The sequence below is a fragment of the Drosophila sechellia genome, unplaced genomic scaffold, assembly GCF_004382195.2.
Source record: "Drosophila sechellia strain sech25 unplaced genomic scaffold, ASM438219v1 U_12, whole genome shotgun sequence".
NCBI lineage: Eukaryota > Metazoa > Arthropoda > Insecta > Diptera > Drosophilidae > Drosophila > Drosophila sechellia.
Genome location: NW_022611056.1, coordinates 9,469 through 81,557, shown reverse-complemented (window position 1 = coordinate 81,557; position 72,089 = coordinate 9,469). Strand labels below are relative to the sequence as shown.

Below are 72,089 nucleotides of genomic sequence, written 5' to 3'. Positions count from 1 at the left end.
ACTCCGGTCCCGAACAAGCACCTTCCGACTCAACGTCGTCCTGAAGGTCGAACCCAGCCTAAGGATCCGAACACCCATCCGAGCTCTAAGCGACGCCGCCAGGGCCAAGTTTGACGGTGTTCTTCTCGCGGACGAGCGCTTCCACCGGCCGGCCTCCATCTCCCTCGTGTTGGGTTCAGATGTCTATGCCAACTTGATCCAACCGGGGTTCCTAAAAATTGAGGATGGGTTGACCGTCGCGCAGAACACGGTGTTCGGATGGACCGTTTCTGGAGCGTGCACGGAATGAAGAGGCCGATCCTGCAGTCTAGCCGGCCAGGGATACCTTTGCCTACGCAAGGGGGTGGAGAATGTTCACGCCAGAAGGGCGCAAACAGTTGAGCGGCAGTGTAAGCGGCCAATGCTTGTACTCGAAGCTCCTCCACGGCTCGCAAGCACCGCTGCTCGCGCTCTCCTTCTCTCCTCTCGCTCTCCTCCCTTCCCGCAAGGTATTCACCACTCCGCGGTCCCGCGGTATTTCCACTGTTAATGTTAAGGTAGTCTTAATTTACAAGTGCGCGAATAAAGTGCGAAATTTTTTTGTGAAGTCGATCCCGGGCGTTTACTTTCTGGGAGATTCAGCAGCAGCCGCAGCAACCACAACCACAGCAATCTTTCCGCCCACTACAATTCAAATTGTATCAAGTTGCCAAACACCTCGTCATCAATTTAGTGACGCATATGATATTGTCCCTATCATATAATTAATATAAAAAATTTAAAGAATTGTGTCAAGTTGCCAAACACCTCGTCATCAATTTAGTGACGCATATGATATTGTCCCTATCATATAATTAATATAAAAACTTTAAAGAATTGTATCAAGTTGCCAAACACCTCGTCATCAATTTAGTGACGCATATGATATTGTCCCTAACATATAATTTTTGATATAAAGACTTTAAAGAATTGTATCAAGTTGCCAAACACCTCGTCATCAATTTAGTGACGCATATGATATTGTCCCTATCATATAATTGATATAAAGACTTTAAAGAATTGTGTCAAGATGCCAAACACCTCGCCATCAATTTAGTGACGCATATAATATTGTCCCTATCATATAATTTTTGATATAAAGACATTAAAGAATTGTGTCAAGATGCCAAACACCCCGTCATCAATTTAGTGACGCATATGATATTGTCCCTATCATATAATTTTTGATATAAAGACATTAAAGAATTGTATCAAGTTGCCAAACACCTCGTCATCAATTTAGTGACGCATATGATATTGTCCCTATCATATAATTAATATAAAAACTTTAAAGAATTGTGTCAAGTTGCCAAACACCTCGTCATCAATTTAGTGACGCATATGATATTGTCCCTATCATATAATTTTTGATATAAAGACATTAAAGAATTTTATCAAGTTGCCAAACACCTCGTCATCAATTTAGTGACGCATATGATATTGTCCCTATCATATAATTTTTGATATAAAGACTTTAAAGAATTGTATCAAGTTGCCAAACACCTCGTCATCATTTTGTGACGCATAAGATATTGTCCCTATCATATAATTTTTGATATAAAGACTTTAAAGTATTCTGTCAAGTTGCCAAACACCTCGTCATCAATTTAGTGACGCATATGATATTGTCCCTATCATATAATTTTTGACATAAAGTCTTTAAAGAATAGTGTCAAGTTGCCAAACACCTCGTCATCAATTTAGTGACGCATATGATATTGTCCCTATCATATAATTAATATAACGGGTTTTTAGAGAATTGTATCAAGTTGCCAAACACCTCGTCATCAATTTAGTGACGCATATGATATTGTCCCTATCATATAATTAATATAACGACTTTAAAGAATTGTATCAAGTTGCCAAACACCTCGTCATCAATTTAGTGACGCATATGATATTGTCCCTATCATATAATTAATATAACGACTTTAAAGAATTGTATCAAGTTGCCAAACACCTCGTCATCAATTTAGTGACGCATATGATATTGTCCCTATCATATAATTTTTGATATAAAGACTTTAAAGAATTGTATCAAGTTGCCAAACACCTCGCCATCAATGTAGTGACGCATATGATATTGTCCCTATCATATAATTGATATAAAGACTTTAAAGAATTGTGTCAAGATGCCAAACACCTCGTCATCAATTTAGTGACGCATATGATATTGTCCCTATCATATAATTTTTGATATAAAGACATTAAAGAATTGTATCAAGTTGCCAAACACCTCGTCATCAATTTAGTGACGCATATGATATTGTCCCTATCATATAATTTTTGATATAAGACTTTAAAGAATAGTGTCAAGTTGCCAAACACCTCGTCATCAATTTAGTGACGCATATGATATTGTCCCTATCATATAATTAATATAACGGGTTTTTAGAGAATTGTATCAAGTTGCCAAGCACCTCGTCATCAATTTAGTGACGCATATGATATTGTCCCTATCATATAATTAATATAAGGACTTTAAAGAATTGTATCAAGTTGCCAAACACCTCGTCATCAATTTAGTGACGCATATGATATTGTCCCTATCATATAATTAATATAACGACTTTAAAGAATTGTATCAAGTTGCCAAACACCTCGTCATCAATTTAGTGATATTGTCCCTATCATATAATTTTTGATATAAAGACTTTAAAGAATTGTATCAAGTTGCCAAACACCTCGCCATCAATTTAGTGACGCATATGATATTGTCCCTATCATATAATTAATATAAAAAATTTAAAGAATTGTGTCGAGTTGCCAAACACCTCGTCATCAATTTAGTGACGCATATGATATTGTCCCTAACATATAATTTTTGATATAAAGACTTTAAAGAATTGTATCAAGTTGCCAAACACCTCGTCATCAATTTAGTGACGCATATGATATTGTCCCTATCATATAATTGATATAAAGACTAAAGAATTGTGTCAAGATGCCAAACACCTCGTCATCAATTTAGTGACGCATATGATATTGTCCCTATCATATAATTTTTGATATAAAGACATTAAAGAATTGTATCAAGTTGCCAAACACCTCGTCATCAATTTAGTGACGCATATGATATTGTCCCTATCATATAATTGATATAAAGACTTTAAAGAATTGTGTCAAGATGCCAAACACCTCGCCATCAATTTAGTGACGCATATGATATTGTCCCTATCATATAATTAATATAAAAACTTTAAAGAATTGTATCAAGTTGCCAAACACCTCGTCATCAATTTAGTGACGCATATGATATTGTCCCTAACATATAATTTTTGATATAAAGACTTTAAAGAATTGTATCAAGTTGCCAAAGACCTCGTCATCAATTTAGTGACGCATATGATATTGTCCCTATCATATAATTGATATAAAGACTTTACAGGAATTGTGTCAAGATGCCAAACACCTCGCCATCAATTTAGTGACGCATATGATATTGTCCCTATCATATAATTTTTGATATAAAGACATTAAAGAATTGTGTCAAGATGCCAAACACCTCGTCATCAATTTAGTGACGCATATGATATTGTCCCTATCATATAATTAATATAAAAACTTTAAAGAATTGTGTCAAGTTGCCAAACACCTCGTCATCAATTTAGTGACGCATATGATATTGTCTCTATCATATAATTAATATAACGGGTTTTTAGAGAATTGTATCAAGTTGCCAAACACCTCGTCATCAATTTAGTGACGCATATGATATTGTCCCTATCATATAATTAATATAACGACTTTAAAGAATTGTATCAAGTTGCCAAACACCTCGTCATCAATTTAGTGACGCATATGATATTGTCCCTATCATATAATTTTTGATATAAAGACTTTAAAGAATTGTATCAGGTTGCCAAACACCTCGTCATCAATTTAGTGACGCATATGATATTGTCCCTATCATATAATCAAGTATCAAGTTGCCAAACACCTCGTCATCAATTTAGTGACTCATATGATATTGTCCCTATCATATAATTAATATAACGACTGTAAAGAATTGTATCAAGTTGCCAAACACCTCGTCATCAATTTAGTGACGCATATGATATTGTCCCTATCATATAATTAATATAACGACTTTAAAGAATTGTATCAAGTTGCCAAACACCTCGTCATCAATTTAGTGACGCATATGATATTGTCCCTATCATATAATTTTTGATATAAAGACTTTAAAGAATTGTATCAGGTTGCCAAACACCTCGTCATCAATTTAGTGACGCATATGATATTGTCCCTATCATATAATTAATATAAAAAATTTAAAGAATTGTGTCAAGTTGCCAAACACCTCGTCATCAATTTAGTGACGCATATGATATTGTCCCTATCATATAATTAATATAAAAACTTTAAAGAATTGTATCAAGTTGACAAACACCTCGTCATCAATTTAGTGACGCATATGATATTGTCCCTAACATATAATTTTTGATACAAAGACTTTAAAGAATTGTATCAAGTTGCCAAACACCTCGTCATCAATTTAGTGACGCATATGATATTGTCCCTATCATATAATTGATATAAAGACTTTAAAGAATTGTGTGAAGATGCCAAACACCTCGTCATCAATTTAGTGACGCATATGATATTGTCCCTATCATATAATTTTTGATATAAAGACATTAAAGAATTGTATCAAGTTGCCAAACACCTCGTCATCAATTTAGTGACGCATATGATATTGTCCCTATCATATAATTTTTGATATAAAGACTTTAAAGAATTGTATGAAGTTGCCAAACACCTCGTCATAAATTTAGTGACGCATATGATATTGTCGCTATCATATAATTAATATAAAAACTTTAAAGAATTGTGTCAAGTTGCCAAACACCTCGTCATCAATTTAGTGACGCATATGATATTGTCCCTATCATATAATTAATATAAAGACTTTAAAGAATTGTATGAAGTTGCCAAACACCTCGTCATCAATTTAGTGACGCATATGATATTGTCCCTATCATATAATTAATATAAAAACTTTAAAGAATTGTGTCAAGATGCCAAACACCTCGTTATCAATTTAGTGACGCATATGATATTGTCCCTATCATATAATTTTTGATATAAAGACTTTAAAGAATTCTGTCAAGTTGCCAAACACCTCGTCATCAATTTAGTGACGCATATGATATTGTCCCTATCATATAATTTTTGATATAAAGACTTTAAAGAATTGTATCAGGTTGCCAAACACCTCGTCATCAATTTAGTGACGCATATGATATTGTCCCTATCATATAATTAATATAAAAAATTTAAAGAATTGTGTCAAGTTGCCAAACACCTCGTCATCAATTTAGTGACGCATATGATATTGTCCCTATCATATAACTAATATAAAAACTTTAAAGAATTGTATCAAGTTGACAAACACCTCGTCATCAATTTAGTGACGCATATGATATTGTCCCTAACATATAATTTTTGATACAAAGACTTTAAAGAATTGTATCAAGTTGCCAAACACCTCGTCATCAATTTAGTGACGCATATGATATTGTCCCTATCATATAATTTTTGATATAAGACTTTAAAGAATAGTGTCAAGTTGCCAAACACCTCGTCATCAATTTAGTGACGCATATGATATTGTCCCTATCATATAATTAATATAACGACTTTAAAGAATTGTATCAAGTTGCCAAACACCTCGTCATCAATTTAGTGACGCATATGATATTGTCCCTATCATATAATTTTTGATATAAAGACTTTAAAGAATTGTATCAGGTTGCCAAACACCTCGTCATCAATTTAGTGACGCATATGATATTGTCCCTATCATATAATTTTTGATATAAGACTTTAAAGAATAGTGTCAAGTTGCCAAACACCTCGTCATCAATTTAGTGACGCATATGATATTGTCCCTATCATATAATTAATATAACGACTTTAAAGAATTGTATCAAGTTGCCAAACACCTCGTCATCAATTTAGTGACGCATATGATATTGTCCCTATCATATAATTTTTGATATAAAGACTTTAAAGAATTGTATCAGGTTGCCAAACACCTCGTCATCAATTTAGTGACGCATATGATATTGTCCCTATCATATAATTAATATAAAAAATTTAAAGAATTGTGTCAAGTTGCCAAACACCTCGTCATCAATTTAGTGACGCATATGATATTGTCCCTATCATATAATTAATATAAAAACTTTAAAGAATTGTATCAAGTTGACAAACACCTCGTCATCAATTTAGTGACGCATATGATATTGTCCCTAACATATAATTTTTGATACAAAGACTTTAAAGAATTGTATCAAGTTGCCAAACACCTCGTCATCAATTTAGTGACGCATATGATATTGTCCCTATCATATAATTGATATAAAGACTTTAAAGAATTGTGTCAAGATGCCAAACACCTCGTCATCAATTTAGTGACGCATATGATATTGTCCCTATCATATAAATTTTTGATATAAAGACATTAAAGAATTGTATCAAGTTGCCAAACACCTCGTCATCAATTTAGTGACGCATTTGATATTGTCCCTATCATATAATTTTTGATATAAAGACATTAAAGAATTGTATCAAGTTGCCAAACACCTCGTCATCAATTTAGTGACGCATATGATATTGTCCCTATCATATAATTTTTGATATAAAGACTTTAAAGAATTGTATGAAGTTGCCAAACACCTCGTCATAAATTTAGTGACGCATATGATATTGTCGCTATCATATAATTAATATAAAAACTTTAAAGAATTGTGTCAAGTTGCCAAACACCTCGTCATCAATTTAGTGACGCATATGATATTGTCCCTATCATATAATTAATATAAAGACTTTAAAGAATTGTATGAAGTTGCCAAACACCTCGTCATCAATTTAGTGACGCATATGATATTGTCCCTATCATATAATTAATATAAAAACTTTAAAGAATTGTGTCAAGATGCCAAACACCTCGTTATCAATTTAGTGACGCATATGATATTGTCCCTATCATATAATTTTTGATATAAAGACTTTAAAGAATTCTGTCAAGTTGCCAAACACCTCGTCATCAATTTAGTGACGCATATGATATTGTCCCTATCATATAATTTTTGATATAAAGACTTTAAAGAATTGTATCAGGTTGCCAAACACCTCGTCATCAATTTAGTGACGCATATGATATTGTCCCTATCATATAATTAATATAAAAAATTTAAAGAATTGTGTCAAGTTGCCAAACACCTCGTCATCAATTTAGTGACGCATATGATATTGTCCCTATCATATAACTAATATAAAAACTTTAAAGAATTGTATCAAGTTGACAAACACCTCGTCATCAATTTAGTGACGCATATGATATTGTCCCTAACATATAATTTTTGATACAAAGACTTTAAAGAATTGTATCAAGTTGCCAAACACCTCGTCATCAATTTAGTGACGCATATGATATTGTCCCTATCATATAATTGATATAAAGACTTTAAAGAATTGTGTCAAGATGCCAAACACCTCGTCATCAATTTAGTGACGCATATGATATTGTCCCTATCATATAAATTTTTGATATAAAGACATTAAAGAATTGTATCAAGTTGCCAAACACCTCGTCATCAATTTAGTGACGCATTTGATATTGTCCCTATCATATAATTTTTGATATAAAGCATTTAAAGAATTGTATCAAGTTGCCAAACACCTCGTCATCAATTTAGTGACGCATATGATATTGTCTCTATCATATAATTAATATAACGGGTTTTTAGAGAATTGTATCAAGTTGCCAAACACCTCGTCATCAATTTAGTGACGCATATGATATTGTCCCTATCATATAATTAATATAAAACTTTAAAGAATTGTGTCAAGTTGCCAAACACCTCGTCATCAATTTAGTGACGCATATGATATTGTCCTATCATATAATTTTGATATAAAGACTTTAAAGAATTTGTCAAGTTGCCAAACACCTCGTCATCAATTTAGTGACGCATATGATATTGTCCCTATCATATAATTTTTGATATAAAGACTTAAAGAATTGTATCAAGTTGCCAAACACCTCGTCATCAATTTAGTGACGCATATGATATTGTCCCTATCATATAATTAATATAAAAAATTTAAAGAATTGTGTCAAGTTGCCAAACACCTCGTCATCAATTTAGTGACGCATATGATATTGTCCCTATCATATAATTAATATAAAAACTTTAAAGAATTGTATCAAGTTGCCAAACACCTCGTCATCAATTTAGTGACGCATATGATATTGTCCCTAACATATAATTTTGATATAAAGACTTTAAAGAATTGTATCAAGTTGCCAAACACCTCGTCATCAATTTAGTGACGCATATGATATTGTCCCTATCATATAATTGATATAAAGACTTTAAAGAATTGTGTCAAGTTGCCAAACACCTCGTCATCAATTTAGTGACGCATATGATATTGTCCCTATCATATAATTTTTGATATAAAGACTTTAAAGAATTGTATCAAGTTGCCAAACACCTCGTCATCAATTTAGTGACGCATTGATATTGTCCCTATCATATAATTGATATAAAGACTTAAAGAATTGTATCAAGTTGCCAAACACCTCGTCATCAATTTAGTGACGCATATGATATTGTCCCTATCATATAATTTTTGATATAAAGACATTAAAGAATTGTATCAAGTTGCCAAACACCTCGTCATCAATTTAGTGACGCATTTGATATTGTCCCTATCATATAATTTTTGATATAAAGAGATTAAAGAATTGTATCAAGTTGCCAAACACCTCGTCATCAATTTAGTGACGCATATGATATTGTCCCTATCATATAATTTTTGATATAAAGACTTTAAAGAATTGTATGAAGTTGCCAAACACCTCGTCATCAATTTAGTGACGCATATGATATTGTCCTATCATATAATTGATATAAAGACTTTAAAGAATTGTGTCAAGATGCCAAACACCTCGTTATCAATTTAGTGACGCATATGATATTGTCCCTATCATATAATTTTTGATATAAAGACTTTAAAGAATTGTATAAGTTGCCAAACACCTCGTCATCAATTTAGTGACGCATATGATATTGTCCCTATCATATAATTAATATAAAAACTTTAAAGAATTGTGTCAAGTTGCCAAACACCTCGTCATCAATTTAGTGACGCATATGATATTGTCCCTATCATATTATTAATATAACGACTTTAAAGAATGTATAAAGTTGCCAAGCACCTCGTCATCAATTTAGTGACGCATATGATATTGTCCCTATCATATAATTAATATAAAACTTTAAAGAATTGTATCAAGTTGCCAAACACCTCGTCATCAATTTAGTAAACGCATATGATATTGTCCCTATCACATAATTAATATAAAAACTTTAAAGAATTGTATCAAGTTGCCAAACACCTCGTCATCAATTTAGTGACGCATATGATATTGTCCCTAACATATAATTATTGATATAAAGACTTTAAAGAATTGTATCAAGTTGCCAAACACCTCGTCATCAATTTAGTGACGCATATGATATTGTCCCTATCATATAATTGATATAAAGACTTTAAAGAATTGTGTCAAGATGCCAAACACCTCGTCATCAATTTAGTGACGCATATGATATTGTCCCTAACATATAATTTTTGATATAAAGACTTTAAAGAATTGTATCAAGTTGCGAAACACGTCGTCATCAATTTAGTGACGCATAAGATATTGTCCCTATCATATAATTTTGATATAAAGACTAAAGAATTGTGTCAAGTTGCCAAACACCTCGTCATCAATTTAGTGACGCATATGATATTGTCCCTAACATACAATTTTTGATATAAAGACTTTAAAGAATTGTATTAAGTTGCCAAACACCTCGTCATCAATTTAGTGAAGCATATGATATTGTCCCTATCATATAATTGATATAAAGACTTTAAAGAATTGTGTCAAGATGCCAAACACCTCGTCATCAATTTAATGACGCATATGATATTGTCCCTATCATATAATTTTTGATATAAAGACTTTAAAGAATTGTATCAAGTTGCCAAACACCTCGTCATCAATTTAGTGACGCATATGATATTGTCCCTATCATATAATTGATATAAAGACTTTAAAGAATTGTGTCAAGATGCCAAACACCTCGTCATCAATTTAGTGACGCATATGATATTGTCCCTATCATATAATTAATATAAAAACTTTAAAGAATTGTGTCAAGTTGCCAAACACCTCGTCATCAATTTAGTGACGCATATGATATTGTCCCTATCATATAATTAATATAAAAACTTTAAAGAATTGTATCAAGTTGCCAAACACCTCGTCATCAATTTAGTGACGCATATGATATTGTCCCTAACATATAATTTTTGATATAAAGACTTTAAAGAATTGTATCAAGTTGCCAAACACCTCGTCATCTATTTAGTGACGCTTATGATATTGTCCCTTACATATAATTTTTGATATAAAGACTTTAAAGAATTGTATCAAGTTGCCAAACACCTCGTCATCAATTTAGTGACGCATATGATATTGTCCCTATCATATAATTTTTGATATAAAGACTTTAAAGAATTGTATCAAGTTGCCAAACAATTTAGTGACGCATAAGATATTGTCCCTATCATATAATTTTTGATATAAAGACTTTAAAGAATTGTATCAAGTTGCCAAACACCTCGTCATCAATTTAGTGACGCATAAGATATTGTCCCTATCATATAATTTTTGATATAAAGACTTTAAAGAATTGTTTCAAGTTGCCAAACACCTCGTCATCAATTTAGTGACGCATATAATATTGTCCCTATCATATAATTTTTGATATTAAGACTTCAATGAATTGTATCAAGTTGCCAAACACCTCGTCATCAATTTAGTGACGCATATGATACTGTCCCTATCATATAATTAATATAAAGACTTTAAAGAATTGTATCAAGTTGCCAAACACCTCGTCATCAATTTAGTGACGCATATGATATTGTCCCTATCATATAATTAATATAAAGACTTTAAAGAATTGTATCAAGTTGTCAAACACCTCGTCATCAATTTAGTGATGCATATGATATTGTCCCTATCATATAATTTTTATATAAAGACTTTAAAGAATTGTATCAAGTTGCCAAACACCTCGTCATCAACTACTATATTATGGTTGCGCCTACCTCTCATATTGTATTCTCTTATGTGTTCATAGGATTTTGCAATTATACGAGTAAATTAAATAATATACATATGAAAATGATTAATTATTATATGTATAAGGGAAAAAATGCAGTAATATTCCCATATTATCTTAGTATTATAGAGGAAAGACCGTTTAGTCAGAGGCTATATAGTAGTGTAAGCGACCGGAATTACGACAGAGGGTTCAAAAACTACTATAGGTAGGCAGTGGTTGCCGACCTCTCATATTGTTCAAAACTTATGTATTCATATGATTTTGGCAATTATATGAGTAAATTAAAAAATAAACATATGAAAATTAATATTTATTATATGTATAAGGAAAAAAATAATCATATAATATATGAATAATGGAAAAAAATGAAATGTTCCTATAATCTCTTAATATATAAGAGAATAGCCCGTATGTTGGGTGGCAAACGGAATTGAAAATACCCGCTTTGAGGACAGCGAGTTCAAAAACTAATAAAGGTAGGCAGTGGTTACCGACCTCCCGCATTATTTGAAATATTTATTTCGGATTATGTTTATATTGGTTATATATAATAAAGTATATTATTATCCGTACAAATTTGTTTCTCAGTTCTATAGAACACGGGACTTGGCTCAGCGGATAATAGGAATACACGCTTTTTAGATAATATCGTTGAAACAAAAGTCAAGTTTCTATTATATATAGAATAAAAAATCGTTTCCATATATTATCGTTAATTTTTGGAGGCAGGCAAATATTAATTTATTACCTGCCGGATTATTATATCGTTACGGTATAATATAAATATGGATTCTTATGAAAGAAATATAAAATAATATATTAAATGTGCGCTTGGTTTTATGTTATATATTACCAGAGAGATATATGAAAAGAGATAAATTTTAAATTTATCTTCAAAATGCAAATGATTTAACTTAATATTTATATTGGTTAAACAAAAATTGTACATGTGTGGATACAATAATTATGTATGTTGGAAATAAAATGATATTTTATAATGAAATATGTATATATAAAAATATAAAATTATAGAAACATATATATAGTGACGTATTTGGGTGGTCCAAACCAGCCACTTCTATTATTTCAAAGAAAACAGTAATGCACTCTAGTAATTTCCATAATGTATTTCAGCTGCGCAGCATTCGTTTATCTTTGGGAGCGCAGCCGTTCTTGTAAACATCCTAAAGCCTGACCTAAGCATATTTTTTTTTTTTTTTTTTTTTTTTTTTGTAGTAAATCTCACTGAGTCGGTAGATCTCATCTTCCACCCACGGAATTCCGAGCTCCTCGTGGATGGCAGCATTCTCGTGATAGGGATGGGCGTTCTCTCCATGATCTCGGGAAGTACCCTAGTGAGAAGCAGCTGTTGAAGATGTTAGCCAACATCTGGGAACAAGGAGGAGGCATAATTTTGAGGTAAGTGGCGTCGATACGATCCAGTCCGGGGATTTGCTGGCCTTTAGGGAGGCGATCTCCTGCGCAACCTCTTCCTGGTGGCAGCACGCTCTTCACCAGTGCATCTGTTGAATGGGGTGAGTGCGTTCTGGAGGTGATCTGCGAATGCTTCTGCTCTTTCGTCATCGGAACGGCACCAAGAGCCATCCGCTTTGCGCACTGGCGACGCCTTTCTTGCAGGTCTCCTGATGTGGCGCGTGACATGCCACAGATTGTGTTGCGGGTCACCAGGTTCCAGCTCTTCAAGGAATCGATTGAATGAGTCCTGCCGTAGTGTGCAAAGCTTGTCCTTAAGCTCCTTGCTGGTTCTGTTGAGTGCCGCTTTATCCCTTGGGTTGCGCGAGGAGAACCAAATACGTCTGAGGCGCCTCTTCTCCGCCACGAAGGCCGCAATCTCTGGAGACCAAAGGTGGAGATCTCGCTCAGGTGTTCTCGGGGTAGGTGGAGGAGGAGGGTTGGCGAACTTAGCCGCATTGTGCATCTCCTCAGTGAGTGTCTTGATCGCCGCATCAATGTCACTTGGGGAGGAAAGAGGAGGATCCGGGTCCAGGGAGGATAGCATCCAGAAGGTAAATTTGGAGGAGTCGGTATGCTTCCCGGTGAGTCTTCTGGGCAGGTCTTTTTTTAGGACGGGGATATTGAGGAGAATTCTTATTGCACTGTGGTCGGATAGCAGCTTGTTGTAAGTGGTGCATGTGAGTCTGGCTTGTCCTATGCCTTTGGAGATGGCAAGATCCAAGAGGTCGGGAAGCAAGGCAGGGTTATTAGGCCAGTGGGTTGACTCACCAGTGGAGTGGCAATCCAGTCTTCTGCTCTGCACGAACCTGTGGAGCGTTCTGCCTTTGGGGTTGATGGAGCGGGACCCCCACCAAGAATGTTTGGCGTTAAAGTCACCGGCTGCTATAAAGCGAGGACCAAAGGACTCGAAAAGCTGGAAAACTACCAGGACATGCTCCGAAAGGAAAGGAATGAAAAAAATTACTGGGAACCCCACGCGAGTCGGCAATGACAGCCTTCCGACCACCAGCAGAGCCGCCAGAGCTAGCTTTAAGCCAAGAATCATTGAACCATCGCCAGGCAATTCCAACGCATATTTACAAAAAGCTTCGCGGACGACCCCACCATACACCTAGCTAAGATAGTCGACAAGCTAAGAGAGTGACGGCAAAAATTGCTCTCTTTCCGCTCGCTTACGCTGAGAGCGTAAGAAATCTAAAAATTGAATTTGCTTGCTCGTGTGCGTAAAAACAATAGACGAGAACGCGTATATGTGTGCGTATTGTGCTAGACGATTTTCGGGCCGAAATCAATTCTGATCGAAGAAACAAATTTACATATTTGGAGTTTTGGCAATATGATAAACAAAATTAAAATTAATAATTCACGCCCTGACTATTATAATTTTAAAGTTTTTTAAATTCGTCTGTTAAGATCGCCGTTCGAATTAGCTACCCTTTACATATATAGTGACGTATTTGGTTGGTCCAAACCAGCCACTTCTATTATTTTAAAGAAAACAGTAATGCACTCTAGTAATTTTCCATAATGTATCCCAGCTGCGCAGCATTCGTTTATCTTTGGCAGCGCAGCTGCCTAATCCTAAGAACCCAAGAGCGAGGCTCTCCCGAAATACAAATATTGTTCAAATACTGAGGCTTCTCCTCAATCCAATTTGCAGTTGATTTTTAGTCTTAAGCTGAGATCCAAAGAATAAAGTCGAGAAACTTTTTCTCCTAAAAACTATTTTTTTATTTCTTAGCGTTGTCCTTAGTCAACTGACGGGACATTAGTTCGACTCAAAAATAAAACAACAATTTTACTGGCGCAGTCGGTAGGATACAAAAGTACCTTCGAGTGGAAAATAAGTTAAATTTTATAGTCCAGTGCTTGAAACATCTCCCAAAATAAATTCGTGAAAACTCTTCAACTTGGATTATAATTCCAATTCGGTTATCCAATAATAAGTGGAAGTGAAATACGAAACAAAAACATTAAGTCCAAAGGCAACTAAGTTTTAAAACCAACATATAAAAATAAAAAAAAAGAACAATATAGAATTTTAATAATACAACAGAAAAATTTACAAAAAATAAAAAAAAAAAGTGAAACTAGAAAGCTTAAAAATAATAATAACATTGAATCCGAAACAAAACAAAAAAAAAACAAAACACAAAATTTAAAAATTTTACAATAAAAATGTAACAACCAATTATTGCCGCACCCCAAATCGTTGCGCTGAGCGTCAACAACCTTGCCGAAGCCAGTCGGCAGCTGGATTACGTAATTTCGCTCTACCAAACAAATGATGTCCGACAACAGAGGATTCTACTGGGAGCCATCGAAAGGAACTTGGACGGACAGGTTACACGATCTTTGGGACTTCCGAATATCGAAGATTGGTCTAGCCTTAAAGCAAGACTCATCGCGGAATTTAAAACTCAAACACCAAACTACAAACTTCTGGAGAACTTCACCATACAGAGGAAACCTAAGAGCATTCTGCGAAGAAGCGGAAAGACGACGTCAATTACTAATTTCGAAAATACACCTGGAAGGTAACCAATCGGATTTTCTTATTTATATTCAGGCTATTAAAGAATCTATTAAGATACTGATAAGGAGACTACCAATACAATTATTCACTATTTTAGCCCATCACGATATGACAGATTAATTACCATTGCACAAAATGAGGGAATTTATGAAGAACACATTAATTTTGAATTTTATAAAAACCCAGAATATCGTAATAAAAATTCAGATTCTAATCAGAATTCGAAAGCACAAAAATTCAATACAAATGTTCAAACTCCATATCGACCAAGTTACTCACAATATTCCCAACCATTCCAACCTATTTTTAATCAATACATTCAACCATTTAGACCTAGCTATACACAACCCACCCATGTGGCACGCACCTAATGATTTCAGACCCAACCAATACATAAACACACAACCCATTATTCAAAAAAAATCCTTTCCAACAATATCCCAACAAAGCCCAAAATCCCCAAACAACTCATTTTAGAGGAAATACATACCCTCGACTACAACAACCCTCTACATATAAAAATACTAACTTCCCGATTAATAAACGACTAAGACCATCGGACAGTGAACAAACTAAAATGTCTATTGACGAAATTAGATTCCAAGACGGGCATGAATTCGAACAAGTCCAACCTAATTATTACGAGCAACAGTATTATAACCAAAATCAATACAATCCGTATCAAAATCATGGCTTCATTAATGAAGGGCAACAACAAGTCCAATCTGTACAAATTAATAAAAACAAACCCAAAATAATTCTGAACTAAACGAAAATGTTCGGTTAACAGCCCCGGACAACACAAATACATAAAATAGTATACAAAGGGTGCTCATACAAATGCCTTCTAGATACAGGATCAACAATTAATATGATCAATGAAAATATATTTTGTATTCCCATTCAAAATAGTAGATGTGAAGTTTTAACATCAAATGACCCTATTACCTTGAACGACTTGATTATGTTACCCAGAAATAGTATTTTCAAAAAAAACCGAACCATTTTATGTGAACAGATTTTCTAATAATTACGATATGCTAATTGGCAGAAAATTGTTGAAAAATGCTCAATCAGTTATTAATTACAAAAATGATACAGTTACCCTTTTTGATCAAACATACAAATTAATTACTTCACAATCCGAAAGAAACCAAAATTTGTATATCCAAAGGACACCAGAATCAATTGCAAGCTCAGCTCAGGAATCAATAAAAAAATTAGATTTTTCACAGTTTCGATTAGATCACCTAAATCAGGAGGAAACTTTCAAGTTAAAAGGCTTATTAAATAAATTAAGAAATCTTGAATATAAGAAGGGAGAAAAATTAACATTTACAAATACAATTAAACACGTACTAAATACGACACATAACTCCCCGATTTATTCGAAACAATACCCACTTGCGCAAACACACGAAATCGAAGTAGAAAACCAAGTACAGGAAATGCTGAATCAGGGATTAATTAGAGAAAGTAATTCGCCATACAATAGTCCTACTTGGGTCGTACCAAAAAAACCGGATGCTTTTGGCATAAATAAGTATAGGGTAGTAATTGATTATAGAAAGCTAAATGAAATAACCATACCTGACAGATATCCAATTCCAAATATGGACGAAATTCTTGGCAAACTGGGTAAATGCCAATATTTTACAACGATCGATCTGGCAAAAGGATTTCATCAAATAGAAATGGACGAAGAATCAATTTCTAAAACTGCATTCTCCACCAAATTAAAATCATTACGAATACCTTCGAATGCCATTTGGCCTTAGGAATGCACCCGCTACTTTTCAAAGGTGCATGAATAATATCCTTCGACCGTTGCTTAACAAACACTGTTTGGTGTATCTGGATGATAATATAATTTTTTCAACATCCCTTACAGAACATTTAAATTCAATACAATTAGTTTTTACAAAGCTTGCAGATGCAAATTTAAAATTGCAACTAGACAAATGTGAGTTCTTAAAAAAAGGAAGCTAACTTTCTTGGTCACATAGTTACCCCTGATGGTATTAAACCAAATCCTATTAAAGTTAAAGCCATAGTTTCATACCCAATTCCGACAAAAGTAAAAGAGATAAGAGCTTTCCTTGGATTAACAGGTTATTATCGCAAATTTATTCCAAATTACGCAGACATTGCAAAACCTATGACCAGCTGCTTAAAAAAAGGAGCAAAGATAGATACACAAATACTACTTGATACTTGAGTACATATATAGATGCATTCGAAAAACTTAAGGCTTTGATAATTCGTGACCCAATTTTACAATTACCTGATTTTGAAAAGAAATTTGTTTTAACCACAGATGCAAGTAACTTGGCCCTCGGGCTGTCCTTTCTCAAAACGGTCATCCTATATCTTTTATTAGTAGAACACTTAACGATCACGAATTAAATTACAGTGCTATCGAAAAAGAATTACTCGCCATAGTTTGGGCCACAAAAACAGACATTATTTACTAGGGCGACCATTTCTCATTGCCAGTGACCATCAACCTCTTAGATGGCTTCATAACTTAAAGGAACCGAATGCTAAGTTAGAAAGATGGAGAGTTAGATTAAGCGAATACCAATTTAAAATAGATTATATTAAAGGGAAAGAAAATTCAGTTGCCGATGCATTATCAAGAATTAAAATTGAAGAAAATCATCATAGTGAAGCTACTCAACATAGTGCAGAAGAAGACAATAGCAACCTTATCCATTTAACAGAAAAACCAATAAATTATTTAAAAAACAAATAATCTTTATTAAATCCGATAAAAATAAAGTAGAGCATTCAAAAATATTCGGTAACTCCATTACCACAATTCAATATGATGTAATGACACTTGAAAACGCCAAACAAATTTTACTCGATCACTTTATCCATAGAAACATTACCATTTATATTGAGAGCGATGTAGATTTTGAAATTATTCAAAGAGCAAAATTATTAATACCACCTACACAAAAGTAATTCGCAGTCTTTTCCTATTAAAGAACGTTGGTTCTTACGCCGAATTCAATCACATGAAAAACTTTTACACCCTGGTATACAGAAAATGACAAAATTATTTAAAGAAAATCACTTCTCTCCAAATAGCCAACTATTAATTCAGAATATAATAAACGAATGCAACATATGCAGTTTGGCCAAAACAGAACATAGAAACACCAAAATGCCTTTAAAAATCACACCCAACACGGAACATTGCCGAAAAAAATTTGTAGTAGATATTTATTCATCTGAGGAAAACATTACATCAGTTGCATTGATATTTGTTCTAAATTCGCTACACTTCAGCAAATTAAAACTAAGGACTGGATAGAATGCAGAAACGCATTAATGCGCATTTTTAATCAACTAGGTAAACCCAAATTACTAAAGGCAGACAGAGACGAAGCTTTCTCCAGTTTAGCTTTGAAGCGATGGCTTGAGGAAGAAGAAGTCGAATTACAGCTCAATACAGCAAAAAACGGGGTAGCAGACGTCGAAAGATTACACAAAACAATAAATGAAAAAATTCGTATAATCAATTCATCTGATGATGAAGAAGTAAAATTAAGCAAAGGTAGAAACAATCCTCTACACATACAACCATAAAATTAAACATGACACTACTGGACAGACACCTGCTCAAATTTTCTTATACGCTGGGCATCCAATATTAGACACTTAAAAAATTAAAGAAAAGAAAATAGACAAAATAAATGAAGACAGACAGGAATTTAATATTGACACTAATTACAGAAAAGGTCCACTACAGAAAGGCAAATTAGAAAACCCATTTAAACCAACCAAAAATGTAGAACAGACAGACCCTGACCATTACAAAATCACTAATAGAAATAGAGTTACGCACTACTACAAAACACAATTCAAAAATCAAAAGAAAATTAATAAACTCTCAATCACCTGGTACCCGATAACACTATTGTTTATACTGATCACAGCTGTTCATGGACAACAAATTCAAATTAATAATACTGACACCAACCACGGATATCTCCTTTTTTCTGATAAGCTAGTCCAGATACCATCCTCCTTTGAACATCATTCCTTAAAAATCAATTTAACTGAAATAGACATCGTGGTTGACTATTTTGAGCAAAGACTACGAACCGATTACCATGCACCCCAGATCAAATTTTTATACAATAAAATAAAAAGAGAACTAGCCGGAATTACCCTGAAACATAGAAACAAAAGGGGTCTTATTAACATTGTGGGTTCAGCTTTTAAATAACTATTTGGAGCACTAGATGAAAATAATCGAGTAGAAATACAGAAAAAATTGAAATAAATGCATATAGCTCAGTAAAATTACATGAACTCAGCGACGCCATACGATTGATAAATGAAGGAATGCGAAAGATACAGAATTATGAAATAACCACACCATCATTGACAGTCTTTTGTTCGAACTAATGCAGTTTACGGAATACGTAGAAGATTTGGAAATGGCTATGCACCTTTCTAGGCTTGGACTGTTTAACCCCAAGTTACTAAACTACGACAAACTTGAAAATGTGAACAGCCAAAACATTTTAAACATTAAAACATCCACTTGGATTAACTACAATGATAACCAAGTATTAATCATATCCCACATACCCATTTATCTTTCCACTCCAACTCTATCAGCTAGATTACACCGACACACAATCATATTTTGAAAAAAAAATAAATAAAGTTTATAATACAGAAAATAAAGAAGTAAAAAATGAATGTGTCACCAATATTATTAAACACTTAAATCCAATTTGTAATTTTAAGCCAGTACACACGAACGAAATAATAAAATACATAGAACCAAACACAATTGTAACCTGGAACTTAACCCAAACAATTCTTAACCAAAATTGACAAAATTCAATTAATAAAATAAAAATAGAAGGAACCAAAATGATAAATGATAAGAGTAACGCAATGCAAAATAGAAATCAATAGTATAATTTTAAGTGAAAATCTGTTAAAACCAGAAATAGATTTGACACCACTATACACACCACTTAATATAACAAAAATAAAAATTGTAAAACACAACGACATTGTTGAGATGAGATGATTTCAGAGAACAATATTACACTTTACATACGAATGATCATTGTAATAATTGCACTAATTTTGTTGTACTTATATTTAAGATATGTATCATTTAAACCATTTATGATGCTGCATGCAAAACTTAAAATAAGAAAAAATCAAAACACACCACAACAAACAGAAATAGAAGAAACTCCATTTCCCACACTATATCCATCAATCCCAGCCCAAGTATAGGCTTCTCTTTAAGGGAAGGGGAGTGACGTATTTGGGTGGTCCAAACCAGCCACTTCTATTATTTCAAAGAAAACAGTAATGCACTCTAGTAATTTTCCATAATGTATCCCAGCTGCGCAGCATTCGTTTATCTTTGGCAGCGCAGCCGTTCTTGTAAACATCCTAAAGCCTGACCAAAGCAGATTTGACTGCCCTCTTTCAACGCTACCTAATCTTAAGGACCCAAGAGCGAGGCTCTCCCGAAATACAAATATTGTTCAAATACTGAGGCTTCTCCTCAATCCAATTTGCATTTAATTTTTAGTCTTAAGCTGGGATCCAAAGAATAAAGTCGTGAAACTATTTCTCCTAAAAACTATTTTTTTTATTTCTTAGCGTTGTCCTTAGTCAACTGACGGGAAATTAGTTCGACTCAAAAATAAAACAACAATTTTACTGGCGCAGTCGGTAGGATACAAAAGTATCCGAAAAAAGAACCTTGGAGTGGAAAATAAGTTAAATTTTATAGTCCAGTGCTCGAAGCATCTCCCAAATAAATTCGTGAAAACTCTTCAACTTGGATTATAATTACAATTCGGTTATCCAATAATAAGTGGAAGTGAAATACGAAACAAAAACATTAAGTCCAAAGGCAATTAAGTTTTAAAACCAACATATAAAAATAAAAAAAAAGAACAATATAGAATTTTAATAATACAACACAAAAATTTACAAAAAATAAAAAAAAAAGTGAAACTAGAAAGCTTAAAATAATAATAACATTGAATCCGAAACAAAACAAAAAAAAAAAAACAAAACACAAAATTTAAAAATTTTACAATAAAAATGTCACAACCAATTATTGCCGCACCCCAAATCGTTGCGCTGAGCGACAACAACCTTGCCGAAGCCCGTCGGCACCTTAAAGACATTATGCCATTCAAGGGTGATCCAGAAACCCTTCACACCTTTGTCAGCAGAGTGGATTACGTAATTTCGCTCTACCAAACAAATGATGTCCGACAACAGAGGGTTCTACTGGGAGCCATCGAAAGGAACTTGGACGGACAGGTTACACGATCTTTGGGACTTCCGAATATCGAAGTCGGATTTTCGGATTTTCTTATTTATATTCAGGCTATTAAAGCATCTATTAAGATACTGATAAGGAAACTACCAATACAATTATTCACTATTTTAGCCCATCACGATATTACAGACTTAAGATCCTTAATTATCATTGCACAAAATGAGGGAATTTATGAAGAACACATTAATTTTGAATTTTATAAAAACCCAGAATATCGTAATACAAATTCAAATTCTAATCAGAATTCGAAAGCACAAAAATTCAATACAAATGTTCAAACTCAATATCGACCAAGTTACTATTCCCAACCATTCCAACCTAATTTTAATCAATACATTCAACCATTTAGACCTAGCTATACACAGCAGATGATTAACAACCCACCATGTGGCACGCACCTAATGATTTCAGACCCAACCAATACATAAACACACAACCATTATTCAAAAAAAACCTTTCCAACAATATCCCAACAAAGCCCCAAATCCCCAAACAACGCATTTTAGAGGAAATACATACCCTCGACTACAACAACCCTCTACATATAAAAATACTAACTTCCCGATTACTAAACGACTAAGACCATCGGACAGTGAACAAACTAAAATGTCTATTGACGAAATTAGATTCCAAGACGCGCATGAATTCGAACAAGTCCAACCTAATTATTACGAGCAACAGTATTATAACCAAAATCAATACAATCCGTATCAAAATCATGGCTTCATTAATGAAGGGCAACAACAAGTCCAATCTGTACAAATTAATAACAAACAAACCCAAAATAATTCTGAACTAAACGAAAATTTTCGGTTAACAGCCCCGGACAACACAAATACATAAAAATAAAATACAAAGGGTGCTCAAACAAATGCCTTCTAGACACAGTATCAACAATTAATATGACACCAACCACGGATATCTCCTTTTTTCTGATAAGCTAGTCCAGATACCATCCTCCTTTGAACATCATTCCTTAAAAATCAATTTAACTGAAATAGACATCGTGGTTGACTATTTTGAGCAAAGACTACGAACCGATTACCATGCACCCCAGATCAAATTTTTATACAATAAAATAAAAAGAGAACTAGCCGGAATTACCCTGAAACATAGAAACAAAAGGGGTCTTATTAACATTGTGGGTTCAGCTTTTAAATAACTATTTGGAGCACTAGATGAAAATAATCGAGTAGAAATACAGAAAAAATTGAAATAAATGCATATAGCTCAGTAAAATTACATGAACTCAGCGACGCCATACGATTGATAAATGAAGGAATGCGAAAGATACAGAATTATGAAATAACCACACCATCATTGACAGTCTTTTGTTCGAACTAATGCAGTTTACGGAATACGTAGAAGATTTGGAAATGGCTATGCACCTTTCTAGGCTTGGACTGTTTAACCCCAAGTTACTAAACTACGACAAACTTGAAAATGTGAACAGCCAAAACATTTTAAACATTAAAACATCCACTTGGATTAACTACAATGATAACCAAGTATTAATCATATCCCACATACCCATTTATCTTTCCACTCCAACTCTATCAGCTAGATTACACCGACACACAATCATATTTTGAAAAAAAAATAAATAAAGTTTATAATACAGAAAATAAAGAAGTAAAAAATGAATGTGTCACCAATATTATTAAACACTTAAATCCAATTTGTAATTTTAAGCCAGTACACACGAACGAAATAATAAAATACATAGAACCAAACACAATTGTAACCTGGAACTTAACCCAAACAATTCTTAACCAAAATTGACAAAATTCAATTAATAAAATAAAAATAGAAGGAACCAAAATGATAAATGATAAGAGTAACGCAATGCAAAATAGAAATCAATAGTATAATTTTAAGTGAAAATCTGTTAAAACCAGAAATAAATTTGACACCACTATACACACCACTTAATATAACAAAAATAAAAATTGTAAAACACAACGACATTGTTGAGATGAGATGATTTCAGAGAACAATATTACACTTTACATACGAATGATCATTGTAATAATTGCACTAATTTTGTTGTACTTATATTTAAGATATGTATCATTTAAACCATTTATGATGCTGCATGCAAAACTTAAAATAAGAAAAAATCAAAACACACCACAACAAACAGAAATAGAAGAAACTCCATTTCCCACACTATATCCATTAATCCCAGCCCAAGTATAGGCTTCTCTTTAAGGGAAGGGGAGTGACGTATTTGGGTGGTCCAAACCAGCCACTTATATTATTTCATAGAAAACAGTAATGCACTCTAGTTATTTTCCATAATGTATCCCAGCTGCGCAGCATTCGTTTATCTTTGGCAGCGCAGCCGTTCTTGTAAACATCCTAAAGCCTGACCAAAGCAGATTTGACTGCCCTCTTTCAACGCTACCTAATCTTAAGGACCCAAGAGCGAGGCTCTCCCGAAATACAAATATTGTTCAAATACTGAGGCTTCTCCTCAATCCAATTTGCATTTAATTTTTAGTCTTAAGCTGGGATCCAAAGAATAAAGTCGTGAAACTATTTCTCCTAAAAACTATTTTTTTTATTTCTTAGCGTTGTCCTTAGTCAACTGACGGGAAATTAGTTCGACTCAAAAATAAAACAACAATTTTACTGGCGCAGTCGGTAGGATACAAAAGTATCCGAAAAAAGAACCTTCGAGTGGAAAATAAGTTAAATTTTATAGTCCAGTGCTCGAAGCATCTCCCAAAATAAATTCGTGAAAACTCTTCAACTTGGATTATAATTACAATTCGGTTATCCAATAATAAGTGGAAGTGAAATACGAAACAAAAACATTAAGTCCAAAGGCAATTAAGTTTTAAAACCAACATATAAAAATAAAAAAAAGAACAATATAGAATTTTAATAATACAACACAAAAATTTACAAAAATAAAAAAAAAAGTGAAACTAGAAAGCTTAAAAATAATAATAACATTGAATCCGAAACAAAACAAAAAAAAAAAAACAAAACACAAAATTTAAAAATTTTACAATAAAAATGTCACAACCAATTATTGCCGCACCCCAAATCGTTGCGCTGAGCGACAACAACCTTGCCGAAGCCCGTCGGCACCTTAAAGACATTATGCCATTCAAGGGTGATCCAGAAACCCTTCACACCTTTGTCAGCAGAGTGGATTACGTAATTTCGCTCTACCAAACAAATGATGTCCGACAACAGAGGGTTCTACTGGGAGCCATCGAAAGGAACTTGGACGGACAGGTTACACGATCTTTGGGACTTCCGAATATCGAAGTCGGATTTTCGGATTTTCTTATTTATATTCAGGCTATTAAAGCATCTATTAAGATACTGATAAGGAAACTACCAATACAATTATTCACTATTTTAGCCCATCACGATATTACAGACTTAAGATCCTTAATTATCATTGCACAAAATGAGGGAATTTATGAAGAACACATTAATTTTGAATTTTATAAAAACCCAGAATATCGTAATACAAATTCAAATTCTAATCAGAATTCGAAAGCACAAAAATTCAATACAAATGTTCAAACTCAATATCGACCAAGTTACTATTCCCAACCATTCCAACCTAATTTTAATCAATACATTCAACCATTTAGACCTAGCTATACACAGCAGATGATTAACAACCCACCCATGTGGCACGCACCTAATGATTTCAGACCCAACCAATACATAAACACACAACCCATTATTCAAAAAAATCCTTTCCAACAATATCCCAACAAAGCCCCAAATCCCCAAACAACGCATTTTAGAGGAAATACATACCCTCGACTACAACAACCCTCTACATATAAAAATACTAACTTCCCGATTACTAAACGACTAAGACCATCGGACAGTGAACAAACTAAAATGTCTATTGACGAAATTAGATTCCAAGACGCGCATGAATTCGAACAAGTCCAACCTAATTATTACGAGCAACAGTATTATAACCAAAATCAATACAATCCGTATCAAAATCATGGCTTCATTAATGAAGGGCAACAACAAGTCCAATCTGTACAAATTAATAACAAACAAACCCAAAATAATTCTGAACTAAACGAAAATTTTCGGTTAACAGCCCCGGACAACACAAATACATAAAAATAGTATACAAAGGGTGCTCAAACAAATGCCTTCTAGACACAGTATCAACAATTAATATGATCAATGAAAATATATTTTGTCTTCCCATTCAAAATAGTAGATGTGAAGTTTAAACATCAAATGGCCCTATTACCTTTAACGACTTGATTATGTTACCCAGAAATAGTATTTTCAAAAAAAACCGAACCATTTTATGTGCACAGATTTTCTAATAATTACGATATGCTAATTGGCAGAAAATTGTTGAAAAATGCTCAATCAGTTATTAATTACAAAAATGATACAGTTACCCTTTTTGATCAAACATACAAATTAATTACTTCAGAATCCGAAAGAAACCAAATTTGTATATCCAAAGGACACCAGAATCAATTGCAAGCTCAGATCAGGAATCAATAACAAAATTAGATTTTTCACAGTTTCGATTAGATTACCTAAATCAGGAGGAAACGTTTAAGTTAAAAGGCTTATTAAATAAATTTAGAAATCTTGAATATAAGGAGGGAGAAAAATTAACATTTACAAATACAATTAAACACGTACTAAATACGACACATAACTCCCCGATTTATTCGAAACAATACCCACTTGGGCAAACACACGAAATCGAAGTAAAAAACCAAGTACAGGAAATGCTGAATCAGGGATTAATTAGGGAAAGTAATTCGCCATACAATAGTCCTACTTGGGTCGTACTAAAAAAACCGGATGTTTCTGGCATAAATAAGTATAGGGTAGTAATTGATTATAGAAAGCTGAATGAAATAACCATACCTGACAGATATCCAATTCCAAATATGGACGAAATTCTTGGCAAACTGGGTAAATGCCAATATTTTACAACGATCGATCTGGCAAAAGGATTTCATCAAATAGAAATGGACGAAGAATCAATTTCTAAAACTGCGTTCTCCACCAAAAGCGGTCATTACGAATACCTTCGAATGCCATTTGGCCTTAGGCATGCACCCGCTACTTTTCAAAGGTGCATGAATAATATCCTTCGACCGTTGCTTAACAAACACTGTTTGGTGTATCTGGATGATATTATAATTTTTTCAACATCCCTTACAGAACATTTAAATTCAATACAATTAGTTTTTTCAAAGCTTGCAGATGCAAATTTAAAATTGCAACTAGACAAATGTGAGTTCTTAAAAAAGGAAGCTAACTTTCTTGGTCACATAGTTACCCCTGATGGTATTAAACCAAATCCTATTAAAGTTAAAGCCATAGTTTCATACCCAATTCCGACAAAAGTAAAAGAGATAAGAGCTTTCCTTGGATTAACAGGTTATTATCGCAAATTTATTCCAAATTACGCAGACGTAGCAAAACCTATGACCAGCTGCTTAACAAAAGGAGCAAAGATAGATACACAAAAACTTGAGTACATAGATGCTTTCGAAAAACTTAAGGCTTTGATAATTCGTGATTTTGAAAAGAAATTTGTTTTAACCACAGATGCAAGTAACTTGGCCCTCGGGGCTGTCCTTTCTCAAAACGGTCATCCTATATCTTTTATTAGTAGAACACTTAACGATCACGAATTAAATTACAGTGCTATCGAAAAAGAATTACTCGCCATAGTTTGGGCCACAAAAACAGACATTATTTACTAGGGCGACCATTTCTCATTGCCAGTGACCATCAACCTCTTAGATGGCTTCATAACTTAAAGGAACCGAATGCTAAGTTAGAAAGATGGAGAGTTAGATTAAGCGAATACCAATTTAAAAAAGATTATATTAAAGGGAAAGAAAATTCAGTTGCCGATGCATTATCAAGAATTAAAATTGAAGAAATCATAATAGTGAAGCTACTCAACATAGTGCAGAAGAAGACAATAGCAACCTTATCCATTTAACAGAAAAACCAATAAATTATTAAAAAAACAAATAATCTTTATTAAATCCGATAAAAATAAAGTAGAGCATTCAAATATATTCGGTAACTTCATTACCACAATTCAATATGATGTAATGACACTTGAAAACGCCAAACAAATTTTACTCGATCACTTTATCCATAGAAACATTACCATTTATATTGAGAGCGATGTAGATTTTGAAATTATTCAAAGAGCAAAATTATTAATACCACCTACACAAAAGTAATTCGCAGTCTTTTCCTATTAAAGAACGTTGGTTCTTACGCCGAATTCAATCACATGAAAAACTTTTACACCCTGGTATACAGAAAATGACAAAATTATTTAAAGAAAATCACTTCTCTCCAAATAGCCAACTATTAATTCAGAATATAATAAACGAATGCAACATATGCAGTTTGGCCAAAACAGAACATAGAAACACCAAAATGCCTTTAAAAATCACACCCAACACGGAACATTGCCGAAAAAAATTTGTAGTAGATATTTATTCATCTGAGGAAAACATTACATCAGTTGCATTGATATTTGTTCTAAATTCGCTACACTTCAGCAAATTAAAACTAAGGACTGGATAGAATGCAGAAACGCATTAATGCGCATTTTTAATCAACTAGGTAAACCCAAATTACTAAAGGCAGACAGAGACGAAGCTTTCTCCAGTTTAGCTTTGAAGCGATGGCTTGAGGAAGAAGAAGTCGAATTACAGCTCAATACAGCAAAAAACGGGGTAGCAGACGTCGAAAGATTACACAAAACAATAAATGAAAAAATTCGTATAATCAATTCATCTGATGATGAAGAAGTAAAATTAAGCAAAGGTAGAAACAATCCTCTACACATACAACCATAAAATTAAACATGACACTACTGGACAGACACCTGCTCAAATTTTCTTATACGCTGGGCATCCAATATTAGACACTTAAAAAATTAAAGAAAAGAAAATAGACAAAATAAATGAAGACAGACAGGAATTTAATATTGACACTAATTACAGAAAAGGTCCACTACAGAAAGGCAAATTAGAAAACCCATTTAAACCAACCAAAAATGTAGAACAGACAGACCCTGACCATTACAAAATCACTAATAGAAATAGAGTTACGCACTACTACAAAACACAATTCAAAAATAAAATTAACAAACTCTCAATTTCACAGGCACCTGGTACCCGATAACACTATTGTTTATACTGATCACAGCTGTTCATGGACAACAAATTCAAATTAATAATACTGACACCAACCACGGATATCTCCTTTTTTCTGATAAGCCAGTCCAGATACCATCCTCCTTTGAACATCATTCCTTAAAAATCAATTTAACTGAAATAGACATCGTGGTTGACTATTTTGAGCAAAGACTACGAACCGATTACCATGCACCCCAGATCAAATTTTTATACAATAAAATAAAAAGAGAACTAGCCGGAATTACCCTGAAACATAGAAACAAAAGGGGTCTTATTAACATTGTGGGTTCAGCTTTTAAATAACTATTTGGAGCACTAGATGAAAATAATCGAGTCGAAATACAGAAAAAAATTGAAATCAATGCATATAGCTCAGTAAAATTACATGAACTCAACGACGCCATACGATTGATAAATGAAGGAATGCGAAAGATACAGAATTATGAAAATAACCACACCATCATTGACAGTCTTTTGTTCGAACTAATGCAGTTTACGGAATACGTAGAAGATTTGGAAATGGCTATGCAGCTTTCCAGGCTTGGACTGTTTAACCCCAAGTTACTAAACTACGACAAACTTGAAAATGTGAACAGCCAAAACATTTTAAACATTAAAACATCCACTTGGATTAACTACAATGATAACCAAGTATTAATCATATCCCACATACCCATTTATCTTTCCACTCCAACTCTATCAGCTAGATTACACCGACACACAATCATATTTTGAAAAAAAAATAAATAAAGTTTATAATACAGAAAATAAAGAAGTAAAAAATGAATGTGTCACCAATATTATTAAACACTTAAATCCAATTTGTAATTTTAAGCCAGTACACACGAACGAAATAATAAAATACATAGAACCAAACACAATTGTAACCTGGAACTTAACCCAAACAATTCTTAACCAAAATTGACAAAATTCAATTAATAAAATAAAAATAGAAGGAACCAAAATGATAAATGATAAGAGTAACGAAATGCAAAATAGAAATCAATTAAAATCAATTGTTAAAACCAGAAATAGATTTGACACCACTATACACACCACTTAATATAACAAAAATAAAAATTGTAGAACACAACGACATTGTTGAGATGATTTCAGAGAACAATATTACACTTTACATACGAATGATCATTGTAATAATTGCACTAATTTTGTTGTACTTATATTTAAGATATGTATCATTTAAACCATTTATGATGCTGCATGCAAAACTTAAAATAAGAAAAAATCAAAACACACTACAACAAACAGAAATAGAAGAAACTCCATTTCCCACACTATATCCATCAATCCCAGCCCAAGTATAGGCTTCTCTTTAAGGGAAGGGGAGTGACGTATTTGGGTGGTCCAAACCAGCCACTTCTATTATTTCAAAGAAAACAGTAATGCACTCTAGTAATTTTCCATAATGTATCCCAGCTGCGCAGCATTCGTTTATCTTTGGCAGCGCAGCCGTTCTTGTAAACATCCTAAAGCCTGACCAAAGCAGATTTGACTGCCCTCTTTCAACGCTACCTAATCTTAAGGACCCAAGAGCGAGGCTCTCCCGAAATACAAATATTGTTCAAATACTGAGGCTTCTCCTCAATCCAATTTGCATTTGATTTTTAGTCTTAAGCTGGGATCCAAAGAATAAAGTCGTGAAACTATTTCTCCTAAAAACTATTTTTTTTATTTCTTAGCGTTGTCCTTAGTCAACTGACGGGAAATTAGTTCGACTCAAAAATAAAACAACAATTTTACTGGCGCAGTCGGTAGGATACAAAAGTATCCGAAAAAAGAACCTTCGAGTGGAAAATAAGTTAAATTTTATAGTCCAGTGCTCGAAGCATCTCCCAAAATAAATTCGTGAAAACTCTTCAACTTGGATTATAATTACAATTCGGTTATCCAATAATAATTCAAATTATTCAAAGAGCAAAATTATTAATACCACCTACACAAAAGTAATTCGCAGTCTTTTCCTATTAAAGAACGTTGGTTCTTACGCCGAATTCAATCACATGAAAAACTTTTACACCCTGGTATACAGAAAATGACAAAATTATTTAAAGAAAATCACTTCTCTCCAAATAGCCAACTATTAATTCAGAATATAATAAACGAATGCAACATATGCAGTTTGGCCAAAACAGAACATAGAAACACCAAAATGCCTTTAAAAATCACACCCAACACGGAACATTGCCGAAAAAAATTTGTAGTAGATATTTATTCATCTGAGGAAAACATTACATCAGTTGCATTGATATTTGTTCTAAATTCGCTACACTTCAGCAAATTAAAACTAAGGACTGGATAGAATGCAGAAACGCATTAATGCGCATTTTTAATCAACTAGGTAAACCCAAATTACTAAAGGCAGACAGAGACGAAGCTTTCTCCAGTTTAGCTTTGAAGCGATGGCTTGAGGAAGAAGAAGTCGAATTACAGCTCAATACAGCAAAAAACGGGGTAGCAGACGTCGAAAGATTACACAAAACAATAAATGAAAAAATTCGTATAATCAATTCATCTGATGATGAAGAAGTAAAATTAAGCAAAGGTAGAAACAATCCTCTACACATACAACCATAAAATTAAACATGACACTACTGGACAGACACCTGCTCAAATTTTCTTATACGCTGGGCATCCAATATTAGACACTTAAAAAATTAAAGAAAAGAAAATAGACAAAATAAATGAAGACAGACAGGAATTTAATATTGACACTAATTACAGAAAAGGTCCACTACAGAAAGGCAAATTAGAAAACCCATTTAAACCAACCAAAAATGTAGAACAGACAGACCCTGACCATTACAAAATCACTAATAGAAATAGAGTTACGCACTACTACAAAACACAATTCAAAAATAAAATTAACAAACTCTCAATTTCACAGGCACCTGGTACCCGATAACACTATTGTTTATACTGATCACAGCTGTTCATGGACAACAAATTCAAATTAATAATACTGACACCAACCACGGATATCTCCTTTTTTCTGATAAGCCAGTCCAGATACCATCCTCCTTTGAACATCATTCCTTAAAAATCAATTTAACTGAAATAGACATCGTGGTTGACTATTTTGAGCAAAGACTACGAACCGATTACCATGCACCCCAGATCAAATTTTTATACAATAAAATAAAAAGAGAACTAGCCGGAATTACCCTGAAACATAGAAACAAAAGGGGTCTTATTAACATTGTGGGTTCAGCTTTTAAATAACTATTTGGAGCACTAGATGAAAATAATCGAGTCGAAATACAGAAAAAAATTGAAATCAATGCATATAGCTCAGTAAAATTACATGAACTCAACGACGCCATACGATTGATAAATGAAGGAATGCGAAAGATACAGAATTATGAAAATAACCACACCATCATTGACAGTCTTTTGTTCGAACTAATGCAGTTTACGGAATACGTAGAAGATTTGGAAATGGCTATGCAGCTTTCCAGGCTTGGACTGTTTAACCCCAAGTTACTAAACTACGACAAACTTGAAAATGTGAACAGCCAAAACATTTTAAACATTAAAACATCCACTTGGATTAACTACAATGATAACCAAGTATTAATCATATCCCACATACCCATTTATCTTTCCACTCCAACTCTATCAGCTAGATTACACCGACACACAATCATATTTTGAAAAAAAATAAATAAAGTTTATAATACAGAAAATAAAGAAGTAAAAAATGAATGTGTCACCAATATTATTAAACACTTAAATCCAATTTGTAATTTTAAGCCAGTACACACGAACGAAATAATAAAATACATAGAACCAAACACAATTGTAACCTGGAACTTAACCCAAACAATTCTTAACCAAAATTGACAAAATTCAATTAATAAAATAAAAATAGAAGGAACCAAAATGATAAATGATAAGAGTAACGAAATGCAAAATAGAAATCAATTAAAATCAATTGTTAAAACCAGAAATAGATTTGACACCACTATACACACCACTTAATATAACAAAAATAAAAATTGTAGAACACAACGACATTGTTGAGATGATTTCAGAGAACAATATTACACTTTACATACGAATGATCATTGTAATAATTGCACTAATTTTGTTGTACTTATATTTAAGATATGTATCATTTAAACCATTTATGATGCTGCATGCAAAACTTAAAATAAGAAAAAATCAAAACACACTACAACAAACAGAAATAGAAGAAACTCCATTTCCCACACTATATCCATCAATCCCAGCCCAAGTATAGGCTTCTCTTTAAGGGAAGGGGAGTGACGTATTTGGGTGGTCCAAACCAGCCACTTCTATTATTTCAAAGAAAACAGTAATGCACTCTAGTAATTTTCCATAATGTATCCCAGCTGCGCAGCATTCGTTTATCTTTGGCAGCGCAGCCGTTCTTGTAAACATCCTAAAGCCTGACCAAAGCAGATTTGACTGCCCTCTTTCAACGCTACCTAATCTTAAGGACCCAAGAGCGAGGCTCTCCCGAAATACAAATATTGTTCAAATACTGAGGCTTCTCCTCAATCCAATTTGCATTTGATTTTTAGTCTTAAGCTGGGATCCAAAGAATAAAGTCGTGAAACTATTTCTCCTAAAAACTATTTTTTTTATTTCTTAGCGTTGTCCTTAGTCAACTGACGGGAAATTAGTTCGACTCAAAAATAAAACAACAATTTTACTGGCGCAGTCGGTAGGATACAAAAGTATCCGAAAAAAGAACCTTCGAGTGGAAAATAAGTTAAATTTTATAGTCCAGTGCTCGAAGCATCTCCCAAAATAAATTCGTGAAAACTCTTCAACTTGGATTATAATTACAATTCGGTTATCCAATAATAAGTGGAAGTGAAATACGAAACAAAAACATTAAGTCCAAAGGCAATTAAGTTTTAAAACCAACATATAAAAATAAAAAAAAGAACAATATAGAATTTTAATAATACAACACAAAAATTTACAAAAAATAAAAAAAAAAAGTGAAACTAGAAAGCTTAAAAATAATAATAACATTGAATCCGAAACAAAACAAAAAAAAAAAAAACAAAACACAAAATTTAAAAATTTTACAATAAAAATGTCACAACCAATTATTGCCGCACCCCAAATCGTTGCGCTGAGCGACATCAACCTTGCCGAAGCCCGTCGGCACCTTAAAGACATTATGCCATTCAAGGGTGATCCAGAAACCCTTCACACCTTTGTCAGCAGAGTGGATTACGTAATTTCGCTCTACCAAACAAATGATGTCCGACAACAGGGGTTCTACTGGGAGCCATCGAAAGGAACTTGGACGGACAGGTTACACGATCTTTGGGACTTCCGAATATCGAAGTCGGATTTTCGGATTTTCTTATTTATATTCAGGCTATTAAAGCATCTATTAAGATACTGATAAGGAAACTACCAATACAATTATTCACTATTTTAGCCCATCACGATATTACAGACTTAAGATCCTTAATTATCATTGCACAAAATGAGGGAATTTATGAAGAACACATTAATTTTGAATTTTATAAAAACCCAGAATATCGTAATACAAATTCAAATTCTAATCAGAATTCGAAAGCACAAAAATTCAATACAAATGTTCAAACTCAATATCGACCAAGTTACTATTCCCAACCATTCCAACCTAATTTTAATCAATACATTCAACCATTTAGACCTAGCTATACACAGCAGATGACTAACAACACACCCATGTGGCACGCACCTAATGATTTCAGACCCAACCAATACATAAACACACAACCCATTATTAAAAAAAATCCTTTCCAACAATATCCCAACAAAGCCCAAAATCCCCAAACAACGCATTTTAGAGGAAATACATACCCTCGACTACAACAACCCTCTACACATAAAAATACTAACTTCCCGATTAATAAACGACTAAGACCATCGGACAGTGAACAAACTAAAATGTCTATTGACGAAATTAGATTCCAAGACGCGCATGAATTCGAACAAGTCCAACCTAATTATTACGAGCAACAGTATTATAACCAAAATCAATACAATCCGTATCAAAATCATGGCTTCATTAATGAAGGGCAACAACAAGTCCAATCTGTACAAATTAATAACAAACAAACCCAAAATAATTCTGAACTAAACGAAAATTTTCGGTTAACAGCCCCGGAAAATACGAATACATAAAAATAATATACAAAGGGCGCTCATACAAATGCCTTCTAGACACAGGATCAACAATTAATATGATCAATGAAAATATATTTTGTCTTCCCATTCAAAATAGTAGATGTGAAGTTTTAACATCAAATGGCCCTATTACCTTGAACGACTTGATTATGTTACCCAGAAATAGTATTTTCAAAAAAACCGAACCATTTTATGTGCACAGATTTTCTAATAATTACGATATGCTAATTGGCAGAAAATTGTTGAAAAATGCTCAATCAGTTATTAATTACAAAAATGATAAAGTTACCCTTTTTGATCAAACATACAAATTAATTACTTCAGAATCCGAAAGAAACCAAAATTTGTATATCCAAAGGACACCAGAATCAATTGCAAGCTCAGATCAGGAATCAATAAAAAAATTAGATTTTTCACAGTTTCGATTAGATTACCTAAATCAGGAGGAAACGTTTAAGTTAAAAGGCTTATTAAATAAATTTAGAAATCTTGAATATAAGGAGGGAGAAAAATTAACATTTACAAATACAATTAAACACGTACTAAATACGACACATAACTCCCCGATTTATTCGAAACAATACCCACTTGCGCAAACACACGAAATCGAAGTAGAAGTACAAGTAGTAGAAAACCAAGTACAGGAAATGCTGAATAAGGGATTAATTAGAGAAAGTAATTCGCCATACAATAGTCCTACTTGGGTCGTACTAAAAAACCGGATGTTTCTGGCATAAATAAGTATATTGTAGTAATTGATTATAGAAAGCTGAATGAAATAACCATACCTGACAGATATCCAATTCCAAATATGGACGAAATTCTTGGCAAACTGGGTAAACGCCAATATTTTACAACGATCGATCTGGCAAAAGGATTTCATCAAATAGAAATGGATGAAGAATCAATTTCTAAAACTGCGTTCTCCACCAAAAGCGGTCATTACGAATACCTTCGAATGCCATTTGGCCTTAGGCATGCACCCGCTACTTTTCAAAGGTGCATGAATAATATCCTTCGACCGTTGCTTAACAAACACTGTTTGGTGTATCTGGATGATATTATAATTTTTTCAACATCCCTTACAGAACATTTAAATTCAATACAATTAGTTTTTTCAAAGCTTGCAGATGCAAATTTAAAATTGCAACTAGACAAATGTGAGTTCTTAAAAAAGGAAGCTAACTTTCTTGGTCACATAGTTACCCCTGATGGTATTAAACCAAATCCTATTAAAGTTAAAGCCATAGTTTCATACCCAATTCCGACAAAAGTAAAAGAGATAAGAGCTTTCCTTGGATTAACAGGTTATTATCGCAAATTTATTCCAAATTACGCAGACATTGCAAAACCTATGACCAGCTGCTTAAAAAAAGGAGCAAAGATAGATACACAAAAACTTGAGTACATAGATGCATTCGAAAAACTTAAGGCTTTGATAATTCGTGACCCAATTTTACAATTACCTGATTTTGAAAAGAAATTTGTTTTAACCACAGATGCAAGTAACTTGGCCCTCGGGGCTGTCCTTTCTCAAAACGGTCATCCTATATCTTTTATTAGTAGAACACTTAACGATCACGAATTAAATTACAGTGCTATCGAAAAAGAATTACTCGCCATAGTTTGGGCCACAAAAACAGACATTATTTACTAGGGCGACCATTTCTCATTGCCAGTGACCATCAACCTCTTAGATGGCTTCATAACTTAAAGGAACCGAATGCTAAGTTAGAAAGATGGAGAGTTAGATTAAGCGAATACCAATTTAAAATAGATTATATTAAAGGGAAAGAAAATTCAGTTGCCGATGCATTATCAAGAATTAAAATTGAAGAAAATCATCATAGTGAAGCTACTCAACATAGTGCAGAAGAAGACAATAGCAACCTTATCCATTTAACAGAAAAACCAATAAATTATTTAAAAAAACAAATAATCTTTATTAAATCCGATAAAAAAAAAGTAGAGCATTCAAAAATATTCGGTAACTCCATTACCACAATTCAATATGATGTAATGACACTTGAAAACGCCAAACAAATTTTACTCGATCACTTTATCCATAGAAACATTACCATTTATATTGAGAGCGATGTAGATTTTGAAATTATTCAAAGAGCACACATAGAAATTGTTAATACCACCTACACAAAAGTAATTCGCAGTCTTTTCCTATTAAAGAACGTTGGTTCTTACGCCGAATTCAAAGAAATCATACTTCAATCACATGAAAAACTTTTACACCCTGGTATACAGAAAATGACAAAATTATTTAAAGAAAATCACTTCTCTCCAAATAGCCAACTATTAATTCAGAATATAATAAACGAATGCAACATATGCAGTTTGGCCAAAACAGAACATAGAAACACCAAAATGCCTTTAAAAATCACACCCAACACGGAACATTGCCGAAAAAAATTTGTAGTAGATATTTATTCATCTGAGGGAAAACATTACATCAGTTGCATTGATATTTGTTCTAAATTCGCTACACTTCAGCAAATTAAAACTAAGGACTGGATAGAATGCAGAAACGCATTAATGCGCATTTTTAATCAACTAGGTAAACCCAAATTACTAAAGGCAGACAGAGACGAAGCTTTCTCCAGTTTAGCTTTGAAGCGATGGCTTGAGGAAGAAGAAGTCGAATTACAGCTCAATACAGCAAAAAACGGGGTAGCAGACGTCGAAAGATTACACAAAACAATAAATGAAAAAATTCGTATAATCAATTCATCTGATGATGAAGAAGTAAAATTAAGCAAAGGTAGAAACAATCCTCTACACATACAACCATAAAATTAAACATGACACTACTGGACAGACACCTGCTCAAATTTTCTTATACGCTGGGCATCCAATATTAGACACTTAAAAAATTAAAGAAAAGAAAATAGACAAAATAAATGAAGACAGACAGGAATTTAATATTGACACTAATTACAGAAAAGGTCCACTACAGAAAGGCAAATTAGAAAACCCATTTAAACCAACCAAAAATGTAGAACAGACAGACCCTGACCATTACAAAATCACTAATAGAAATAGAGTTACGCACTACTACAAAACACAATTCAAAAATAAAAAGAAAATTAATAAACTCTCAATTTCACAGGCACCTGGTACCCGATAACACTATTGTTTATACTGATCACAGCTGTTCATGGACAACAAATTCAAATTAATAATACTGACACCAACCACGGATATCTCCTTTTCTCTGATAAGCCAGTCCAGATACCATCCTCCTTTGAACATCATTCCTTAAAAATCAATTTAACTGAAATAGACATCGTGGTTGACTATTTTGAGCAAAGACTACGAACCGATTACCATGCACCCCAGATCAAATTTTTATACAATAAAATAAAAAGAGAACTAGCCGGAATTACCCTGAAACATAGAAACAAAAGGGGTCTTATTAACATTGTGGGTTCAGCTTTTAAATAACTATTTGGAACACTAGATGAAAATGATCGAGTCGAAAAACAAAAAAAACTTGAAATCAATGCACATAGCTCAGTAAAATTACATGAACTCAGCGACGCCATACGATTGATAAATGAAGGAATGCGAAAGATACAGAATTATGAAAATAACCACACCATCATTGACAGTCTTTTGTTCGAACTAATGCAGTTTACGGAATACGTAGAAGATTTGGAAATGGCTATGCAGCTTTCCAGACTTGGACTGTTTAACCCCAAATTACTAAACTACGACAAACTTGAAAATATGAACAGCCAAAACATTTTAAACATTAAAACATCCACTTGGATTAACTACAATGATAACCAAGTATTAATCATATCCCACATACCCATTTATCTTTCTCTAATAAACACAATTAAAATAATCCCTTACCCAGACTCCAACGGCTATGAGCTAGATTACACAGACACACAATCATATTTTGAAAAAAAAAAATAAAGTTTATAATACCGAAAATAAAGAAGTAAAAAATGAATGTGTCATCAATATTATTAAACACTTAAATACAATTTGTAACTTTAAACCAGTACACACGAACGAAATAATAAAATACATAGAACCAAACACAATTGTAACCTGGAACTTAACCCAAACAATTCTTAACCAAAATTGACAAAATTCAATTAATAAAATAAAAATAGAAGGAACCAAAATGATAAATGATAAGAGTAACGCAATGCAAAATAGAAATCAATTAAAATCAATTGTTAAAACCAGAAATAGATTTGACACCACTATACACACCACTTAATATAACAAAAATAAAAATTGTAGAACACAACGACATTGTTGAGATGATTTCAGAGAACAATATTACACTTTACATACGAATGATCATTGTAATAATTGCACTAATTTTGTTGTACTTATATTTAAGATATGTATCATTTAAACCATTTATGATGCTGTATGCAAAACTTAAAATAAGAAAAAATCAAAACACACCACAACAAACAGAAATAGAAGAAACTCTATTTCCCACACTATATCCATCAATCCCAGCCCAAGTATAGGCTCTTTAAGGGAAGGGGAGTGACGTATTTGGGTGGTCCAAACCAGCCACTTCTATTATTTCAAAGAAAACAGTAATGCACTCTAGTAATTTTCCATAATGTATCCCAGCTGCGCAGCATTCGTTTATCTTTGGCAGCGCAGCCGTTCTTGTAAACATCCTAAAGCCTGACCAAAGCAGATTTGACTGCCCTCTTTCAAAGTGTCCTAATCCTAAGATCCCAAGAGCGAGGCTCTCCTGAAATACAAATACTGTTCAAATACTGAGGCTTCTCTTCAATCCAATTTGCATTTTTAGTCTTAAGCTGAGATTCAAAGAATAAAGTCGTGAAACTATTTCTCCTAAAAACTATTTTTTTATTTCTTATTCTTCTTTCTATCCTAACAGTAGTTATATGCTTGTCTCAAAGATTGAGCCATGCATTTCTAAGTACACACGAATTAAAAGTGAAACCCTTAAAGGCTCATTATATCAGTTATGGTTCCTTAGATCGTTAATAGTTACTTGGATAACTGTGGTAATTCTAGAGCTAATACATGCAATTAAAACATGAACCTTATGGGACATGTGCTTTTATTAGGCTAAAACCAAGCGATCGCAAGATCGTTATATTGGTTGAACTCTAGGTAACATGCAGATCGTATGGTCTTGTACCGACGACAGATCTTTTAAATGTCTGCCCTATCAACTTTTGATGGTAGTATCTAGGACTACCATGGTTGCAACGGGAACCGGGGAATCAGGGTTCGATTCCGGAGAGGGAGCCTGAGAAACGGCTACCACATCTAAGGAAGGCAGCAGGCGCGTAAATTACCCACTCCCAGCTCGGGGAGGTAGTGACGAAAAATAACAACACAGGACTCATATCCGAGGCCCTGTAATTGGAATGAGTACACTTTAAATCCTTTAACAAGGACCAATTGGAGGGCAAGTCTGGTGGCAGCAGTCGCGGTAATTCCAGCTCCAATATCGTGTATTAAAGTTTTTGCGGTTAAAACGTTCGTAGTTGAATTTGTGCTTCATATGGGTAGTACAACTTACAATTGTGGTTAGTACTATACCTTTATGTATATAAGCGTATTACCGGTGGAGTTCTTATATGTGATTAAATACTTGTATTTTTTCATATGTTCCTCCTATTTAAAAACCTGCACTAGTGCTCTTAAACGAGTGTTATTGTGGGCCGGTACTATTACTTTGAACATATTAGAGTGCTTAAAGCAGGCTTCAAATGCCTGAATATTCTGTGCATGCGATAATGAAATAAGACCTCTGTTCTGCTTTCATTGGTTTTCAAATCAAGAGGTAATGATTAATAGGAGCAGTTTGGGGGCATTAGTATTACGACCCGAGAGGTGAAATTATTGGACCGTCGTAAGACTAACTTAAGCGAAAGCATTTGCCAAAGATGTTTTCATTAATCAAGAACGAAAGTTAGAGGTTCGAAGGCGATCAGATACCGCCCTAGTTCTAACCATAAACGATGCCAGCTAGCAATTGGGTGTAGCTACTTTTATGGCTCTTTCAGTCGCTTCCCGGGAAACCAAAGCTTTTGGGCTCCGGGAGAAGTATGGTTGCAAAGCTGAAACTTAAAGGAATTGACGGAAGGGCACCACCAGGAGTGGAGCCTGCGGCTTAATTTGACTCAACAAGGGAAAACTTACCAGGTCCGAACATAAGTGTGTAAGAAAGATTGATAGCTCTTTCTCGAATTTATGGGTGGTGCATGGCCGTTCTTAGTTCGTGGAGTGATTTGTCTGGTTAATTCCGATAACGAACGAGACTCAAATATATTAAATAGATATCTTCAGGATTATGGTGCTGAAGCTTATGTAGCCTTCATTCATGGTGGCAGTAAAATGTTTATTGTGTTTGAATGTGTTTATGTAAGTGGAGCCGTACCTGTTGGTTTGTCCCTGTTGAATATATAATGAACATATATGTATAATAAACAACGATGTATGTATATAAGAAACTTGTGTTCTCAAACACTCAAATTGCCCGCGAGCAACGGTTAATTCCTTTTTGAGTGTTTTCGTTACTAATCGGCGATCACTCTTTGTTCGCATATTTTGACGCCTGTGTGCAGCAAGTATACATAATTTGAATTCAGTTACCAATAAACCTCTGCGCTGTAAACACGTTTAATAGGTTATGGGCCCAGACACAAGTTTGGTGCGGTAACTCGAGTGGATTTGTCTGTACGAAAAAGAAGATTCGGAAAGTGACTATTAAAAGTGAATTTGTCTTTACGAAAAAAGAAAATTCAAAATGAGTATTACGGTCAACATTGATAAGCTCGATGAGAGCAATTATGACATTTGGTCAATGTCCATGCGTAGTGTTCTGATAGCTTCAGATTTATGGGACGTGGTATGTGGTAGTGTGAAGGAACCCGATGATGCGCCAGAGCCTACGAAATTGAACACTAAAGACTCGAAAGCTCTGTCGAGCATAATTTTGCATCTAAAACCGTCTCCAATGATGCACATTAGGTCGTGTGTGACTGCAAAGGAAGCGTGGAACATTTTAGAAAAAATACATAAGCCGGTCGGACCGTTAATTCAAATGCAGCTCTATCAAAAACTCATTCGCTTAAAAATGAAGCAAGGTGATAATGTGACAGACTATGTGAATTCATTTGTAGAAATTTGTGGAAAATTGGAAGAACTCGATATTTTACTAGGTGATAACCTAAAAGTGAATATGCTGCTAACTGGACTTCCAAAATGCTTTGAAAATTTCGTAGTTGCCATGCAAACACGCGATACTTCACACACGTTTTCAACTGTAAGATTGAAGCTTCTCGAAGAAAGGGGCATACGTGACTCGGGTTGAACAGTCTACCTCGAAGAGCAATACGAAAAATAAAGGTTCCTACGAACGACGTCAAAAGCAAAGTGTAAAATCGTTTGAGTGCTGGTCGTGTGGGCAGCGCGGCCACAAAGCTGTTAATTGTAGAGAAAGAAAAACTGAAAATAATAAAAAGCAGAGATCATATTCTGCAGTGTGTTATGGCTCAAGTGTGAGTGAAATGTCGCGCGGTACATGGTGTCTCGATAGTGGATCCACTGCTCATTTGTGTTGTGAGCGAGACATTTTTTCGGAATTTAAAGAACATAAAGAGCGTATTCTATTGGCGGGAAATAACTGTATTGAGTCCGTTGGCCGTGGCACAGTGATTGTGAAATGGCGCGAATTCGAAATAAAGCTGGTTGATGTTCTTTATGTACAGGAACTTCAATATAATTTTATGTCAGCGTCGAAGGCGATCGAAAAAGGTTTTTGCGTGAAATTCTCAGAAAAAGGCGCGAGTGTAATTGAGAATGACGGAACTGTAATACTAAAGGCAGAGAAACGTGAAAATTTGTTTCTGTTTGAGAATGCCAAGAATAAATGTTACAATGCGCAAAACAAAAATTCATCGCAATTATGGCATAATAGATTCGGACATCTAAATTTCAGAAGCCTTAATAAAATGATAAAAGAAAAGGTGAAAGGCATGAAGTTAAATTTTAACGAAAACATTGCCTGTGAGTCGTGTTCAAAAGGCAAAATTAGTGTAAAGCATTTTCCAAAGGCCAGTGAAAATCGCGCAAAAGAAATTCTGGGTCTAGTGCATACCGATATTTGTGGCCTGATTAATAAAAAATCAAATGGTGGTGCACGTTACTTTGTGACCTTTATTGATGACAAATCCAGATACGTAACGGTGTATTTTATGAAAACGCGAGATGAGGTTTTTGAAAAATTTAAAGAATACAAATCATTTGTAGAAAATCAAACGGGTAAAAAATTGAAAATCTTGAGAAATGACAATGGTCGTGAATATTTAAGTGGCTTGTTTGAACAGTTTCTTATTAGTCATGGAATTAAAAGGCAGCTAACAGTGCCGCACACCCCCCAACAAAATGGAGTAGCGGAGAGAGCGAACAGAACATTAGTGGAAATGGCCCGTACCATGTTACTGTGTGCTGGCCTTGATGAAAGTTTTTGGGCTGAAGCGATCAAGACAGCATCCTACTTGAGGAACCGTGCAGAAACAACAACGTTGCCTGGTTTAACTCCTTTTGAGGTATGGACAGGAAGAAAGCCATACGTTGGGCACCTCCGTGTCTTTGGTGCCAAAGCCATCGTGTCGAACAAGACACATAAGACGAAGTTTGCTCCGAAGGGTGAGGAGCATATACTGGTTGGCTACTCCGAAACGGCAAAGGCGTATCGACTGTATAGCCATGAGAAGAGGAAGATGATCGAAGTGCGGGACGTCATGTTTTTCGAAGATGACTTGGGCAGAAGTGGTTTGCCTGGTGAAACGGAGTTAAACGAGCAAGTATTGAACAAGAGCCAGAAGACGTGGATCCGAAAAACGCGCAGCTTGCAGAAAAAGAAGCACAAAGAGCTCCGGGACGAACGAAGCTAGTGCGATCTGGTCTCCCAGGACGACCTCGCAAAGAATACCAGATGCTGAATGTCCTGACGATTGAGGACATTGCTGTACCTGGAAGTTTTGAAGAAGCTATGAACGGTGATCACAGCGATAAATGGAAAGCTTCTGTTCAGAAGGAGATGGATGGCCTCCGAGCAAACAAAACTTGGTCACTGGTTGACCTACCGAAAGGCGAGAAGACTATTGGTTGCAGATGGGTCTTTGCGTTAAAACGAGACAAGAATGGCCACATGAAACGCTTCAAATCGAGACTGGTGGCCAAAGGGTGCGCACAGCGCCAGGGGATTAATTATTTCGAAACTTTTTCTCCCGTTGCCAGGTACTCCACAATAAGATTGGTCATCGCATTGGCAGTTGAACATGGCATGTTCATGCACCAGATGGACGTTTCTTCAGCGTACCTAAATAGCGAATTACATGATGTGGTGTACATGAGGCAACCTGAAGGTTTTATAGATGAGCAGTTTCCGAGACGCGTTCTGAGACTCCACAAATCACTGTACGGCCTTAAACAGAGTGGACGCGAATGGAACGAGAGACTGAATGCCGTGCTATTGGAGATTGGTTTCACTCCTTGTCCTAGTGAACCTTGTTTGTACGTGCGCAAAGTTGATGACAATCTGGGTCTAATTGTGGTGTACGTGGAAAACTTGATCATAGCGAGCTCCAACAAAGATGACCTCAACGAGATCAAGTTGCTTATCTCCAAGAAGTTTGACGTGGTCGACGGCGGCGATCTTAAACATTTCCTTGGCATGGAAATTGAGAGAGAGAGTGAAACTGGAAGTATCAAAATTGGGCACAAGCAGTATGTGGAGACACTCCTTAACGATTACGGAATGCAAAATTGTAATCCAAGCAGTATTCCATTGGAGGCTGGCCATCAGATAAAATGCGACGACGAGGGATGTGATCGTGTGAATAAGGAATCTTATCAGTCATTGATTGGGTCCCTTCTGTATCTGGCGATGACGACTCGACCAGACATATTGCATTCTACTGTGAAGTTGGCACAGCGGAATGCAGATCCTCATAAGGAGCACGAGGCCAAGCTGCCAAGCGTATCTTGTATTGTAGTTCTGAGCAGCACAGAAGCCGAATATATAGCTCTCTCCTCGGAGAGAAAGAAAAGCGACAAGAAACCTTTCGGTCGTTAAGTCAGATGTAGGCTCTAAGTGGATGGCCTTGGTGGAGAAACAAACAAAAACTAACACATACCCCTTTGTAATAAGACATGCTCTTCCCGTATAGTTCTTTATATCGAACGGACCGGCGTAATCCATGCCAGTATACGTGAATGGTCGGGAGAACGATGCTCTTTCTTTGGGCAGGACACCCATCAGTTGGCTTTGCAACCGCTTTTTGTGGATCACACATACTTTGCACGAATTTACTACTGCTTTCATCAGGTTCTTAATTCTCGGAATCCAGTATTTCGACCGGATGAGGTGCGCCATTAACTGGTTACCACCATGGAGAGTTATCGACCTGAGTTGGCCATTGGTTGCGTGGATTTTGCAACCAAGTCGGTCCGTGCTTGAAATCTGGACGAAACGATAGCCAGAGTGGAATGCGTATCTGCTCTAACACTGAATAACTTTGAAGAAAATTAAGCCATCGCTGAAAAAGCTCATTTGGAATGTTTTCGTCCCACCCAAGTTCCTGCAGCCAAATCTCCTGCATGAAAATTTTGGCTCGAACGATAAACGGCGCTAACCAGCCGGCAGGGTCGAACAATTTGGCATTTTGGGACAGGACTTGGCGTTTTTTAAAAGTCGTTTCGATAGCCAACTCTGGCGGGACGAAGAAGAATTCGTCGGAGGTTGCTTTCCAGCGAATACCGAGGGTTTTGGCAGTACTTTCTGCATCGATATCGATATCGAAAATCAGTATTTAAAAGATGGTTGCTCTGAATGGCCGCTAAAACTTCCTTTTGGTTGGAGGTCCATTTCCTCAATGGAAATCCGGCGGAATTCAGAGCGTCTCGGAGCTCTTGCACCATGAGCTGAGCTTCTTCCGTGGAGTCCGCTCCGGCTAGAACATCATCCACATACATGAAATTTCGAATGACATTGCTAGCTTTTGGATGGCTGAGTTATACGTCAGCTGCTAGCTGCTGCAGTACTCGGATGGCCAGGAAAGGTGCGCAATTGACTCCAAAGGTTACTATTTTCAATTCGAAATCTCTGATTTCCCCTCTATTGTTACGGAAAAGTATTCGCTGGAATGGAGTGTGTTTCGGATCTACCCAGATCTGCCGATACATTTTTTCGATATTGAAGATGAACACGTATCGGAAATAGCTCCACTTCAGAATTTGAATGGTCAAGTCGGACTGTAAGATAGGGCCAGCATGAAGGATATCATTTAAACTGGTACCATTCGATGAAGGGCTGGAGGCATTGAATACTACACGGAGGTTAGTAGTTACGCTTTCCGGTTTTAAGACGGCGTGATGTGGCATATAATAGGCGTTGCAATCATGTAACGTCGCAGGTGCTTTAAGTCGAGATATTCCTGGATCACCGAATCGTATCTCGCTTTCAAGGCCTCATCTCTTTTTAGACGCTGCTCATTTCTTAAGAACTGAGCCAACGCGAAGGACCTAGAATGCCCTAGCCCGGAACCGATATGTACTGGGTCGCGAAAAGGCAGAGTAACGACATATTTGCCGCACTCGTTTCTCGTGGTCGTTTGAAGGAAATTCTTCTCGCACATGGGATTCCATCGGATTCTTTTACCAACTTTGTTGGTATATTCTCCACCTCCCAAAATTTTGTGAGTAGTATGTCCAGTGAATTATCGTACGCGTGGGAGATCTGTGTCGAAAAAGAGGAAATTCTGCTTTGGGCTGAGGCTGACACTGGCCCAGTTAGTACCCAGCCGAAAATGGTCTCTTGCCCCAAGAGAGAGCCACAGATGTTGGTTTTTGCTCCACTCAGAAGCACCGAAGGCAGAATGTCGGCTCCGATAAGGATCTATCTATTTGTGCGCTCTCATAGAATTTTGAATCCGCCAGTGGAAAATCGGGAAGATCCCGAAGGAAATTTTTCGGAATTGGGTAGGAAGGCAGATTTCCGGCTAGTTGAGGGAGGACAAAGGCCGTCGTCTCCAACTGCAACGCGGGCCTAGTCGGAGATCGTATGGTGAAACAGCAGAGCTTCTTGGACTGAGCAGCTACTGTTTGGTTTAAGCCCGAGACTTGGGCTTGAACCACCTGGAATGGCAATCTAATTAGATTGAACAGTCGCTCAGTTATGAATGTCGCCTCTGATCCGGAGTTGATCAGGGCGCGTGCCTTAAAGTTAGTGCCAAGATGGGAAATATTGATTATGGCAGTGCCAAGAAGGATAGTTCTTGAGCCCGTGGCGAAATAATTTTGAACACCGGCTTGCTCATTTGGAACAAAATTGGCCTGATTAGCGGAAATAGGCCTTGCAGGATTTGAAGGGCTTGAATTGCTGGAAAAGAGGTTGTTTTGGTGCAAAAACGTGTGATGCCGGCCACGGCAAATAAAACAATTGTGCGTGCTTTTGCACTCACGAAGCTTATGTCCCTTTGCAAAGCAGTTTAAGCATAACTGCTTCCGTTTAATGTAGGCTGACCGGTCGTCAACCGACATTTGGAGAAAACGCGGACATAGACGGACAGGATGGTTGTCTTTGTTGCACAAGTCGCAACTTTTCGATTTTGGAGCCACTTTCGTCTCATAGGAATTTAGTTTTCTAGATGGCCCACTTGAGTTCATCGCTTTGGAATGCGACTGACTTGGTACGGACGGTCTCACATCACCGATGGCCTCTAGGGTTCGATGACGTTCTGTGAGGAAGGGGTTCAGCTCTCCCCATGTCGGGATGTCGGCTTTCTTATGTAGCGACTGCTCCCATAAGGAGAGAGTTATCTTCGGGAGCTTGGATGAACACAGATATACCAGCAGGCAGTCCCAGTTCTCAGTGTTGATGCCTGACAGTTCTAAGGCAGTCAAGCAACCTTCAACAGTAATTTGCAGTACCTTCAAGGCCGCCCCAGATTCCTGTGGTATCGACTGCACATTAAACAGTATTTTCAATTGACTGTTTACCAATAATCGTTTATTTTCGAAACGCTCTATTAGGTTTTCCCACGCAGAGCGGAAACCCTCGTTGGTGAGAGGCGAAATCGAAACTATGGCATGCGCGTCGCCACTTGTTTTTGCATTTAAATGGAATAACTTTTCAACCGGAGTCAGCCGTGGATTATTGATATAAATGGCTGTGAAAAGATCCCGGAAAGTCGGCCAGGGAAGATAGTCGCCTGCGAAAACTTATGTTGTCGGGTGAACGACTTGTATTTGGCGGTCGCATTATTTATTTATGGATGATTGAAAATATTCAAAAAAAAATTAAAAAATAATTTAATAAATATTGAAGAAACTATTTTTTAAAAAAAGAGAAAGAAAACGCTTTTAATTTAATGCTAGGAAATTAATTTGGAAATTTACGGAAAAAATTGATGGAAAACAAAACGCCTTTTCCGCGTCGGCACTTGGAATAAATATTATTTGTGGTTTGGATTTGCCGACGGGAAACAATTTAAACTTTGGTATATGTTTAAAAGGAATGCAGATAATATGCGCAGTGTATGTCGGTAATATATGTGTATATAATATATGTTGATGTAATATATGTAATATATATAGTAAAATTGTTGTTTTATTTTTGAGTCGAACTAATGTCCCGTCAGTTGACTAAGGACAACGCCAAGAAATAAAAAATAGTTTTTAGGAGAAATAGTACTTCGAGCAATAGATGTCAGAGTCAATCAAGTAGGTCAGAGTTTATGAGTTTATAGTTTTTTGTTCGTGAATTTTTAAACTAAAATCTAATCCAAAATAGTGGATATTGTAGTGGAACTCAATGTCTTTAACTTATAATAAAGACTGTGAATTTGTTTGCACGAATTGGGGCTCCGCTGCCCAGCGGCCACGCGATCGCTTGTGTCTTAGACACTCTGCTGCTTGAACTGTAAGCTTTTAGCTGGTTAGAGTCGTCGCTAAGCAGATTTTGAATATGGATAACGATCCACAGCAAAAATCTGTCGATTATGAGGCGATGAAGCTATTTGCTGGCGCTGGCCCTAAAGAGATACGGAAGGAATTGACAAAGAGCTGGCTAAGTGAAGTTCCAGCCATCGCTACTACCAGTATTTCTAATACCTACTGCAGCTCGACCTTCACACTGACCACCACCAGCTCGACTATCTCGTCTGCGTACATATTCACCTCCTCCTTGAGCGGCAACGTATGCTCTACTACTGCCAGTACAACTCACAACAGTGCAACTGTCAGCTCAATTGCGAAGCCACAATCTGCCACCGGCTGGCAGGATGTCTCCTTTAAATCTAGGAATAGAGGAGTTATAAAGAGAGCAGGTGCGGTCCTCTCCCCTAAAATGGTAAAAAAGGTGGCGTCTGATAAGCCGGCAAAAATCACTGCCAATCGCTTCCAAGCCCTTAGCGACAAGGAAGATATGGTCCTGGGCGAGGAATCTTCGAGTGACAACGACGAGCCATGCTCCTCGAATACCGCCCTCAACCGTGCCGCAAGGAAAGCAGGACAAAAACAACAGCTGAAAGGTGCTCACCAAACCAGCCCCGAAATCAAGCCCCGAAATCAAGCCGTCACTCTAAGGTACCTAGAATGATGTTTCCCAATGTGGTGAACTTCACATCATTTCGCGGCGAGCTGGACGCTCTTGTGGGAGACTCCTATACAATCAAGGCCCTGAATTCGGGAGATTGCGCTGTTCAGTGCAACTCCCCAGAAAGCTACAGGCTGGTGGCCCGTCACTTTCTCGACAAAGGATCCCTTTTCCATCACCATCAGCTACCGGAGGACCGACCCTACAAGATTGTCATGCGCAATATTCACCACGGAGTCCCATCGGTGGATATCATCGGAGCCTTCCAGAACGAAGGACATAACGTTGTACGGATTTATACTCCGCGCAACAAGGCTACCTCTCTTCCTCTTAATATGAGGTTCATTGACCTCAAAAAAACTGAGAACAATCAAGTAAAGGGCATACCGGTTGTCTGCAGGCACAGCGTAACTTGGGAGAAACCCCGTAAGCAATCGGAACCGATTCAATGCCACAGGTGCCAAGGCTATGGTCATACCAAGGCATATTGTTCTCGGCACTATATATGCAGAGAATGCGGAGAAAATCACCCCACTGCAGAGTGCAAGCTGGAACAGGACGAGGCCAGATTCTGTTTTCACTGTGGCGGCCCCCATGCAGCCAACTTTAAAGGTTGCAAAAAATACCTGCTAGAGGCTTCTAACCGCAAACATCAACGGAAAGTCAATGAACCCTCTGTTTCTGGTCCTGCAAGAGGAGTACACCAACCTAGTCCACCAGTCCACATGTCTGGTAAGCCTTCCTTTGCTAGTATAGTCAGAGGAAGTCAGCCCGTCGCCAAGCCTGCCGTTTCTGTCCCCCCTGCAAACGCCAACCTTGAGTCTAAGCTGGAACAACTGTTTTCTAGGCTTGACAGGATGTTGTCACTAGTTGAAACACTAATGCAACTGCTCATGCAAAATCGCACCTTCCCTCCTGCGGCTCAAAATGGGTCCTCTTAAGATAGCAGCTTGGAATGCCAATGGGGCCTCCTCGAAGACCAATGAGATCCTCGCCTTCATCGAGCTTCACGAAATAGACATCCTCCTGCTGTCGGAAACCCACTTCGTTTCCCGGTCCACTTTCAGAGTTCCTGGCTTTACCCTCCACACTGCCAACCACCCGGATGACAGCCGTCGCGGAGGTGCGGCGATCCTTATTAGATCACTCATCTCCCATCAACTCTTCTCCACCCTGTCGGAAAATCACATCCAGGCAGCAGTTATCCAACTGACGGCAAGCAGGGGTACTTTTAACATTGCCTCAGTATACTGCCCTCCTAATCTCAGGTGGACGGAGGCTGACGTTGAGCTTATCATCTCTCAATTTGGCACAAAGTTCCTAGCGGCAGGTGATTGTGATGGTGGGGAAACTACAGGATGTGCATTAGAGGCAGGGTGCTGTTCTCCGCTCTGGCGGGCAAAGGTATCGACATTGTTGCAACTGGAGAAGCTACTTGTTATCCCTTTCGAACAAGTGTCACTCCAAGTGCCATTGATTTCGGGATCTCCAAAGGATACAGACAGCAAGAAATCAACGTGCAAACCCTGACAGAACTGTCGTCCGACCATCTCCCCCTGCTGTTTGTGCTGGATGAAGACGCTCAGCTTTTCAAAGGTGTCACTAAAATGCTGTCACCTACTGCTAATACTGTGGTCTTCAAGGAGCACATCGAGGCCACAGTTGACCTCAACATCCCCATTGACACATGCAATAGTCTGGAAGCATATGTAGATTACCTTGTAGCTACAATCGCGGAAGCAGCACGGAGGGCCACACCTCCCCCACATCAAGCTCGTCACACGACCGCAAGGAGGGCTCCCATCTTGAGCTTGGAGGCTAGGGAGCTGCTCTCCCACAAAAGGCACCTCAGGAGACGGTATATCGCCACAGGAGATCCGAACATCAAGCAGCTATACTCTAGTACCACAAACAGACTGCATCGTTTGCTTCCAGAGTCAAAGTGGCCTCTGGCTCAAGACGGACGATGAAAAAGCGAGGGCATTTGCTTTGCACCTGACCTCCACCTTCTTGCCCTTCAACCTAACAGACGACTCAAACCGCGTAGAAATCAATAATTTTCTGGACGCTCCGACTGTACCGGCTCGCCCCATTAGGCATACCACTCCGCAGGAAGTCATGATGCAGCTGAAGGCGCTACACATCAAGAAAACCCCTGGTTACGATAGCATCGACAACCGTGCTGCGAAGTCTCTGCCACGCAAAGGAGTCCTAGCCTTAGTAAAAATTTTTAATGCCATGCTAAGGCTAGGGCACTTTCCAAGGAAATGGAAGCGAGCACGTATCATCATGATACCTAAAGCCGGAAAGCCGCCAACGCAGATCGATGCATATCGCCCAATCAGCCTGCTATCAACATTCTCTAAGATTTTTGAGAGAATACTCTTAGCCCGCCTGATGGAACTGCCGCAAGTAGTGAACCACATACCTCCACACCAATTTGGTTTCAGGAAGTCCCACGGCTGCCCTGAACAAATACATCGACTGGTAAACCAGGTGACGCATGGCTTCGAGCTCAAACTCTACACGGTCGGCGTCTTTGTAAACGTGAAGCAACCGTTTGACAAGGTGTGGCATGAGGTCCTTCTATACAAGATGAAAGCTCTCCTTCCTGCTCCCTACTATGCCATCCTGAGATCGTTCATCTCTAATCGGACGTTCGACGTTGCGTGATGCTCGATCCAGCCTGGAAGAGATTCACGCAGGAGTTCCACAGGGAAGTGTTCTTGGGCCCTTCCTATACACCCTGTACACTGCTGACATACCATCTCCCGCAAACAACGCCTTCGATGGAAGCCCTATCACCAATGCTAGTTCGCACTGCTACCTAGGAGTTCATCTAGATCGGAGACTGACCTGGAGGGCCCACATCACGTCGGTCAGATCTAAGTCACTGGCGAAGCTAAAAAAGCTCGACTGGCTTTTCCACTCCAGCAAACTTCAAATGAGCTCTAAGGCTCTTTTAATCAAAGCCATTCTCGCTCCAACGTGGAGTTATGCCATCCAGGTGTGGGGAACTGCCGCCAAATACCAGCTTAATAGGCTCCGTGTGGTCCAGTCGAGAGCTGCACGTCACGCATCTGGGCTCCCCTGGTACGTGACGAACATAGTCATCGAAAGAGATCTGAAAGTTACCCTTCTTGGGGATCAGATTAATTTCCACAGCAGCCGTTATGCCGACAGGCTTATAGCCACCCGAACCAACTAGCAACTATCCTAGCTGATCCCATCTCCCTCCGAAGACTGAAGAGGGTACACCCCAGCGATCTCCTTACCCGGAGGATAACATAACATATTACATTTTCTTTTTTACTTTATAATTAAGATACCACTTGGTCACATTTATCTTTATCACACATTAGGTTAAGTTCAAAAGAATTACTGAACGATTCCTTTTGAAACCTTAATAAATAGAATGACCATTTAAAAAAGGAGAAAAAAAGGAGAAATAGTTTCACGACTTTATTCTTTGGATCTCAGCTTAAGACTAAAAATCAAATGCAAATTGGATTGAGGAGAAGCCTCAGTATTTGAACAATATTTGTATTTCGAGAGAGCCTCGCTCTTGGGTCCTTAAGATTAGGTAGCGTTGAAAGAGGGCAGTCAAATCTGCTTAGGTCAGGCTTTAGGATGTTTACAAGAACGGCTGCGCTGCCAAAGATAAACGAATGCTGCGCAGCTGGGATACATTATGGAAAATTATTAGAGTGCATTACTGTTTTCTTTAAAATAATAGAAGTGGCTGGTTTGGACCACCCAAATACGTCACTCCCCTTCCCTTAAAGAGAAGCCTATACTTGGGCTGGGATTGATGGATATAGTGTGGGAAATGGAGTTTTTTTTCTATTTCTGTTTGTTGTGGTGTGTATTGATTTTGATTTTTTCTTATTTTAAGTTTTGCATACAGCATCATAAATGGTTTAAATGATACATATCTTAAATATAAGTACAACAAAATTACTGCAATTATTACAATGATCATTCGTATGTAAAGTGTAATATTGTTCTCTGAAATCATCTCAACAATGTCGTTGTGTTTTACAATTTTTATTTTTGTTATATTAAGTGGTGTGTATAGTGGTGTCAAATCTATTTATGGTTTTAACAGATTTTCACTTAAAATTATACTATTGATTTCTATTTTGCATTGCGTTACTCTTATCATTTTGTTTCCTTCTATTTTTATTTTATTAATTGAATTTTGGCAATTTTGGTTATGAATTGTTTGGGTTAAGTTCCAGGTTACAATTGTGTTTGGTTCTATGTAATTTATTATTTCGTTCGTGTGTACTGGGTTAAAATTACAAATTGGATTTAAGTGTTTAATAATATTGGTGACACATTCATTTTTTACTTCTTTATTTTCGGTATTATAAACTTTATTTTCTTTTTCAAAATATGATTGTGTGTCTTTGTAATCTAGCTGATAGCCATTGGAGTCTGGGTAAGGGATTATTTTAATTGTGTGGCTGTTCACATTTTATTTGAGAGTTTATTAATTTTCTTTTGTTTTTTGAATTGTGTTTTGTAGTAGTGCGTAACTCTATTTCTATTAGTGATTTTGTAATGGTCAAGGTCTGTCTGTTCTACATTTTTGGTTGGTTTAAATGGGTTTTCTAATTTGCCTTTCTGTAGTGGACCTTTTCTGTAATTAGTGTCAATATTAAATTCCTGTCTGTCTTCATTTATTTTGCCTATTTTCTTCTCTTTAATTTTTTGAGTGTCTAATATTGGATGCCCAGCGTATAAGAAAATTTGAGCAGGTGTCTGTCCAGTAGTGTCATGTTTAATTTTATGGTTGTATGTGTAGAGGATTGTTTCTATCTTGCTTAATTTTACTTCTTTATCATCAGATGAATTGATTATACGAATTTTTTCATTTATTGTTTTGTGTAATCCTTCGACGTCTGCTACCGCGTTTTTTGCTGTATTGAGCTGTAATTCGACTTCTTCTTCCTCAAGCCATCGCTTCAAAGCTAAACTGGAGAAAGCTTCGTCTCTGTCTGCCTTTAGTAATTTGGGTTTACCTAGTTGATTAAAAATGCGCATTAATGCGTTTCTGCATTCTATCCAATCCTTAGTTTTAATTTGATCAAGTGTAGCGAATTTAGAATAAATATCAATGCAACACGGCAATGTTCCGTGTTGGGTGTGATTTTTAAAGGCATTTTGGTGTTTCTATGTTCTGTTTTGGCCAAATTGCATATGTTGCATTCGTTTATTATATTCTGAATTAATAGTTGGCTATTTGGAAAGAAGTTATTTTCTTTAAATAATTTTGTCATTTTCTGTATACCAGGGTGTAAAAGTTTTTCATGTGATTGAAGTATGATTTCTTTGAATTCGGCGTATGAACCAACGTTCTTTAATAGGAAAAGACTGCGAATTACTTTTGTGTAGGTGGTATTAACAATTTCTAGTTGTATGCTCTATGAATAATTTCAAAATCTACATCGCTCTCAATATAAATGGTAATGTTTCTATGGATAAAGTGATCGAGTAAAATTTGTTTGGCGTTTTCAAGTGTCATTACATCATATTGAATTGTGGTAATGGAGTTACCGAATATTTTTGAATGCTCTACTTTATTTTTATCGGATTTAATAAGGATTATTTGTTTTTTGAAATAATTTATTGGTTTTTCTGTTAAATGAATAAGGTTGCTATTGTCTTCTTCTGCACTATGTTGAGTAGCTTCACTATGATGATTTTCTTCAATTTTAATTCTTGATAATGCATCGGCAACTGAATTTTCTTTCCCTTTAATATAATCTATTTTAAATTGGTATTCGCTTAATCTAACTCTCCATCTTTCTAACTTAGCATTCGGTTCCTTTAAGTTATGAAGCCATCTAAGAGGTTGATGGTCACTTGCAATGAGAAATTGTCGCCCTAATAAAAAATGTCGAAAAGTTTTTGTGGCCCAAACTATGGCGAGTAATTCTTTTTCGATAGCACTGTAATTTAATTCGTTATCGTTAAGTGTTCTACTAATAAAAGATATAGGATGACCATTTTGAGAAAAGACAGCCCCGAGGGCCAAGTTACTTGCATCTGTGGTTAAAACAAATTTCTTTTCAAAATCAGCTAATTGTAAAATTGGGTCACGAATTATCAAAGCCTTAAGTTTTTCGAATGCCTCTATTTACTCAAGTTTTTGTGTATCTATCTTTGCTCCTTTTTTTAAGCAGCTGGTCATGGGTTTTGCTATGTCTGCGTAATTTGGAATAAATTTGCGATAATAACCTGTTAATCCAAGGAAAGCTCTTATCTCTTTTACTTTTGTCGGAATTGGGTATGAAACTATGGCTTTAACTTTAATAGGATTTGGTTTAATACCATCAGGGGTAACTATGTGACCAAGAAAGTTAGCTTCCTTTTTTAAGAACTCACATTTGTCTAGTTGCAATTTTAAATTTGCATCTGCAAGCTTTGTAAAAACTAATTGTATTGAATTTAAATGTTCTGTAAGGGATGTTGAAAAAATTATAATATCATCCAGATACACCAAACAGTGTTTGTTAAGCAACGGTCGAAGGACCTTTGAAAAGTAGCGGGTGCATTCCTAAGGCCAAATGGCATTCGAAGGTATTCGTAATGACCGCTTTGTGTGGAGAATGCAATTTCTTCGTCCATTTCTATTTGATGAAATCCCTTTGCCAGATCGATCGTTGTAAAATATTTGCATTTACCCAGTTTGCCAAGAATTTCGTCCATATTTGGAATTGGATATCTGTCAGGTATGGTTATTTCATTTAGCTTTCTATAATCAATTACTACCCTGTACTTATTTACGCCAGAAGCATCCGGTTTCTTTGGTACGACCCAAGTAGGACTATTGTATGGCGAATTACTTTCCCTAATTAATCCCTGATTCCGCATTTCCTGTACTTGGTTTTCTACTTCGATTTCGTGTGTTTGCGCAAGTGGGTATTGTTTCGAATAAATCGGGGAGTTATGTGTCGTATTTAGTACGTGTTTAATTGTATTTGTAAATGTTACTTTTTCTCCCTCCTTATATTCAAGATTTCTAAATTTATTTAATAAGCCTTTTAACTTGAAAGTTTCCTCCTGATTTAGGTGATCTAATCGAAACTGTGAAAAATCTAATTTCTTTATTGATTCCTGATCTGAGCTTGCAATTGATTCTGGTGTCCTTTGGATATACAAATTTTGGTTTCTTTCGGATTCTGAAGTAATTAATTTGTATGTTTGATCAAAAAGGGTAACTGTATCATTTTTGTAATTAATAACTGATTGAGCATTTTTCAACAATTTTCTGCCAATTAGCATATCGTAATTATTAGAAAATCTGTTCACATAAAATGGTTCGGTTTTTTTTGAAAATACTATTTCTGGGTAACATAATCAAGTCGTTCAAGGTAATAGGGTCATTTGATGTTAAAACTTCACATCTACTATTTTGAATGGGAATACAAAATATATTTTCATTGATCATATTAATTGTTGATCCTGTATCTAGAAGGCATTTGTATGAGCACCCTTTGTATACTATTTTTATGTATTTGTGTTGTCCGGGGCTGTTAACCGAACATTTTCGTTTAGTTCAGAATTATTTTGGGTTTGTTTGTTATTAATTTGTACAGATTGGACTTGTTGTTGCCCTTCATTAATGAAGCCATGATTTTGATACGGATTGTATTGATTTTGGTTATAATACTGTTGCTCGTAATAATTAGGTTGGACTTGTTCGAATTCATGCCAGTCTTGGAATCTAATTTCGTCAATAGACATTTTAGTTTGCTCACTGTCCGATGGTCTTAGTCGTTTATTAATCGGGAAGTTAGTATTTTTATATGTCTGAAATCATTAGGTGCGTGCCACATGGGTGTGTTGTTAGTCATCTGCTGTGTATAGCTAGGTCTAAATGGTTGAATGTATTGATTAAAATTAGGTTGGAATGGTTGGGAATAGTAACTTGGTCGATATTGAGTTTGAACATTTGTATTGAATTTTTGTGCTTTCGAATTCTGATTAGAATTTGAATTTGTATTACGATATTCTGGTTTTTATAAAATTCAAAATTAATGTGTTCTTCATAAATTCCCTCATTTTGTGCAATGATAATTAAGGATCTTAAGTCTGTAATATCGTGATGGGCTAAAATAGTGAATAATTGTATTGGTAGTTTCCTTATCAGTATCTTAATAGATGCTTTAATAGCCTGAATATAAATAAGAAAATCCGAAAATCCGACTTCGATATTCGGAAGTCCCAAAGATCGTGTAACCTGTCCGTCCAAGTTCCTTTCGATGGCTCCCAGTAGAACCCTCTGTTGTCGGACATCATTTGTTTGGTAGAGCGAAATTACGTAATCCACTCTGCTGACAAAGGTGTGAAGGGTTTCTGGATCACCCTTGAATGGCATAATGTCTTTAAGGTGCCGACGCGCTTCGGCAAGGTTGATGTCGCTCAGCGCAACGATTTGGGGTGCGGCAATAATTGGTTGTGACATTTTTATTGTAAAATTTTTCAAATTTGTGTTTTATTATTTTGTTTTGTTTCGGATTCAATGTTCTTATTATTTTTAAGCTTTCTAGTTTCACTTCTTTTTTTTTTTTGTAAATTTTTGTGTTGTATTATTAAAATTCTATATTGTTTTTATTTTTTATTTTTATATGTTGGTTTTAAAACTTAGTTGCCTTTGGACTTAATGTTTTTGTTTCGTATTTCATTCCACTTATTATTGGATAACCGAATTGGAATTATAATCCAAGTTGAAGAGTTTTCACGAATTTATTTTGGGAGATGTTTCGAGCACTGGACTATAAAATTTAACTTATTTTCCACTCGAAGGTTCTTTTTTCGGATACTTTTGTATCCTACCGACTGCGCCAGTAAAATTGTTGTTTTATTTTTGAGTCGAACTAATGTCCCGTCAGTTGACTAAGGACAACGCCAGGAAAAAAAAAATAGTTTTTAGGAGAAATAGTTTCACGACTTTATTCTTTGGATCTTAGCTTAAGACTAAAAATCAAATGCAAATTGGATTGAGGAGAAGCCTCAGTATTTGAACAATATTTGTATTTCGGGAGAGCCTCGCTCTTGGGTCCTTAAGATTAGGTAGCGTTGAAAGAGGGCAGTCAAATCTGCTTAGGTCAGCCTTTAGGATGTTTACAAGAACGGCTGCGCTGCCAAAGATAAACGAATGCTGCGCAGCTGGGATACATTATGGAAAATTACTAGAGTGCACTGATTTCTTTGAAATAATAGAAGTGGCTGGTTTGGACCACCCAAATACGTCACTATTTGGATATGCAATGTATATGGATGTAGTATATGTAGATGTAATATATGCAATGTATATGGATGTAATATATGTAGATGTAATATATGCAATGTATATAGATGTAATATATGGAACTGGCGGGTAAATGTTTTAATTAATATTTTACTTGGAATGGCCAGAGGGTATGTGTTGTTTGTTTCGTTGTTGTATTCTTCAATAGCAAAGCAAATTGTATTAAGTGGACTGCGGAGTTAAAGCAAAAAATGTGTTGCGAAAAGAATTTGACTTGCGTTGGACACAGTGAAACGAGAACAGAATTTTTGCCACTTTTGTCAGAGCTTTGGACTTAGAAATTTTCACTGAACTTGGCATAAATTATTTTCACTTTTTCACATTTGGAATTTTGCACTTTTCGAACTGGATGAATATTTAAATATATTCGGAAATTTGGACTTAGAAATTTTCACGAATGATGGTGAGGGGGAACGGTGGGTAAAATGGCGGCGCCCGTGAGAATGGATAAGTACTTTTCTTTAATTGCCTTTTGTCGGAGAAATCCGTTAGATTTGACAATAAATCTTACAGCAAATTGAACGAAATTGGATTTTCGAACCTATTACTGCAGACCGGCAATTAAAAGGAATGGAAATTTCGTACTTATCTTATAATTTTGTCGCTAGTGGACAAACTTGAAAATCCAGGATATCAGGCGAAGGACCAAAAAATAATGGGTTGCTGGGGGTTGCTGGTCCTGTTAGAACATAGTTATTCCACATTATATTCATTTCCTCGTTCCTATTCTATTTTTTATATCGCGTCTATATCTTCTCGCGAATCGATCCGTACGATACACGGCAGCGCCCCTCGGTCGGTTGGGCGGGATATATAGTAGCATAATATGCTTCACATATTACGCTTACAAGCATTGTACATACAATCTTGCACATGCACAAACACATGAAACCAATTCACATTCTTGCTTACATATCATTCTTTTGTACACATATAGAAAAATCAAACCCCACACCCACAAATACACTGAATAGACATTCCCGTTTCTCGCGACTCACTTCGAGCCGATAAAATCTCTGTACAGTAGTCTTAAGCTGACATTCTTGAAATAAAGACGTTAACCGAAATTTGTTCGTGTTTCAATTTAAAGTTTTCAGCGTTGATCTTTGTCGTTGTTATTGACGGATAATTTATTCGACTAATAAATTAATAACTACGTAAGTGGCGCAGTCGGTAGGATGATACTAATTGATGCGATATTAAACATATTCAATTCTCTGTGTATCATCCGCTAAAGAACTACAACTACAACTACAACTTCAAAAGCTCGCGTCGGTAAATCGGTACAGTCAGTTCAGAACCAAAAACATATCCGAAACCACAGAGTGATAGTGAAATTGGAAAAACTTAGAATTATATCAAATTTTAAGAAGACGCCTTTGAATTCACTGAGTAGTAAATCCACAAAAGGTTACTCAAAACAATGTGAAATAGCTAAGTGCGCAACACTAAATAAACGTAACTACAACTAAGTGAACTACAATAATAAACGTTAAACTAAGTGAAAATTAAATAAACGTAACTACAATTAAGTGAATTACAATAATAACCGTTAAACTAAGTAAAAAGTAAAGAAACGTAACTACAACTAAGTGAACTACTATAATAACCGTTAAACTAAGTGAAAACTAAATAAACGTAAATACAATTAAGTGAACTACAATAATAACCGTTAAACTAAGTAAAACTTAAATAAAACGTAACTACAACTAAGTGAACTACAATATTACCAGTTAAACTAAGTGAAAACCAAATAAACTTAACCACAAATAAGCGAACAATAATAATAACAGTGAAAATAAGTGGAAATTAACCCTTTCGCGCCCAACGTTGCTTGTGAGCAATTTCTGTTTTCAGAACTAACTGTAAGCGAGCCTCTTGTTTTATCGGCTCATTCTTTTTGATAGCACCGTGCTTTTATGTGCCTACTCTGAATACGAAAAGAAATAAGCAAAGACACAAACCATTAATTAGAACACAAATCCCATCCAAATCACAAACCTAAATAAAGACACTAACAAAAAAAATTCAAACCAACAAACCACGATGGCCGTAGCAACACCAGCACAAATAGAATTTTCTGAATCAAACATGATTCAAGTAGAAAGACAAATACACGCAATCGAGGTTTTCAACGGAGATCCCAACACTTTGTACACTTTCATCAGTCGCGTCGACTTCATCTTGGCTCTGTATCAGACCACAGATGAAAGACAAAAGCTAATAATCTTTGGACACATCGAACGGAACATCAGTGGCGATGTTATCCGCACTCTCGGAGTAACCAACCTCAGCAGCTGGAGCGAACTCAGGACTCAGCTTATACTTAACTACAAGCCCCAAGCACCGAACCACCAACTTCTGGAAGAATTCAGGAACATACAATATCGAGGTAACATTCGACATTTCCTCGAAGAAGCTGAAAGAAAACGACAGATACTTATAAGTAAATTAGAACTGGAAAATAATACTAACGAAACCATTCTCTATACTAGATTAATACAAACCAGCATCGAAAATCTAATTCAAAAACTTCCAAGCCACATTTATCTCAGAATAGTTAACTGTAATATTCCAAACCTAAGATCGCTAATAAATATATTACAAGAAAAAGGTCTTTATGAGGCACCAACCTCAAGTAAAGATAATATGAAGCCAACTTCAATTCCAAACAGAATAACAACCAACCCCCAAAATAGACAAATGAATAACCAAATTAGACCCTTTGTACCCTTACAACCATTCTATAATAACCTCTATCAACCCTATCACCAACCACATTCTCATATGCCCAGGTTTATCCCAAACACGGTTCCTCAATATCAAAATAGACCCATTTACCCACAATCTAACATACCCATGTCACAAGTACCCAGACCAATCCCAGCTCTTAACAGACAAAATATTTTTGACCAAAACCGATTTTGACCTAGCCACACTAACATGCCCACAACATATCCTCAAAACAGAACCGTACAAACCAATAACCCAATAAAAAGACCGAGACCATCAGACAGTGGACAGTCTAAGATGAGCACAGGAGAGCTAAGATACCAGGAAGTAATGTCTAATCAACGCGAAAATCCTTATAATTATAACTACTATTATCCCTGCTATCCAGAATATTGAATTATACTCAAGAATCAATTCAGTTTCCCCCTGAACAGAACTACGACAATTCAGAGATAACAGAAGAGGAAATACCAACACCAAATGACAACGAACCAGTTGACCTTGAACAAGCAGAAAATTTTCGGTTAGTAGCCCCGGATCAAACCAATATATAATGATAAAACATAATAATACTGAATTGAAATGTCTAATCGATACAGGATCTACGATAAATATGCTCACGCGAAATATTTTTCAAGCGCCAATACAAGAAACCAATCAGCTAATCCACACTAGTAATGGCCCATTAATTATTAACACACTTACGAATATACCACCTAATAACTACTTCCCTGTTGCCCAAGACTTCTTTATCCACCCGTTCTCGGATCATTATGACATGCTGATTGGACGCAAATTGTGGTCCGAAGCCAAAGCAATAATCGATTATAAAAAGAAAACTGCTACCCTATTTAACAAAATATATAAGATAAAAGACAGTAATAACATTACAGAACGGAATCATATCCAAATGGACCCTTCATTTCCACAAGACCCCACCTATTTAGAAACCTCCACACTTCAGGAAAACTTGTTCCGACTAGAACACCTTAACGTAGAAGAAAAACAAAAATTAATTAACCTACTGATAAAATACCAAGACATTCAATTTCACGAAGGTGACACGCTCACGTTCACAAACCAAGAAAAACATGCTATCAACACCACACACAATATCCCCGTCTACTCTACAGTTTATAGTTTCCAACAGACATATGAAAAGGAGGTAGAAAAACAGATCCAAGACATGCTAGAACAGGGTATTATCCGAGAAAGTAATTCACCGTACTGTAGCCCCATTTGGGTCGTACCTAAAAAGCTAGATGCTTGTGGACAGCAGAAGCTTCGTATCGTAATAGACTATAGGAAATTGAACGAAATAACAATAAACGACAGATACCCCATACCAAACATAGATGAAATATTAGGAAAACTAGGGAGGTCAAATTATTTCACAACAATAGATCTTGCAAAGGGCTGCCATCAAATAGAAATGGACTCAGAGTCAATAGCCAAAACTGCCTTCTCTACAAAATATGGACACTACGAGTACACGCGAATGCCATTTGGGCTTAAAAATGCCCCCGCTACATTTCAACGATGTATGAATAATTTACTCCGTCCGCTTTTAAATAAATGTTGCCTAGTATACCTAGACGACATCATAGTTTTCTCCACATCATTAGAAGAACATCTTCAAGCCTTACAGGCTGTTTTCGAAAAATTATCACAGGCAAATTTAAAAGTACAACTAAACAAATGTGAATTCTTAAAACAAGAGATAACTTTCTTAGGATATGTTATCACTAAAGACGGGATTAAACCAAACCCGGATAAAATAAAAGCTATAGTCAAGTATCCATTACCATGAAAAACTAAAGAAATTAAAGCCTTCCTAGGACTCACAGGGTATTATAGCATTATAGCAAGGAGCAACAATAGATATAAACAGTTCAGAATACTTAGAAGCATTCCAAAAGTTAAAATTATTAATCTCTGAAGACCCGATCCTAAAAATACCGAATTTCGAGAGGAAATTTACATTAACAACAGATGCCAGCAATGTAGCTTTAGGAGCTGTTCTATCACAAGACGGACACCCTGTTAGCTACATCAGCAGAACATTAAATGAACATGAAGTCAATTATAGCGCCATAGAAAAAGAATTATTAGCAATAGTTTGGGCCACTAAAACCTTCCGACACTATCTCTTAGGACGACATTTCGAAGTAGCTTCCGACCATCAACCCTTGTGCTGGCTATACAAACTAAAAGAACCTAATTCAAAATTAACAAGATGGAAAATTAGACTTTCGGAATATGACTTCGACATAAAATATATGTCGCATCATTATTAGTCTTATTTTTATTTTCTATGTTCCATCTCTAATAAATAAAATTTGTATCTAGCTGTTCTTGTCTTCGTTTCTTTTTTGATCGCTGTTCGCTGTGTTCCGTTATGCGAGTTTAACGGATTTTGCTCTGTTCTACACAGCCTCGGTTCGACGATGCGTTAGAGTGGGACAAATGCTTGTCCTGTGGTGGGTTCGGACCAGCAAGTATCAAGCGAAATGGAGTGATGTGGAAATGTACACGGGTCACTTATGTTTGAAAACTCTGAGAAAGTGGACGCGTAAATATGTCGCAACCGAGGAAGTGTACGACTCGCGGGCGGAGCGCGGCAACAGAGGACCCCGAAACAGTTCATTTGCCGACATCAGAAGTGGGATCGCCTCAGCCCCAAGCCATCACTGATGATCGCCTGTCCACAATTTTAGAAATGCAGCATCGTAGTCTATTAGAAATTGTAAATGCCGTGAGGGGCTCGCAGACTACACAAGTGGTTGTGCTACCCAAGTTCAACCCTGAGTCCGCCGGTTCAAGTGCAGCCACTTGGTGCTCTACAGTGGACCTTGTTATAGGAGAAAATCCTCTGGATGGCAGTGCTTTGCTCATGGCCTTAACCAAATCATTGGAGGGCAGTACTTCTAATTGGCTGTCACAAATTTGTTTCGCCGGAATGACTTGGAGCCAATTCCAAGAAATGTTCCTTCAGCAGTATGAAGGCAATGAGACGCCAGCAGCAACAGTCTTTAATGTGTTAAACGGGCGGCCAAACGACGGCGAATGTCTTGCGCTGTATGGTAGCCGATTAATAACAACACTTATGGCAAAATGGAAGTCTATGACCGCAGAAGAAATTGCAGTGTCTGTTGCCCTGGCACATGCTGCAAATATAGATGGTAGGCTGCAACGCACTGTGTTCACAACTACTGTCAAAACACGCAACGAGTTGCAGAACGAGCTAAGAGCGTTTTCGTATGGCAAGAGGAAGGACCATCCCGTTCCAGAAAATTCTACCAAAGAGCTCGCCTACACCCAAATGTTAAGTGCCACTTTTGTGGAAAAATTGGCCACAAGATAGTTGACTGCCGCTCCATGAAAAACAACTTAAAGAATCAACAAGGATCTAGTTCGAGTATTGGGCGCTTATCTGACTCTAAACCTGGGTCAATTACTTGCTATAGATGTGGAAACCAGGGGCATATAGCGTCAGCTTGCCCTGCAAGACAATCGTTGTCAAACCAAACTAAAGCCGACGAGAAGCGTGTCAACGTGTGTCACGTAGTCGAGCCAATTGGGACATTGATATCATCTGGTGAGTCGTATCCATTTTATTTCGACTCTGGAGCCGAATGCTCACTTGTAAGAGAATCTGTGTCCACCCAACTCTCGGGCACACGTATTAACAACATTGTAGTTTTAAAGGGTATCGGAAATAATACTGTTACCAGTACATTACAAATTTTGTCTAACGTAACAATAAGTGGTTACAGTCTCGAAGTGCTTTTTCACGTAATTCTTAATGATTTCATTAATTATAATATTATAATTGGACGTGAAATTTTAAGTCAGGGATTTAGTGCTACTATAACAATAGATAAAATAGAGTTATGCAAAACAAGGTCTGTGCAAACCCTATCTGCTTTGAGTAGTAGTTTTAGTCTTGAAAATGTTAATACCGAATTGTGTGGCGAGGATAGGAAAATCTTGGTAAATCTTTTGAATGAATTCTGTGACTCATTTATAGACGGTTTTCCCAAAAATCGTGTTACAACTGGCGAATTAGAAGTACGCTTAATTGATCCAATAAAAACTGTACATAGACGACCGTACCGACTTAGTATAGAGGAAAAACAAATTGTCCGAAACAAGATTAATGAGCTGCTGTTAGCTAACATCATCCGTCCTAGCAGCTCACCGTTCGCCAGTCCAGTTTTACTCGTTAAAAAGAAAAATGGTTCTGATCGTCTTTGCGTGGATTACCGCGAACTAAATACAAACACAGTTGCAGAGAAATATCCCTTACCACTAATTAGTGACCAGATATCTAGGTTGCGTGGAGCAAGTTTCTTTAGTTGCTTGGATATGGCCAGCGGGTTTCATCAGATACCTATTCACGCAAATTCAATTGAGCGCACGGCTTTTGTGACACCTGACGGCCAATTCGAATTTCTAACTATGCCCTTCGGGTTAAAGAATGCCCCATCCGTGTTCCAGCGTGCAGTTATGAAAGCTTTGGGTAAGCTTGCTCACTCTTACGTTATCGTTTATATGGACGATATAATGATTATCGCAGAAACAAAAGAAGAAGCTTTTGTAAGGTTAAGGACAGTTTTGAAAATATTATCGCAGGCTGGATTTTCTTTTAATATCGGAAAATGTTCATTCCTGAAATCTTGCGTTGAATATCTGGGGTTCGTGGTAAAAGAGGGCGAAATTAGACCAAATCCATCTAAGATAAAAGCATTAGTCGCTTTACCGCCTCCGCAGTCAGTTACCCAAGTAAGACAATTTATTGGCCTAGCCTCTTATTTTAGGCAGTTTGTGCCAAAGTTTTCAGAAATCATGAAACCCTTATATAGACTGACCTGCAAAAACAAAATATTTGAATGGAAACTTGAACACGAACAAATTCGTCAAAAAGTCATTAAATTGCTTACAGATGAGCCCGTCCTTGTTATCTTCGATCCTCGGCATCCCATTGAACTGCATACAGATGCCAGTATGGATGGCTACGGAGCAATTCTACTCCACAAAATAGATAATAAACGTCGTGTAGTTGAGTATTACAGCAAACAAACATCCTTGACGGAATCTCGATATCATTCGTACGAGCTTGAAACTTTAGCTGTGTATAACTCCATGAGACACTTTCGTCACTATTTACATGGGCGACGATTTGTTGTTTTTACAGACTGTAATTCCCTAAAAGCTACTCGCAACAAGACTGAACTAACGCCGAGAGTACACCGTTGGTGGGCATATATGCAGTCCTTCGACTTTGACATAGAATATAGACCTGGTGCCAAAATGGCACATGTTGATTTCTTATCACGCAACCCACTGCCAACTGCTCGGGTTATTACTGGTGAGGAAGAAAAACATGTTCTATTGGCCAAAATAACGGACAACTGGTTACTTGCAGAACAACAAGAGGATTCAGAGATTTCCACGATTGTTGTTAAAATACAGAACAATGAATTGGGTGAGAGCTTGGCAAAAAGTTATGAATTACGCTCGAAAATGCTTTTTCGCAAAATTCAAAGGAACGGTAAAACTCGTTGCCTGCCAGTTGTCCCCAGATCATTCAGATGGTCAGTAGTGAACCATGTCCATGAAGCAGTTGTACATCTTGGGTGGGAAAAGACTTTAGACAAAATGTACGAATTTTACTGGTTTGAGCCATGTTCTCTCAAATATGTTCGTAAGTTCGTTGATAATTGCATTACGTGTAAGTTAACTAAGCCTCCGTCAGGAAAATTGCCAATCGAACTCCACCCCATACCAAAAGTAGAAATTCCATGGCACACGATCCATATAGATATTACGGGAAAATTAAGCGGCAAGAGGGATCAAAAGGAATATATTACCGTTCTGATTGATGCGTTTACAAAGTTTGTTTGTTTGCACCACACGGTAAACATTAATAGTGAGAGTTGTATAGACGCCTTGAAGGCGTCAATCTCCGTATTCGGTGTACCAACACGAATCATTGCAGATCAGGGTAAATGCTTTACAGGCTCTTGTTTCAGTGCATTCTGTTCCATGCAAAAAATTCAACTACACTTAATTGCAAAAGGGGCTAGTCGTGCCAATGGACAGGTAGAACGCGTTATGAGTGTGCTTAAACGCATGCTTACGGCTGTAGAGAGCAGCCATCGGCAAGATGCCTTAGAAGAGATACAACTAGCTATAAATTGTACTACAAATCGCATAACGAAAGCCAGTCCTCTTGAATTACTAATCGGAAAAGAATGTAGACCATTTAATATGTTATCAATATGTGAACAAGTTAATAAAATCGATGTAAATATTATAAGAAATATCGCGAGAGAAAATATTAAGAAGAACGCCTTGTATGAAAAAACTAGATTCGATAAGCACAAAGCCAAATTTGATAACTTTAGTGTTGGCGATTATGTTTTACTTAAAAACGAAGAAAGGCACCAAACAAAATTAGACCAAAAATATAAAGGACCTCTCCTCGTGACAGAGGTACTTGAGGGAGATCGTTATATTTTAAAATCTTTAACTAATAAGCGGACTTATAAGTACCCACATGAAGCTTTGCGCAGTATGCCAACAGAGGAGATCCCCAAAGAGTTAGATCTATGTGACGATCAAGAAAACGTTGAAAGAGACGTTAGAAATCCCTTGGTGGATTCCAATGTGGATGAAAACGTTGAAAGAGACGTTAGAAATCCCTTGGTGGATTCCAATGTGGATGAAAACGTTGAAAGAGACGTTAGAAATCCCTTGGTGGATTCCAATGTGGATGAAAACGTTGAAAGAGACGTTAGAAATCCGTTGGTGGATGCCAATGTGAGCGGAAAAGTTACTGAGTTGTTTGAAGACTCAAGTGAATGAGAGGCATTGATGGATTTCAATGCGAGATTGGGGACACATGCAACGTCGCCAAGTTGCCAGTGCTAGTAGGTACACGTGTTACTGTGTTGACTTATTTGATGTCTGGTGACTGGCGGCGTGGCGGGTTGAATTGTCCTAGTGTGTTGCTAATAATAACAGACGATCTTCTTGGTACTTCTGTCACTCGAGTTGGTCGATAACAAGAAAAATAAAATTAAAAAAAAAAAAAAAAATATATAAAAGAGAACCTATACTAATACTCTGAATTACGTTTAATGTTATCTTTCTAGATTAAGCTTGTTTAATTTCAAAACTTATATTACACACGAGGACGTGTGCTGGTCAGGAAGGCCGTGTCGCATCATTATTAGTCTTATTTTTATTTTCTATGTTCCATCTCTAATAAATAAAATTCGTATCTAGCTGTTCTTGTCTTCGTTTCTTTTTTGATCGCTGTTCGCTGTGTTCCGTTATGCGAGTTTAACGGATTTTGCTCTGTTCTACACAGCCTCGGTTCGACGATGCGTTAGAGTGGGACAAATGCTTGTCCTGTGGTGGGTTCGGACCAGCAAGTATCAAGCGAAATGGAGTGATGTGGAAATGTACACGGGTCACTTATGTTTGAAAACTCTGAGAAAGTGGACGCGTGAATATGTCGCAACCGAGGAAGTGTACGACTCGCGGGCGGAGCGCGGCAACAGAGGACCCCGAAACAGTTCATTTGCCGACATATATAAAAGGAAAAGAAAATTATGTAGCAGACGCACTTTCTAGAATAAAGATAGAACAAACATTTTTTGGTGAATCTACACAACATAGTGCCGAAGAGGACAGTAACAATTTGATCGGACTATCAGAAAAAGCTATTAATCAATATAAAAGGCAAATCATCTTAACTAAAGGTCCCAATAGTACAGAAATAGAAACTTACTTCAAAAAACAAATTATACACCTTTCTTATAAAGAAATGACCCCCGAAATAGCCAAACGATATCTACTCGATTATTTCTGTTCAAAAACCAGCGCTCTTTACATCGAAAGCGATGCAGATTTTGAAGTAATTCAAAAAGCATATAAGGAGACAATGAATCCAAGACATACAAAAATTTTCCGAAGCCTCATCTTACTAAAAAACATTCCCACGTACGCAAATTTTAAAGAACTAATTCTAAACACACATGAAAAACTCTTACACCCCGGAATACAGAAAACTGTAAAACTTTTCAGCGAAACATACTACTTCCCAAATAGCCAACTCCTCATTCAAAATATAATTAACGAATGTCAAGTTTGTAACTTAGCAAAAACAGAACACCGAAATACAAAAATGCCAATGAAAGTCACCCCTAAACCCGAACATTGCCGCGATAAATTCGTAATAGATATCTACTCCTCTGAAGGAAATCACTATTTGAGCTGTATAGACATCTATTCTAAATTTGCCACCCTCGAGCAGATAAAAACAAAAGATTGGATAGAATGTAAAAATGCTCTAATGCGCATATTCAATCAGTTGGGAAAACCTAAAATCGTAAAGGCAGACAGAGATGGCGCATTTTCTAGCTTAGCCCTCAAACGTTGGCTCGAAACTGAAAATGTGGAATTACAACTTAACACTACAAAAACAGGTGTTGCAGATATAGAAAGGCTTCACAAAACGATAAATGAAAAAATCCGTATTATAAAAAATTCCGATGACAATGAAGCCAACCTCAGTAAAATAGAAACGATCCTTTACATTTACAACCACAAAACCAAACACGATACTACTGGACAAACTCCTGCCCACATATTTATTTATGCTGGACAACCAATTTTAGATACACAAAACAACAAAGAAATTAAAATCAACGAAATAAACAAAGACCGAACAGAATACAACTAGATATAGGAAGGGACCGTTGCAAAAAGGGAAATTAGAAAACCCTTTTAAATTAACAAGGAACGTCGAACAAACTGACGAAGACCATTACAAAATCACCAATAGAAATAGAGAAACACATTACTACAAGACCCAATTTAAAAAACAGAAAAAAAATTAATAAATTTTACATTCCACAGGCCCATGGTTCATCATAATATTCCTCCTTACGTTTTCAAATAAATAACATTGATACTAACCATGGATACCTCTTATTTTCCGAACAATTCAAATCCCTTCAGAAAATGAACATCATTGTCTTGGCGTAAACCTTTCCGATATAGATAACCTAACTCACTATTTCAACAATAAAATAACTAACTACACTAACATTCCTCAAATTGACCTTTTATACAATAAAATGCGAAGAGAACTTGGCGGAATAACTTTACACCAGACAAATAGACAGAATTTAAATATTTATTTGAAACACTCAACCAATATGCAATTTCATTCCTACAACAGTTAACCAGATAATTAAATATGTAGAGCCAAGCAAAAAAAAAAAAAAAAAAAAAAAAATACTATTATAGAACAAGATTGCCAAGAAATAAATAAAAATGTAATAATTAACGGCAACAAAATAATAACAATAAAACAATGTAAATTCAAAATAGGAAAAATAACGTTAAACGAAAATCAGCTGAGTCCCGAATTAAATCTAACACTATTGTACACACCCATCGAATTAATAAAAATAAAACCAATAGAACATAAGGACATTGTAAAACTAATATCAAATAATAATATTACAGGCTTTATTATCGTATCACTCATTAGCCTCACGTTTTGTATAGTTTTTATCTATTTAAAACTAAAAATAACAAAAACAATTATAGAAACACAAGATACAAACCCAACTGCATTACCAAGATTATAATCGTCAAGCACATTGCAAGCATAAGCTTCCTTTTAAGGGGAGGGAAGTAGCATGCTTCACATATTACGCTTACAAGCATTGTACATACAATCTTGCACATGCACAAACACATGAAACCAATTCACATTCTTGCTTACATATCATTCTTTTGTACACATATAGAAAAATCAAAACCAACACCCACAAATACACTGAATACACATTCCCGTTTCTCGCGACTCACTTCGAGCCGATAAAATCTCTGTACAGTAGTCTTAAGCTGACATTCTTGAAATAAAGACGTTAACCGAAATTTGTTCGTGTTTCAATTTAAAGTTTTCAGCGTTGATCTTTGTCGTTGTTATTGACGGATCATTTATTCGACTAATAAATTAATAACTACGTAAGTATATATATATTATATTATATTATATTATGTTATATTATATTATATTATTTTATATTATATTATATTATATTATATTATATTATATTATATTATATTATATTATATTATATTATATTATATTATTTTATATTATATTATAATATATTATATTATATTATATTATATTATATTATATTATATTAAATTATATTATATTATATTATATTATATTATATTATATTATATTAAATTATATTCCATTATATTATATTATTATATATATATAATATTAAATTATATTATATTATATTATATTATATTATATTATATTATATTATATTATATTATATTGTATATATATTATATTATTTTATATTATATTATATTATATTATATTATATT

At 35.9% G+C, this 72,089-nt stretch overlaps 1 long non-coding RNA gene across 1 annotated transcript; it reads right to left on the bottom strand.

The window, feature by feature from the left end:
* Positions 1–30,714: 30,714 nt before the first annotated feature.
* Positions 30,715–37,201, bottom strand: LOC116802454. The gene is made up of 3 exons (XR_004362748.1): positions 37,156–37,201; positions 35,740–35,744; positions 30,715–30,777 (listed from the first exon to the last, which is right to left on the bottom strand). It is a non-coding gene; the product is annotated as an uncharacterized LOC116802454 (long non-coding RNA).
* Positions 37,202–72,089: the final 34,888 nt, after the last annotated feature.